The following is a 72,089-nucleotide window of genomic DNA, read 5'->3' as shown; positions in this document are numbered from 1 at the left end:
ACTATAATAATTAATTTCAATCAAATATTATAAATATGAATTTAATTACTCATTTGTTAGAAAATCATACCCTGACCTATGTATTTGACAATGCAAGGTGCTAGAGGGGAAAGAAGAGGAGGAGGAGGAGGATTGGTGGTGGAGCTTGAGGAAAATTATGTGAAGGAAGGAGAATCTAGGAATATGAGTGTAACATTATTTTAACTTTTAACAGATCTCATTGTAGATCTCAATAGTGGAGGAGTATTGACTGTAATCTTAGAAGAAGAAAAAATCAATTTAAGTATTTCTTTTATAAGTATAGTATGTATAAATTAATTTCTACATTTAATGACAAAATTATATAATAATTTTGAAACTTAAACCATCATATTCAATTTTGTTGTAATGAATTTGAAAATACTATATACAGAAATTCATTGGTTCTTAGAGTTACAATACTTGCAACCGGATGCTTAATGATCTCGAACATCACTTAAGAAATATAAGAAAATCCTTAATTTTTGTTTATTTGTTCTTGTTTTCAAGGTTGTAAATTCTCGACCAAAAGGAAGGAATTGAATTAGGTGTTACCAATCTATAGTTGAAGAATCTAGTTGAATGTTCTGTATGTTTTAGAGTGCATTAGCTCTTTAGTGGAGCTTGATCTTTATTTATGCACCTCCTCAAACATAAAGTGACATCAACAGTGGTTTCTTGGTTCTTTCCGTAATATAGGACCAAAAGAATGGCAAAAGCAAAACAGCGGCCTTTAAATACAGCCCTTGTTCCCTCTCAAGATAGTTGGTTGATTGGTTCCGACGCTGTCTCCTCCTTCTTCGAACAAACAATCCTATCCAAAGCATGATGCAGATCAGCTCCACCCTACCAGCGCAGAACCTCCACATGTTCCAAACACGACGCAACAGCTTCCGATGCCGAGCCTCCCCTCTGAACCCTTCCACAACCCCACCACCACCACCACCAACAACAACTACTACAACTTCTCCTCAGTCCATGAAACCCCTCACTTCAACCGACTCCACGCGCCTGCATCTCTCCAACCTCGATAAACTCCTCCAGAAGCAGTCACCGCCACAACTCAACAACCACTTCAACCACCCACAACAACCCACCATTCAAAACAACAAAACACCGGAGAAGAAGGGAAAGAACGTCCTCCAAGGCCTCAACCTCGCTCGTCTATGGCCCGACATGAAAGCCACCGAAGAAATGTCGCCGCGCCACCTCAACCGCCTCCAGCGGTTACTCTCCAAGACGGCGGAGTACTCCCCGCGCAACACCCTCGGCAGCCGGTGGCGGGAGTATCACGGCAGTAACGACTGGAAAGGCATGCTGGACCCTCTGGATGAGAATCTCCGGCGAGAGGTGGTGCGCTACGGCGAGTTCGTACAAGCCGCGTACCATTCCTTCCACGGCAACCCCGCCATGTCCGCGGAGGAGCCACCGCTCCCCCGCCACATGGTCCTACCCGACCGCTCCTACCGCGTGACGAAATCCCTCTACGCCACGTCATCCATCGGGTTACCCAAATGGGTGGACGACGTGGCACCCGACCTCGGTTGGATGACCCAGCGCTCAAGCTGGATCGGATACGTCGCCGTTTGCGAGGACAGAAGAGAGATAGCGCGCCTGGGGAGAAGAGACATCGTCATCTCCCTCCGCGGAACCGCCACGTGTCTGGAATGGGCCGAAAACATGCGGGCCCAGTTGATGGAGGTGGAAAAAGCCTCTTTAGCCCAAGCCCAAGCGAAAGTGGAGTGCGGCTTCCTGAGCCTCTACAAGACACGCGGGAGCCACGTGCCGAGCTTGGCGGAGTCTGTTATGGCAGAAGTGAAAAGGGTAATCGAAGTGTACAAAGGGGAAGCGCTGAGCATTAGCATCACGGGGCATAGCTTGGGTGCGGCACTCGCGTTGCTGGTGGCGGATGACGTCAGCACTTGCTGCGACGACGTCCCACCCGTGGCTGTTTTTTCCTTTGGTGGGCCCAGGGTTGGTAACCGGGCCTACGGGGAGAAGCTCAGGGCCCAAAACGTGAAAGTTCTGAGAATTGTGAACTCGCAGGACGTGATAACGCGGGTTCCTGGAATGTTGGTGAGCGAGGAGGTTGAGCGGAAGCTGCGAAGGTCCATGGTTGGGGGAGTGCTGGATATGGTGGATGAGTACTCCCACATGGGAACAGAGCTCCGTGTGGATACTAAGATGTCTCCGTATCTGAAACCGGATGCTGACATGGCATGTTGTCATGACTTGGAGGCTTATTTACACCTTGTGGATGGGTTTTTGGCTTCCAATTGTCCCTTCAGGGCCAATGCTAAGAGAAGCTTGGCTAGGTTGATGCAATATCAGGGTGCCAATGTAAAGAAATTGTACACTAGTAAGGCTAAGGCCTTGACTCTCAATCTTCAAAGACAGGGCTCCTTCTCTATCTCTGGTTGTTTGCCTAGTCCCTCCTAAGTCTTAATTAATCAAATGTGAATACAATTTACAAACTTACCAACAACCTTATGTCTACGCATTCTGTCATGTTTCTGCATATATTTCATGGCGTTCTTGAGTTAAATAATTCTTATGTTCAACTTGAATATAAAAAGGATCTATGTTGTTTAAGAAATAGAGAGTTAATAGAATATGCATGCTTGTGAAAATTATGACGCCTCATCTGCAGGTTTCAAATGGTACCTCACCTACATAGAATTGCATTTTAGAGGACGGAAAAAAGGCAAGTGCCCCCACAGAGACACCCATAAAGAATGTCAACCTTATTCTTTGAAAAGGAGAAAGCAGAGAGTCAAGTGTGAACCAAACATGTAGAAATTCAAACTATTGGCCGGCGATAGCCACCAAAAACCTAACATGCTTAAAATTTTGACAACACTGCGATTATGCCACCGATACGAAACCATCTTAATACGTTAATAGTGCGTTTCAACGAAAAATTTCAATATTTATATAAAAATTTAAAATTTAATAAATTTAAAATAATTTATCCAAACATAATATTTTAAAAATATGAAAATTAAAATTAAATTAATTCAAATTTTAAGAATCTCAAATTTCTTAAATTATTAAACTATTATATAGTAAAATTTTAAATTTTTTCAAAAAAAAAATAATTTAAAATTTTCATATTTTTCTTTCTTTCGTATCTTCGTTCTCTCTCCAATTTTTTAATTATTGAATATTTCAAAATATTTTTATAAAATTATTAACATTATCCAATATTAATTTTTAAATTATTAAATATTTATTTTTATAAAATTTAATCTTAAAATTCCAATATATATATATATATATATATATATATATATATATTTATTTAAAATTAATTTACCATGAAAAAAATCAAATTCCCATATCCAAATTAAAAATTAAAAATTTAAGTAATTTAAATTGACTTATTCAGGTAAAATATTTAAATAATGATGAAAATTAAAATCATACTTCCTCCATGTAGACTCCTAAAATTGTCCGGGTCGGAAATAAGACTCGAAGACTCTCAAAGACCGAAGGAAAGTCAGCCGGAAGGACTCCTGGAAGACCCTGGAAGACCCTAGGATGATTATTCGTAGGTTTAGAAGTCTTAGAGTAGCTTAAAATAAAGATGTGGGAGGATTGAAGCTCAATACAGCCTCCTAGAAGTTCAGTACGGCCGTACTGAACAATTTGAACTACAATACGGCCGTACTGAAACCAATACGGCCATACTGAAGTTTTTGAACTTCAGTACGGCCGTACTGAAACCAATACGGCCGTACTGAAGTTTTTGAAACTTCAGTACGGCCGTACTGAATTCAATACGGCCGTACTGTAGTTCAAATCTTCAGTACGGGCCGTATTGATGTCAGAGACCGTACTGCGCCTCACTCCTATATATAGGACGTCATTTGGACGTCATTCCACACATTTCCACACATTTGGACACCTTTTGGACTCTCTTGTTGAGTAATTCTGGGGTTTTTGAGCAGTGTTCTGCCCTAGAAATCTCTCCGAGAGCCGATCCGACGAAGTTCTTGAGTTCTGAGCATTTAGCTTGAGGATTCGAACTAGTCGAAGGGAAATCTTTTTGATTTCCATAGTAAAAATTAATCTTTAGGGAAGGAGCGAGCGAGCGTGTAGTGGGAAGGAGCGCCAAAAAGCCTCCTAACATCTGTTTAAATATATAAAAGCACGCTTCAAAGGTTTCTTTCCCAAATCCCTTCTTTTACCGCTTTCTGATTGTTGCATTGCATATTTAGAATTTTCATCATGTAAATATTTCGCTTATAATCGTTTCTAATAAATAGGGGTAATTTAGTAATTTTACACTGTTATTTATGAAGTAATCCGTCATAGCGAACCCGAAAGGGGCGTTGTGGGATGCTAACACCTTCCCCGCACGTAACCGACTCCCTTACCCAACTTTGGTTGTAATGGCCAAGGTTGATTTGCGAAAATCAATTGCCTTATCCCTTTTTCCAATGTTTTGAGTAAAACATTGGTGGCGACTCCAAGAACCCTTCTTTTTGCGAAAACCACTAATCCATGGAGGGTCCCGCTTGGGATTAACATGGATTGCTGAATCATTTAATAAAATTGTTAGTTCGATGAGGTCTCAGTTTGAGAATAAGTCGTTCTAACAATCCATCATTTTTCAAAACTTAAAAAGAGTCTGACCATCGTCGCGAATGCCAAGGTCCGTTTCGGCGGGTGGCGACAGATGGCGACTCTGCTGGGGAAGCCTCGAGAGTCAGTCCCATTTAGTGATGGATTATTTCTAAAATAATAGTTTAAAATTACTTCATTACCCCTCACTTGTATGATAACATGCTTTATCTATTTGGCTTTAATAACTGTTGTATGTTTAAATTCTCGCAATTGTTTGAAATACAAACTGCACACGAACCTTTGCACACAACAGTTCCCTCTATACCCGGGGGCATGAGTGGAAAGCCATAGGGAGTGGATGTTAGTACGGCCGGTTGTCGAATGGGTCTAGGTGCCCGTAGACCGTTGTCGGAAAACATCACTAAAGGTGATAACCATGAACTCGAGTCCGACAGTGCGTCGGAGCTTTCCATCGACTTACGACGAGAGGAATTGGGTCCCTATAATGGGGGCACCTTGGGGGCCTCAGACCAGTGAGAACAGTTAAAACCACCTTGAATATGCACTTTTCTGCAGGATACCCCTACCTCGTGATTCGCTCGTGACTGTTCGTGGATGAGTGAATTGTCTGTGCATTGTTTATGTGACATTGTTTGAGCATACATTGCATTCTTTAAACATACAACATTCTCCTTTTAAAAATAAGAATAAATGGGAATAAGAATCTTCCATTACATGGTGTTAACATCTACCATCATCACATTCATGTAGGTAGTTTCCCTTTTCACCCAAAAAAATACAAAAAACAAAATACCAAAAAAAAAAAAAAAAGGTTATTTATCCAAACCAAGCAATATCATGCATCATCTTAGGAGCATCCTGAAAACATGATAATGCTTAGTTGAATAAACACAATGCATACATATTCAACGCCATCATCTCATATCATGCATTCTTATCAAAGATCATGGAGGGATCTAGGTTTGCATTTCATACATCCCTCCTAGTAAATCATTAATAAACATTAATAAAAAGAAAGAATTAATCGATGCGTATGTTCAGAATGGATCGCACGCCATTTGTTATTAAATGCAAGCCAACAACCGCGCCAAGCGAACGCACGTCAACTCCGTTGTTGGTAATCATGACAAATAAAGGGGAAGGTCCGACACCGTTAAGGATCACTGCTCCAAGACCTTTTCCCTACAAATCAAATAAGGTTGTGCCATGGATATACGACATCCATTCTTCTGCCGACAGCGATATCTCTAACATCGCTGGACTTGGGGGCATGACTAGGAGTGGCAGGATCTACACTCCCCAAGATCTTCATGATAAAGCTCCCAAGAATAAAGGAAAAAAAAAAGAAAAAGAAAAAACCGAGGAAAATAAAGAATCCGAGGAGGAGACTGATGAGCTGTTAAAGTATATCCGACAGAGCGAGTACTCCATCGTGAATCAACTTCATAGGACGCTAGCAAAGATCACTCTGTTGTCGTTGATCCTAAGCTCCGAACCGCATCGACAAGCTCTGTTGAAAGTCTTGAACGAGGCATATGTGTCGCACACTATCTCCCAAGACAAGTTTGAGGGGATTGTTAGTCACATCACGGCTAGTGATCACCTCTCTTTCACCGATGAAGAGATCCCCGCTGAGGGACCGAATCACAACAAGCCCTTGCACATCTCTGTAAAGTGCAAGGAGTATCACATCGCTAAAGTCTTGGTGGATAACGGATCTTCCTTGAATGTGATGCCAAAAAGAACGTTCGATCAAATGGCAATCAAGGGAGTCCAAATGCGCCCGAGCAACATGATCGTCCGAGCTTTCGACGGTTCTAAAAGAGAAGTGGTGGGAGAAATCAATCTTCCAATCCAAATTGGACCCACCATCTTCAATGTCGAATTTCAAGTGATGGATATTACTCCCGCATACAGCTGTCTCCTCGGCCGACCTTGGATTCATGATGCGAAAGCTGTTCCCTCTACGCTCCACCAGAAAGTCAAATTCATAGTGGGTGACAAGCTGGTGACTGTACAAGCTGAAAATGACATACTCATCAGCAAGCCATCTGCCATACGTGGATGCAGCAGAGGAAGCTCTAGAGACCGCCTTCCAAGCATTGGAAATTGCCAATGTCGAAACGTTTCCCCGAGAGATGAAGAAGGTAGCCTACATGCTCACCAAGAACGGATACTTGCCCGGACAAGGACTTGGCAAGGATTCCCAAGGAATTCCCGAGCTACCCACTATCAAGAATAATCCGGGGAAACAAGGGTTAGGATACAACCCTATTAAAGATCAAAGGACGAAGAGGAACCAAGATCCTTCTCGACGTTCTTTAAGCCAGATCTTTAGGAAGGCCGGTTCACAAGCGTCAAGGCCGGTCGTCGTCATCAAGTGCTCTTCTCCTTCCGATAGGGACGTATAGACCTGATGACTATTAGAGATTACTCCTCGGGGACAGCCCGACCCCCGAGCCTCGATAGGGCACATGTTTCCATTATGATTATAATAAAATCGTTCTTTATTCTTTCTCATTGCTTCTCTTCTTGCTTATAATAAAATTCTAAACCACATTATTTTTAAACCCTGTTTGAATAAACATGAATGAGGTTAAAATCATCTTAATAACAATAAACCCGCATCATTTTTATGTGGAAGTGTGTGTGACAACTTGGAGCACCTTTCCTTGGCCTCGACAAGTGCCATCATGGATAAAAAGAAATCCTTTAAAATAAAAGAAGCTCGGCAGGAAACCCAAAAAGGGGGCTGCGCAAAAATAAGAGCAAAAGACCCGCTAGGAATCCCACGAAAGGGTAACCTAGGCAAAAGTTAGGGTTGCAAAAATAAACAAAAACAAAGGTCCGCTAAGACGCCACAAAAGGGCGTTTTAGGCAAAAATAAGGACAATCAAAAAGCGAAAATAAATCCATGATGGTACCATGAGCCGAATTCAAAAAGAAAGGTTCAAGGGAAGCTATCTAAGTTGTCAAATCACAACATCAATAACAAGACTTTCTTAACTTCATAAGTGTTTAATCAAACAAGCCTAAACACATTAGCCTACCTTGGCCAGCCATTCTTACAAAAACCATTTTCAAAATAATAATAATCCCCTCTAAAACACAAACTTTTGAACAAAAAAAATATCTTTCCTTTCTTTTCTCTCTTGTCCCAAACGATTTTAGAATAATCTAGTGGAAACATGGAGATATAGTGGTCAATAGGAGGGTTGACACGTTTTCTAAAGGAAGGAAATGATCACTTGGTTGATGACACCAATCTCGATATAACACGCATCATTCCTCGGTTACAGAAATCGGCAGCGCACAGCCCGTCTATAGGAATGGCAAAATCCAAGCAAAGAAACGCATCGGTTAATTCTTTTGAAAAAATAAATCAAATAGAATTAGGTGCATCATACCGCATACATGCATACAGATGATAAGTGTACTGGAAGATCACTTATTCTCTGTTTATTGAAAAAAAAAACAAAAAAAAAAACAAAAAAACAAAAAAACAAAAATACAAAAATACAAAAAAACAAAAAAACAAAAAAACAAAAAACAAAAAAAATATAAACTTCAGAAAAAACAATGCGCCCGTACCATGTTCAGTACGCCGTACTAAAATTAGGGTTATGAACAAATTTTTAACTCAATACAGGCGTACTGAAATGGATACAGCCGTATTGGCCTTTAGTTGCACATTTAAAGACCTTATCATGAGGCAATCGCATAAAATAGAAAAATAGAAAAAAATTGTTTGTGTATGACAACAGTCAACAGAAAAAGCCAAAAAACGACAAAAAAGGCAAAAATACAGAAAAAACTTAAATCAACAAAAAAGACAGAGATTCAGAAAATCAACCGCATTGTACAGAATAACTAAGCCTGGAGAGGCTTGCCGAAATAATACTCCCTCATCATACAGAATAACTGAGCCTGGAGAGGCTTGCCGAAATAATACTCCCTCATCATACAGAATAACTGAGCCTAGAGAGGCTTGCCGAAATAATACTCCCTCATCATACAGAATAACTGAGCCTGGAGAGGCTTGCCGAAATAATACTCCCCAGAGACTTCTCAGCTCACACTCTTGGACCAAATCCCCAGTAAGAGCTATCAAAGCAAGATCGGTAAGATCCCCCAATGGAAGCATGATCATCCGAACAGAATATCCGAGTCAAAGGACTTTGACTTCCTCAGTGGAAGATAGCTTTCCAACTCGAGCGACGAGTGAAGCTAAGCCTGAAGAGGCTTTCTAAATAATACTCTGGGATACATAAGATCTTCAATCCCCATTCGCCTACTCAGAGGCACCCCTTCAAAAAGCAAAAAATCAAAAACATCAATAACCATTCCCCAAGCGGAATCCGGCACTCAGCCGAACACCGAACATCAAGATCATTCGCCTACTCAGAGGCACCCCTTCAAAAAGAGAAAAATCGAAAAGATCAATAACCATTCCCCAAGCGGAATCCGGCACTCAGCCGAACACCAAACATCAAGATAATTCGGCTACTCAGAGGCACTCCTTCAAAAAGAGAAAATCCAAAAAAGATCAATAATCATTCCCCAAGCGGAATTCGGCATTCAGCCAATCATTGAACGTCAAGATGATCCGCCTAACAGAAGAGGCTAATCAAAATTAACGACAGAATCCCCCAGCGGATAACAGCCTACGCAGAGGCAACAAAACCAAGAAAATCAAAAAGAGTCACTCGAATAAGGATAACCGGGATACTCCACCAACGTCGAAAGGACGACAGCCAATCATAAGGCATCGCTCACCTTAGGAAGAGCATCTTTGTGTCTGCATCCCCACGGAATCAGAACTTCCCAGTGGGCACCAACTACGCAATGGAAAGTTGGGACACAAGAACCTATGAGTAACTGCACATCCCCTAGACGGATCCCTGCGTTATCCAGCCCTCAGCGGCATCAAAATCAAAAACAACCGTCGAAGCAGCATCATGGACTGTGGAGACAAAATCATCACAATAGAATCCCCCAGCGGATAACAGCCTACGCAGAGGCAATAAAACCAGAAAATCAAAAAGAGTCACCCGAATAAGGATAACCGGGATACTCCACCACCGTCGAAAGGACGTCAGCCAACCATAAGGCACCGCTCAGATCAGAAAGAGCATCTTTGTGTCTGCACCCCCAAGGAATCAGAAATTCCCCAGTGGGCACCAACTACGCAATGGAAAGTTGGGACACAAGAACCTATGAGTAACTGCACATCCCCTAGACGGGTCCCTGCGTTATCCAGCCCTCAGTGGCACAAAAATCAAAAACAATCGTCGAAGCAGCATCGTGGACTGTGGAGACAAAATCATCACAAATCCCTGGAGAGGGCAAACTCACACTGCCAACGTCGTCAGAAACACGAAGGCAGACCCTGGGGAGGGTAAACCGCAGACCCTGGAGAGGACAAACTCACGCTACCAAAGTGACCAGAAGCACGGAGGTACGCAACCCTGGGGAGGGCAAACCGCAGACCCTGGAGAGGGCAAACTCAAGCTGCCAAAGTGATCAGAAACACTGAGGTATGCAACGAGCCTGGAGAGGCGACGACTAATACTCATCTACCCCGTCGTCAGAAACAACAGAGGTATGCAACTGCCAATGTCGTCAGAAACACAGAGGCAGAGCCTGGAGAGGCGGTACTCAGCTACCCCGTCGTTAGAAACACGGAGGTATGCAGCGGCCAACGTCGTCAGAAACACGGTAACCGCAGACCCTGGAGAGGGCAAACTCACGCTACCAAGGTTGTCAGAAACACCGAGGTACGCGACGAGCCTGGAGAGGCGACGACTAATACTCAGCTACCCCGTCGTCAGAAACAACGGAGGTATGCAACTGCCAATGTCGTCAGAAACACAGAGGCAGAGCCTGGAGAGGCGGTACTCAGCCACCAACGACGTCAGAAACATGGAGGTGTGCAACTGCTAACGTCGTCAGAAACACGAATGCAGAGCCTGGAGAGGCGGTACTCAGCTACCGAGGTTGTCAGAAACACCGAGGTATGCACGAGCCTGGAGAGGCGACGACTAATACTCAACCTGGAGAGGCTACTCAACAATTTTCCACCGGAAGACACTACAAGTCGGAAGGATGGCTTATTCCCCGGACAATTGGGTCAACTCCTTTACTTGTCAACCGGTACACCAAAAAGCCGTTTGACTAAGTAAAGGGGGGGCAGCTGTAGACCCCTAAAATTGTCCGGGTCGGAAATAAGACTTGAAGACTCTCAAAGACCGAAGGAAAGTCAGCCGGAAGGACTCCTGGAAGACCCTGGAAGACCCTAGGATGATTATTCGTAGGTTTAGAAGTCTTAGAGTAGCTTAAAATAAAGATGTGGGAGGATTGAAGCTCAATACAGCCTCCTAGAAGTTCAGTACGGCCGTACTGAACAATTTGAACTACAATACGGTCGTACTGAAACCAATACGGCCATACTGAAGTTTTTGAACTTCAGTACGGCCGTACTGAAACCAATACGGCCGTACTGAATTCAATACGGCCGTACTGTAGTTCAAATCTTCAGTACGGGCCGTATTGATGTCAGAGGCCGTACTGCGCCTCACTCCTATATATAGGACGTCATTTGGACGTCATTCCACACATTTCCACACATTTGGACACCTTTTGGACTCTCTTGTTGAGTAATTCTGGGGTTTTTGAGCAGTGTTCTGCCCTAGAAATCTCTCCGAGAGCCGATCCGACGAAGTTCTTGAGTTCTAAGCATTTAGCTTGAGGATTCGAACTAGTCGAAGGGAAATCTTTTTGATTTCCATAGTAAAAATTAATCTTTAGGGAAGGAGCGAGCGAGCGTGTAGTGGGAAGGAGCGCCAAAAAGCCTCCTAACATCTGTTTAAATATATAAAAGCACGTTTCAAAGGTTTCTTTTCCAAATCCCTTCTTTTACCGCTTTCTGATTGTTGCATTGCATATTTAGAATTTTCATCATGTAAATATTCCGCTTATAATCGTTTCTAATAAATAGGGGTAATTTAGTAATTTTACACTGTTATTTATGAAGTAATCCGTCATAGGGAACCCGAAAGGGGCGTTGTGGGGTGCTAACACCTTCCCTGCACGTAACCGACTCCCTTACCCAACTCTGGTTGTAATGGCCAAGGTTGATTTGCGAAAATCAATTGCCTTATCCCTTTTTCCAATGTTTTGAGTAAAACATTGGTGGCGACTCCAAGAACTCTTCTTTTTGCGAAAACCACTAATCCATGGAGGGTCCCGCTTGGGATTAACATGGATTGGTGAATCATTTAATAAAATTGTTAGTTCGATGAGGTCTCAGTTTGAGAATAAGTCGTTCTAACAATCCATCATTTTTCAAAACTTAAAAAGAGTCTGACCATCGTCGCGAATGCCAAGGTCCGTTTCGGCGGGTGGCGACACTCCACTAAACTCTTATTTCCTTTAACTATGATAATTTTTTATGTGTGACTATGATTTATATTTGACTAAATTATATTTTTAATTCTTCTATTTATTTTTAAGATTCAATATAGTTCTACTATTTTTAAAAGATTTAATTCAACTTTTTAATTTATAAAATATGTTCAATATTGTCCTTCTGTCCAAATTAGTACTAATGATGTTAACAAAATTATATGAAAGGACAATATAGAAATTTTTCAAAATTAGATGACAAAATTGAACATTTTAAAGATTCTGGAACCAAGTTGAACATCTTAAAAATAACAAAATCAAAATGAAAAAAAAAATCTAATATTTTCTTTGTCTAAATAAATTTGAATTTTCTTTTACTTACATTAGCAACATAATGAATGACAATAGATTGAGAACTTCAAACTAAAAAATGTTCATAAAATAAAAGAGTTATCTAATAAAATAAATTATTAAATAGATAATAGAAAAATCAAATTTTTTGTTAAAATTAGTCTCTCTATTTATGAAATGTTCAATTTGGTACTTTAATTTTTAAATAATGTTTAATATTGTATTTCCATCTGATTTCATTAATTTCATTAGTAACAATTTGGATGAGAAGATAATATTGAACATTTTAAAAAAATTAGATGACCAAATTGAATCTTAAAAATAAATAGAGAGAAAAAAAATACAATTTAGCATTTATACTTTTGGAAAAATGTTTGGGTAATATTTTTTTTAAAAGAAAAAAATAAAACAAGAGAAGTGGGGAACTCTTTAATAAAAAATAAATTAATTGATATATACTTAGAATAATGAAAAAATTAGTTAGCGTAAATTTAATATCCTAATTTCATGCTTAGTTATAAACCATATATATCTTTAGTATTTAAAAATTAATAATATGTCATTAATTTTTTCTCTTTTTTTCTCTGAATTTTCACTCTCAAACACATCTTTCTTTATTATGTAAATTGTAGAGAAAAGATGGTTGTGTACAAAAATGGTGGTGATTGCAAGTAAGATAAAGTGTTATGGAGTGGGTAGAATTGGTGAAATTAAAATGATTTGTCACAACAAAGAAAGACGGTGATGATGTTTATGGTATGGTGCTCAAAAAAGAATGGGAAGAGAAGAGGAAGAAAAATGTAACACTATGTTTTCTTTAATTAGTGTGTTTTATAACAATAATTGCATGTTGTGGGGTTTTAGGGTGTGATGTTGAAAGAGTACTCTATGGATTAAGAAACTTCTGAAGAGTTTTTAGATGCTTTAAAGGGTTTTTCTGGACAAGGATCTAGTTTGACCCTAAAGGAAGAACATATAAGGTTTCTTTTGAATGTTAAGTTTCATAAGTTCATTCTCAAGATGCCCAGAGATAAACTAGAGAAAAGTGTTCTATGGATTCTGATTCTTCCTTTCTTCTTTCAAGGCTCCTCGAAGGTGTAGGATATCTTTGTTGATCTATGGTGAGTTTTGATTCAAAGTTTCTTGATGCAAATCGAGGTGTGTTGTGTGGAGTTCTTGGGGGAACCACTTTTCTTTTTCTTCTCCTTCCTCCCTATTGCTTGGAGTTAAGGTAAGGTAAATTAGAACAAGATCTTTTTCTTGATGGATGATGTTGTGTGTTGTTAGATTGCACCTAAATTCTTGGTTATGTTGATGAATTTTCGAGTGGAATTTGTTTTTGGTGAGTTTAGAGTTGGTGAAGCATGTATGGTTGAGGTCGACTTGGATAATCTTAATCAATTGTCATTGCATGTGGTTATTTAGGTTCGATTCGAGTTATACATGATTATATATAGTGGAATGTTGCGATGCATGCTTGGTTTTACTAGTTTTTAGGTGAAATGAGAGTAATTTGCGAGTCTACAAGTGTAGAACTCACGATCACATTGGATGCGCTTTCATTGCACTAGACGTGGTTCAATCAAAGGCATTTTGTCTTGCTCACACTGGGCATATAGGATTAATAGCGCTAAACGTGAGGAGAGATAATTACTTCGAGTTGAAATGACGTCAAGCATAGTTTGGATGGCGTTGAACACTAAAGGAATGGCACTAGGCGTGAGGACAGATAATTGTCTCAAGTTGGCGTGAGTTCAAGTGTGGGACTTTGTCATGTCACGCGTGAGGACTTAGGGGGTCTCCACCTAATCCACTCTGGGTGTGGGTTAAATGACGTTAGGTGTGGGCAAGGAAAATATCTCTTTGCCTTAATGATACCAAATGCAAGTTGGATAGCACCAAACACATATTACCTTATTTGAGTGTATTGCTTAAATGATTGATTGGTGAACATGTATATGATTAGGGAATCTATTGCATGTTATATGTTTATTGGTGATATAGTTCCATGTATATTGATCTAAGATGATATATATAGATGGTTGTATGGTTGAAATTGTTGATATGCATTATATGCTATAAATTTTTGAATGTTGTTAGATCCATGTCTATTGACTTATGAATGAATGTTGTTGAAGTGAATGCTGAGAATGTTTTGGGCATTTAGGCATAGTATGTTGACCTATTATGGGGTTGATACTGAGAATGCTATGAGCATTAAAACATATTAATTGACTTAGGACTAAAGGAGAGGATTTTTTGAAAGTTGAATATCCCATTTTGTGATATTAGCGTGGCACTATGGGAGGTTAGTTGTTGAAAATCCTCTTTGAGTAGGTGATAACTCTTGAAGTGGATTATCGAGTCTCCTCTAGGTCCTTATTCATTGTTGGAGTAAGGTATAAAGTCGAAGGATATCACCCTTAAATGATTACTAGAGAGGTGCGTCATATCACGAAGATAGTTAGCGAGTTAATCCCACAAGTGACTTGGTTAATGCATGCTAATATCGTGATGGGCCCACACCCAAGCTAAATTATACTTGATGATGATACTGAACTTTCCTGGTTTAAGTGATGACATTTGAGAAATCAGATGATAGAGATTGATATTCCAATTTAGTTGTTGATCTAGCGATTGCGTAAGGCGTGAAAATGATTAGTTGATTTTGTAGGATCAAGTCACTTAGACTATTCAAATGTTGTAGGAGATCAAGTGATGGCACACTAATTTAGGTGTATGCATATGAATGGCATGATTGAGTTTGTTGAAAGGTGTAGTTCATGAGATGTTAGCATGATGAGCTAGATGTTGATGTTGATGCTTATAGTATAGTTACTTTCCGTCTATACTTATGATTATTTCTTTTGAAATCTAACTTACTCTTGCATGTTTTTTTGGTGCTTCGACTATGATAATCATGATTTTTCATGGAAGTAGAATAGGGTTAGCTGGTGGTGGATTGAGGAGTTTAGAGGTCATCCTGGTGAATAGTTTGTTGTAGCTTATTTTGGTGAATTACTCTTTTGTAATCAATTATATAGATGTTACTTGACTAATAACTTAGAATTACTCTTATAGTCTTTTGCATCATTATGTGTGTATATATATTCTTATATTATGTAGTTGATGATGCAACTTTTATCATGTGTATATATATATTTTCTGTGAATCTAAAAACTATTTGTGTGTTAATCTTAGATAGTGATATCAGTTTCATTGCTAATGGATGATTCTATTAAGTATAGGAATCAAGGTAGCAAGTCATTACAGTCATGAGATGAGATATCAATGTGAGGTGATCACTAGAGGTATAAATAGGTTAAGTCATGTTAAAATTTGGTAAGTCTAAGCTTGACTTTCATTATAAAAAATTATATATAAAAAAGTCTAGACTTGACTTGTTTACATATCATAGGCCTTATTTGAATGTTGATGTATAGTATGTTTGATTCAGCGTTGTAAAAAGAAAATTCACGTTAATTGAGAAGCAAGATAGTATAGCTTCTATGCCTATTTTGGCTTTTGACGTAAATTTTTCAATTTATATGTTTAAAATGCATAAGCAAACACACATGTAGTGTGCACAAAAGTTTAATTTGATTTAACCTAATGATTTGTTTAAAATATTATTTTTTATAAGACTAATAAAAGGACAAAAGGTCGACTAGTCAAAATAGGCTTAAGAACTTAAAAATCGACCTATTAATAATTATACTTTTCTTTAGTATTTTTATGTATATGTATTATATATATAATTGAATAATATAATAGTATAATATAATTTATGAAATAAATAGGTTGGCTTTATTGCACTAAAGGCAATTGTACATGTCTAATACTTTAGTTTTAAAAGTAATGACTTTGATAGACCAAATTTAAGTCATTTATGAAATTATGCGTCCGATGATGTAGAAGAAACAAAGACAAAAAATATTTTTATAAAAACTATCTTCTACAAATGCTTAAAATAAAATAAATGTAACACTTAGTTAATTAGGCTAGTTAATGTTTACGTCTAACGTCCAACGAACTGTGGCTAGCGTCTACCTCCTCTACGTACTCACTAGTGCAATGCTTGTTGAACATCTATGCACCTTTAAGTAAACATTTCAAGTGTTCAAAAACAAGTTTTGGTAAACATCCTGATGATTTGTGCATATTATTAAAGTTGTAATGTTTTATTTCTCTAATTGTGTATGCACACAAGATGATATAGTAAACCATAACTAGCGCAACATTTGAAAAGAGAAAGTCAAGCTAAAAAGATAATTGCAAGCACCTAAAGCAACATGTTTAGATCTTTTCTTCTCTACTTCATCCTATTATCATATCAAAGCATCAATGAAGCCCTAAAGTTCTAAACACATGTGAAGAACAACCATATTGTGTAAATCAATGATATCAAATGACCAAGTGTTCAAGATTCTCACCAGTGGATAAATCTCAAAGCATATAAATACAAAAATACTTGTAGAGAAGAATCTAATTAATGAACAAATAGTAAATTAAATCATTATGAACATTGTATAAACACTTACCTTTAGCTATGTCCAAACTATGATCATTTTATTCTGAGTCTTGTAACCATCTTATAGTTGACGATCATTTGAGAAGAGCTTAAGTTAACTAACTTTGCCTTAGCAAATTACCTTCTCTAGGTGTACTAAACATACATATCCTCTTTGTAAGGATTAGTTTGTAAACACTAAAACCATTTTTACTCTTGTAAGCCTAAAGATGCTAATTAAAGTATACTGCAACAGGTTGTTGCATCAACAATCAAGAGTGATATAGAAAATACTTAAGTTGTAAAAACCTTTCAAGTTAGTGGAACCTTTTTGTGTTTAAAGGTAACTAGTATAAAAACATAAAGTGTTTTATTTTTATCTCCACTTGTTTCCTCACGTTTACCAAACAAAAGATTTTGGTGAACTCATATTATCTATTTGCAAAAATATTTTAAAACCTACACACATACATTTACCTTCCTCTCTCTTATGTGTGTTTCTTGATTTTTCATGTCTCTCAAGCTTAATAAGCCTAAGGTCCGACCATTTTACTAAAATAAACCTTTTAATAAAACTAAATCCAATCTTTTAAATAAACTAGGTTAGATCAATTCTTATACAAGCTAAAACATGATGACATTTCATTTATGATATCATTATTTATCTAAAATGAACATTACTAATTACGAGAATTAAAATATAATTTTAGTTCATAATGACAACAATAAAAGACATAATTTTTTAAAGATAAAATTAAAATTTAATGTAACAAATAAAAAAAAAACACAATTAAACCTTAAAAAAAGATGAACGGTTTTAATCTTTCGAGAACATTAGTTTTACAGTGAATCCTAATTTAATTTAAACAAACTTTCAAAGTCAAGTTTTTTTTTTTTGTTCTTTTTGTTTTGGTTTTACAGAATGTCTAATTAAGTTATGTTTAATATGAGAACAGTTTAAATGATAAACTTATGCAATACGATAATGGTACCGAAAATTGACAAATTCATAACATGTAATTTTCCTTATCCTATATCACCTAATATAGCATGTTGAATTGAGCAAGCCTATTGTCTTAAAATTAGGCATAATAACATCTTGATCTTTAACACAAAAACGATGAAGGCTAACATAGACTGTTTATCATAGATGGTTTATGGTACACTACAACTTTTGATCTTTATATCACCTAACATAACATGTTGAAAAAGTTTATTCTTTTTTTTTTTTTTACATTTGGTTTTTTGTTCTATTTCGAATTTCGCTATATTTCTGGTTTGATCGTTAGGAGAGATTGATTGAGTTTCAAACGAATATTATAAACAGGGTTTTTTTAGTTCGATTAAAGATCAATTGTTTGAATTAGATGATTGAGTTATTATTATTTTTAAACGAAGATTGCTTACCTCGTATATATGTGTATTTGATGAATTACACACATCCATTCTTGAAATAAATCAAGACACAGAAAATTGAGATGAAGATACCGGCTGGTCTAGTATGATGACAATGAGATTTTAAGAACTTGATGGCATATATGACCATCCATTTCTACCAATGGCTGAAGAAGCAATGGTGACTATTGGAAATACAATATGCCACTTAAAGCTTGTTAGACTTTTAGAAGCCTAAGCAAGTTATATCTCAAAGAGAAAATCATTCGCACTGTAACTGAGTTCTTATTCCTTCTTCTTTTTTGAATTACAATCACTTATTTAAAAATTAATAATTAGAATTATGAAAAAATATATGTACATATATAATAAATGATAAATAAAAAAAATTAGTCATAGCAATATTTTATTATCTAACATTCTCATTACTTTAATTGCTCTTAATCTTTTAACTAATCTTTAAATAAACATGTTGATACTTGTTACTAGTTTTCTTTCATTCAATTCAACCAATAATTGCTATAGCAACATTGATTCTCATCGGATGACAAAAATAGATTAAAAAGGTAGGTCAACAATGTTTATTTCAAGAAAAATCATAAAATAAAACAACGATATATGAAAATAGATTTAAGGTTCGGAAGTCAATTACATGTAAAAAAAAACATTGTTGTAAAGACGGTTAACTCTAATTAATTAAATAAACTGTTTATAACTTTAATATATTTATCTCACCCAAATTAATAAAATTAACTATAACAATCAAATATATTCTACTTAAAAAGCATGTATATTTTATTTTAATGAATATTAAAATAATTTATTATTATTACTATACAAAAAGGCGAGACAATATTTTTATTTATATTTTTTTGGTTCGACAAGAATGATTTCATGCTTCTATGTATCTTCATGTGTAATGAACGATCAAATTTACGTAGTTCTTTTATATAAAAAAATGTTTGTGTTAAATTTTTTAATTAATTTATGTTTTTATTAAAAGTTAGATTTCTAAATTGTCACAGTTCATACGTCCTAAAGTACAAATTGACAAGGGTATATACCAAAATCAGTTCATTGAAATATTTAACTGTTAAGTATAATTATTGTGGCATATATTTAAAGAAGATTTCAATTTGATATTTTTATTTTTGGAGTAAAATTTTAAAATATAAAGTTGTTTCAACTTGTATCTTAAACTCAAAAATTAAAAAAATGTCACATCTAATTAAACATTTTTTCAATAAAATATTTATATGATGACTTCAAATATTTATATTAAAAAATAATGATATTCTAATGATTAATCATATGTTTTTTTTTTAAAAAAATTAGATAAGATCTTAAAGACCACAAGTTGTTACGACTTGCATCCTTAAACCCTAGTTAAACCCTAGAATTAAGAGAATGTCACATTCAAATAATTCTTAATATTAATAAAAGATAGTAGTCTCATTATTATTTTTTTTGGTGTACAACCCAAATAAACGAAAAAAGAAAAACATAAATTAGATAAGTCTCACTACCCGACCCTACAAATGTAAATAGGGAGTGCGGCGTGCATCTGCAGCTAACAACAAGTGAAGAGCAGCCTCAAAACCCACAAATGAAACTATAGGAACATTTGATAAAGACCCTTTCTTAGCCAACCAATCTGCACAGGTGTTTCCATCTCGAAGAACGTGATTAAGGGTACACCTCCACTTTTGTCCCATCATCTCTTAGATGAGTGCAATATCATTCGCATATCTATGATGAGGATCGGCTCCTTCATAAACTAACTCAATCAAATAGAAGGAGTCCAACCTACACTAAATATGGCAGAAATGTCTTTCCCAACACAACTGTAACCCCTTAACAAGAGTATGAATTTTGGCATACAATATATCGGAAGATCTAATACACTCATAGAACCTAAAAATAAAGTGCCCCTCATTGTTCCACACCAAACCATTGAATCCTACCGTAATAGAATGCGGACGAATACTACCATCCAAGCAAAGCTGCACCCAAGAGGGGTCGAAGCCTCCCAAGAAACCTCCTGAGGTGTTGAAATCGATTCATTTTTTCGCAACCTTATTCGAAAAGCCTGTGAAACGAATTTTATGTTTTCAACCCGTTATTCGACCCGACTTGGTCATATATAATAATAATAATAATAATAATAATAATAATAATAATAATAATATTTAAATAATCATTTTCTCAAGACAATGTATATTCACTGTCACTCTTACTTAGTGACGAGTTTTGTGTTTTAGGTTGATAGTATTATAACAATATAATATATTTATTTAAATTTTATTTTGTATTAATTAATGTTAGTTTTTTAAGTTGATAATAATGTAACAAATTAATAAATTTATTTTAGAATTTAATTTGTGTCATTGTTTGTTTTATTGATTAATAACATTGTATTTACAACAATGTATTAAATGATTTACATCTATTTTAAAATATTTAAATTTTTACAAAAATAGATAAATTTAATTATGTTAAATCGATTAACTCAACTCAACACAATCCATTCATGATTGGATTGGATTAAATTTTTTAAAAAAATTATACAAAAATTTAATTCAATCTAATCCATCAAATTTTGATCGAATCAATTAACAGACTCATCCAAATCTAATCCAACCCAATTCATTTACACCCTACTAATTTATAAAAGAAGACAAAATTGAGAGCTAACAATTACTTATTGGTAGTTAGTTCGACTCAAACATATTTTTTTTGATCGAATAGTGTTAAATTTGAATATCGTAACTATTGTGTTTTAATAAAAATGCTTCATGCGTGAGCTATTGAACTAGCTTTATCATATTATGGATATTCCTTATTTGAATGAGAATAGCTCCCACAAAAAAAAAAAAAAAACTTATAGTTTAAATAAAAAAAATATTATTATTATTACTGAGAGTACTCAGTAAAAGTTAAATAATAAAAAATATAATTCTAAATAATAATTTGTCGCTTCCTTACCTTTTTATATTTCAAAGCTTGACATCTATCTAAATAATCAAAACTTGAAGAACCTAATCTTCCAAACATCTGGACACTACTGCCAGTGGAAATTTAATTTTGATTCTACCGTTTTATGAATTTTATCATGGACTCCACAACGCTCAAATTGCTCAAATAATTTATTACATACAAATATATTTGGAGCATAAAAAATCTAAAAGCCATCATTACTTAAATTACTTTAGCAATGCATGAGGACATTATATTAATAAAAGTATCCATTTTAAACAATTGCAGCCTCAAATTTGGCACTTCCCACTAACGTTATATTTGGTTAGTTACTGTTATTAACACTAACAAGTAAGAATAATGATGCAGCAATAACTCAATTATCAATTTATTACTGGAGGATTTGATTTTTTTAGTGTGAAATTTATAATTTCATTCACTCATGAACAGATAAGATTAATCACAATTCTAACTCGATACTTATCATATCAATTCTTCTAATCCCTCAATCAAATATATCATTTTTTATTCTTTTTATACAAGTCAGTAATGTCAACAAGTATTTGTCGCGTCTCAGAATTTCTGAAATACAACACAGATAAAATGACAATGTAGGGCAACTCCTCCTAAATTCTAATTAACACATGATTTTCATGTCTCTTTTCAAATACTATTAGAATAATTATTTCTACACTATTTGCAATGAAATAATGTATGAAAAAATTGTCTCAGCTTAACACGTCCGATTAGTGTTTAGTTTATGTTTAACATGTGCGAATCTGATCAATTTGAAAAGAGGTTAAATGGGTAGATTCAAATCACATCACTTCGCACCAATTTCAGCCATCAATTGAAGAGTACAGTGACGAAGTTTGAAGAAAAAAAATTGGAGAGCCAAAATAAAATTTAATTAAAACATATATATAATTTAATTATATTTCACCATAATTTTATTTATTTTTTCGGACTCTTTCCTTTACATTTTTGTAGAGAGAGAGAGAGAGAAATAATTTTTCTTAAAATAACTTATCATACAATCATTTTCTATCAAGTTATTCTATATAATTCTATCATCTTATCAAAATGAAACCAAAATAAAAAAATAAATAGAGTTAAAAAGAAGCTTTAGTAAAGTTGTACCAAAAAAAAAAAGCGACACATGACATATTTATAAAATAATGCCAAATTTAGAGAAAAGTACAAGCATAAACACAAATATAATTCTTATAACTAAACAAATCGTATCACCTTAGTTTGCACAAGAAATCTCTTATTATTCAAGAGCAGAGAACTGAAAAGAAGAAAGGAAAAAAAAAAAAAAAAAAAGCAAGATCAAATCAAGTGAGAATAATTTCTAATAATTTGACCTTATCATGAATGATCAAGATTAAAATACACAATAAGTCATGTAAGCTTTTTTAAAAAAAGTTACATGATTCTTTTAAGTGCTCAACAGAAAATATTAAGTAATTTTGAATCATCAATTATCTACCTTTATATAATACGTAAGTTTTTTAATTTGCAAAAAATAATTAATAAAAGTTGATTATATATCATATTTGAAATGAATTTTGATATTGAAACACTAAATAATATATCATTCATATGGCATTAAATATTTGTCATTTATCTATAACTATATGACTAATTTATTTTTCTCATCCTCGTGAAAAAATAAATACATATATATAATTTTGAAAAAAAGAAATTGATGCTTCCCAGTCAACAAAAAAACTGCCATGAAAAGAAATTACTATAGCTAATGAGAACAAAACAAAGTGTTGATGTATCCACTAAAAGAAAATAAAAACCTACACTAAAACACTTTATCACAAGCTTAGGGAACTTTGAGCTGAAATAAGTTGAGCGAATTACATTTATCATTATATTTTCTTTAAGTTAGTGTTCCTTATACAAGCAAGCAATCAATATAAGTTGAATATGTAACAATAAGACCCAATAAACAATCGAGTTTTTTAAAATAATAAATATTAATCAAAATTTAATTTTAATTGCATATGTGTAAAAATTCAAAATAAATTATATTTATGTCGAAGATCCTTGAATCTTAAAAGAAAATTTTTAATTAACATACAAACAATTCCGTTGTAGTCTAGTTGGTCAGGATATTCGGCTCTCACCCGAAAGACCCGGGTTCAAGTCCCGGCAACGGAACTTGTTTCGTTTTATTGCATTCTCTCTATTTTCTGATTTATTATTATTTTTCATTTGATTTTGCTATTCATACAATACAATTACAATACATGATCCATGAAACATCCGAACTCGTGTGTTTCCAGTGAAACTGAAACATCTAAAGACTGAATCATAGTAAACCTTCATACATGTATTATTTGCGATCATTAAGGAGGAAGAAGCGAAATCCTTTGTCAACCTCGTTCTTTGTTACACTAAGCAAACACCAAAATTTCAATTTGACCACCTCAACTCGTCCACATGTTTCCTCACATACCCATCAAAGTGAGTTCAATGACAGTAACGTGGTTGCATCGAACAAGCTCATCACAAGCTACGTTCGATGTGGTGACGTAGATTCCGCCTTTGGCGTGTTCGAGAACATGAAAGTGAAGTCCACTGTTACGTGGAACTCTATCCTCGCCGCGTTTGCCAGGAAACACGGCCACTTTGAACACGCACGCCAACTGTTTGAAAAAATTCCCCAACCAAACGCTGTTTCGTATAACATCATGTTGGCGTGTCATTTGCACCATTTTGGTGTCCATGAGGCCCGTGGCTTCTTTGACAGCATGCCCATGAAGGATATTGCATCGTGGAACACCATGATTTCGGGTTATGCGCAGGTTGGACTCATGGGCGAGGCTCGGAGGTTGTTCTCGGCGATGCCGGAGAAAAACTGTGTGTCGTGGAGTGCCATGGTGTCTGGATATGTGGCTTGTGGGGATTTGGATTCTGCTGTGGAGTATTTTTATGCTGCGCCTGTGAGGAGTGTGATCACGTGGACTGCCATGATCACTGGGTACATGAAGTTTGGGAGGGTTGAATCTGCGGAACGGTTGTTCCAGGAAATGTCAATGAGGACATTGGTGACATGGAATGCTATGATTGCTGGGTATGTTGAGAATGGAAGGGCAGAGGATGGGTTAAGGCTTTTCAGGAAAATGCTAGAAACTGGGATTAAGCCTAATGCTTTGAGCTTGACTAGTGTTTTGTTGGGGTGCAGTAATTTATCAGCATTGCAGCTGGGTAAACAAGTTCATCAGTTAGTTTGCAAGTCTCCATTGAGTAGTGATACGACGGCGGGGACATCGTTGGTTAGCATGTACTCCAAGTGTGGGGATCTAAAGGATGCCTGGAAGTTATTCGTTCAGATTCCACGGAAAGATGTAGTGTGCTGGAATTCTATGATTTCTGGCTATGCTCAGCATGGGGCTGGTGAAAAAGCTCTTCATTTGTTTGATGAGATGAAAAATGAAGGCATGAAGCCAGATTGGATTACTTTTGTTGCAGTATTATTAGCTTGTAACCATGCAGGAATGGTAGATCTTGGGGTCCAATACTTTAACTCATTAAGGGATTTTGGAATTGTAATTAAGCCGGAACACTACGCATGCATGGTTGACCTTCTCGGTCGAGCTGGAAAATTATCTGAGGCTGTAGATTTGATAAAAAGTATGCCTTTTAAGCCACATCCTGCAATTTATGGAACACTTCTGGGTGCTTGTAGGATCCATAAAAACTTAAACTTGGCTGAGTTTGCTGCCAAGAATCTGCTTGAGCTTGATCCAACTAGTGCAACTGGATATGTTCAACTGGCTAATGTTTATGCAGCACAAAACAGATGGGACCATGTTGCTAGGATCCGAAGATCAATGAAAGAAAATAATGTAGTGAAGATACCTGGATATAGTTGGATTGAAATAAACAATGTGGTGCATGAGTTTAGATCGAGCGACAGATTGCACCCTGAATTGGCTTCTATACATGCAAAACTAAATGACTTGGAGAAGAAAATGAAGTTGGCTGGTTATGTGCCAGATCTTGAATTTGCATTGCATGATGTGGGAGAGGAGCTTAAAGAACAGCTTCTTTTGTGGCATAGTGAGAAACTGGCAATTGCATTTGGACTTCTAAAGGTACCATTAGGGGTTCCAATACGGGTGTTTAAAAACTTGAGAGTTTGTGGAGATTGCCACTCTGCAATTAAGTACATCTCAGCTATAGAAGGAAGAGAAATCATAGTTAGAGATACCACGAGATTTCATCATTTTAAGAATGGGTTCTGCTCATGCAGGGATTATTGGTAAGCTTGCTAATGTGGAGTCCACACAATGAAATTGAATTGAAGGGTATGATATTTCATTCTAAGACCAGCGCTGACAAGCTCTTCTTCACCTTGAAGTCGATATGAATTCAGTCATACACAGAAAGAAAGGAATACTAAGCTAGAGATCAGAGAAGTTTGCATAATTGCTCTAACATCGTATTAAAATTTTCAGTTGAACTAGTTGGCTTGGGAAAGTGGAAATTAACTGCCACGTCCTTTATACCCACACCTTAGTTGTGACACTTAGTAAGATCCGCAAGCTCTCGACAGGGTATGACTAAGAGAAAGCAATGGTTTGCTGTTTGTTGGCACCCCAAGAATAAATGCTTTCCCAAATGCAGCCTCAATTTCTCTTCAAAATCAGGAGGCCACATGGGTTGTGATTTGTGCTGTGGTGGAGTTCAACAACAGTCATCTGGAAACTGATTCTTAGAGAACAGTTGCTCACTGGAATTGTGAGTATTGTTCGGTGTGTAGCCAGTACTTGCAAGTAGAGGATACTGGAAACAGAACCATCCAATGACTTTTTCGTTGAACATTGAATTGTTGAATTGGGGGAATTCTATGCTGCAATATGAGGCAGTAGTACCCCGAATTTATTTTTTATTAAAATTGTTTAATTTATTGACGTTATTATTTAATTTTAAATACTTTTTATTGATTGAGATGGGAAACATGGTTGTAGTGCTTCCTGTCACGTGCACCAAAAATTTTGGCCTATTTGCTCATTCGAATGAAATTGCAATACAGTACTACACTCTAATATTAATTTACAAACTGTAATGAGAAATAAGTATTTTGCTGTCATTCAGCGAGCAAGACCTGGAAAGTGATTCCTCTTGTCCTACTGCCAGGTAGGAAACAGCGTGTAATAGCTTCTATATTTCGTTCTCCTCTTGGTTCTATAATCTTTGGTGAAAGTGAAACCATGCGTATCTTTTTAATCCCGTTTCATTTTATTTTTAAATAAACAAAATAAATTTCATATGTAATGTTTTATCTCGAACTTCATCTCCATCCAAGGGTGGTTATATATCTTTTTCTTATTAAGCATCATGCTTTATTAGGAATCTGTCATTGGAGATGAGTTTGAGAGGAACCGTGAGCTGAGCATTAGAAGTCTATTTATTTTTGTGGGCCACAAGTTAGCTTCGGTGTTTAGTAAACATAATGAAAATATAAGTGTATAGAATTACTTGTGAAGTTCATTAAATAAAATTTTTAGTATTGCCGTGTTGAAGAGGTAAATTGATTAAATTATAATATGGATGTTAGACCCATTGAAGTTAAAATAATTATAAAAAAAATACAGAGATAGAGATGACCCACATGACGCGAAAAAAATCCATAGAATAAATGACTCTTTATGCTCTGTTTAAAGCAAAAAGTATACTCACTAAAAAATGTGCCAGAGACTGGTAAACTGATAAGAAAATTAGAAAATAAAATGAAGTTATAACAAGTGAAACTTTTTTTTATAAATAAAAAATCCAGTTTTCTATTATTTTATTTCATTAACTTACAAATGTGGATGCAATTGAACAAGATTCTACTCTTAAAGAGATAAGTGAACGAATAGACGAAGCTGTTGAAATGAGTTGAATGTGCATGGGACAAAGAACAAGGCAAATACTGCTATTCACCAATATTCCTAATTTTGTACAGATGTTTCTTGAAAATCAAATACATTGAAAAGAATGGAAGTTTAAACAACGACTTAACGATAAGGAGCAAATCATGACGAACAATCTTCATATTAAAGCAATATGTGAAAAACTAGTTTTACATGCCAGTGAGACACATATAAACGTCTAAGACCACAAATACTTCGTCTCTAAGTCGAGCAGCAACCAGACTTCTGGTTCACTGGCTGTCCTCGGATTTGGACTGTTGGAGGCCTGGCATTGTTCACTGGTTGACTTGCCATTCTGTGGAAAACAAAATAGGGCAAGCAAACATGTCAATCATCTGGGTAGATCAGTACTCATCAAGGCATTTAACTAAACACAATTAATTGAATCCACAAACTCAAACTAAATGCTTAACAAGAGCAGGAAGAAAGGCCCTTTATTGACAAATTTAATGACATTGCAAACAGAAATACAGCACCTGTTCTTAATTTCAGCAGCCATGGCCATGAAAGCCTGTTCCACATTGGTGGCATTTTTAGCACTAGTTTCCATAAAGGGAATTCCAATTTCATCCGCAAATGCCTAAAATGACAAAAATAGAAAGCACAAATTTGAAAACATTAGACAAAATTACAAAAAGGAATGATACAACAGATATCAGTGGGAAATATACACAACACAAACCAACAAATTTAGAATCACCTTTGCTGTCTCATAGGACACAACTTTATTTGCCGTGAGATCACACTTGTTTCCAACTAGAAGTTTGTTAACATTTTCACTTGCATAACGGTCAATTTCATTCAGCCACTGCTTAACATTGTTGAAGCTCTCTTGGTCAGTAACATCATAAACCACCTGGAAAAAAAAAAAAAAAAAAAAAACAACAGGATTACCCTACTGTTTTGCAAAAAAGCAAAGGAAATTAACTGGAGAAGAGGGACCAGTTTAAAGACTCACAATAATGCCATGAGCCCCACGATAGTAGCTGCTAGTGATTGTACGAAAACGTTCCTGACCCGCAGTGTCCCACTATACGGTAAAAAATGCAGAAAAATCTGTCAACAATTACAAAATACAGTAAAGCAACAATCCCAGATAATTGGGATCGGGTGTTCAAAAAAACAATTTCCTATTTTTTCCATAGCAACCTTGAGCCCTCAAAATATTGCTGTTTCAATGAACCAAGGACATAAGTTGTGACTGGGAACAATTTGGATTGAGCCTCTTAGTAAATCAACCACATGATTATTACATTAAATATAAAAAGAGACATTCTTGAGTACGTGAGTGACAACTTCAGATTGAGCATTTTTTCTAGAATTGACACTTAATCATGAAAACATTCCCATCAGAACCAAAAACGATTTGAGACAAAGTTCATTCAAATAACATTAATATGATCATGGACTTACAATTTGAAGTTTAATAGTCTTCCCGTCCTGCTCCACAGTGCGGATTTTCTATAAGAAGGAACGTAGTAAACAATTATTCACATATTTGTGCTGAAAATAAAATGGAAATGTTAAATGGTAAATACGAATGCTTACAAAGTCCACTCCAATGGTACTGATATAGCTGTCAAGGTATGAATCATCCTGTTTCACAACAAAATAAAATATTAAGACGTATAACCTCCACTTCTTAAAACAAATTCAAAGTACAAACTTCTGTTTAGCATCGCAACGCCCCTCCAATACACACTACAGTAATTTCAACTCCTCTAAAAGGGACTACAAAGTTCTAAACAAACATGTCAATGATTGCCACTAACACAGAAACAACATATGCAAACCGTTCATCTCTTATTTTTCAGTAAATTTGGACCTTCATAATATAGGGAAATGGAATAGTAGGAATATTCAACTTCGTTTTTCATTAATTGCCAAAGAACAAAAAGAGGAACACAGTTACATAAAGAAGGAAGAAGCACAGGAACAGGCTGAGAACTTACAGCAAACCTCAGGAGAAGACATGACTTGCCTACACCAGAATCTCCAATCAGCAAAAGCTTGAACAAATAATCGCTGCGAAAAACATAATGATGCTCCAATCAAAAACAGGAGATTATTAAGAAACTGTCTATCCTTTTACTAATAACATGACCAGGGATACAACAACATAACACATAACACATAAGACGAGCACAAGTGCCACAGCATACCCCACAAAACATAACCGTCTAAAAGGTAGCATGCATGCTGCCACGTGCAGGACATCACTTCCAATAATCGTAGATATAGTCGTGCTATAAACCGACAACATAATCTTCACTATTAAATTTACCTCGAAATAAGTGCAATCTGCCCGCGCAGATCCAGATAAACTCCACTAATTTTGCACAAAAGTCTTTTGTATTTTTGACTATTTTCTACACAACTTGTTCACTTTATAACACTACCCAAGAAGATTGCAGCATACATTTATGGTCACAACAACAATCAACACCAACAGCTAAAAATCCCTTTAAATTTTTTAATCAATTTATTTCAGGAAGCACCGCTTGTTGCTCAACCATCACATTCATAGATCTAACTATAGAACATCAGCAACCCCCCTTTTACACAACAGAAGAGTCAAACTATAACAATCCTTAGTTAGAATACAGCATCACACTGATCACCTCCACCAAATAAGAAAAAAAAAAGAAGAGACTGTGTCAATAGTCCTTGATGTCTGTGTTCTTTCAAGGTATCAGTCATAAGGAATTTACAAGTCACAACAACCTAGTCCTTAGATTTCAAATATTTTTAACTACTGAACAAGCTGGTATTTTCTGCTAAACAGTAGATGCTAACCCAGCTTCTGCAGTTATTTCATAATTACAGAAAAATAAATATATAATTAATATAAAATAAAACGTTTAAAAAAATCCGAAACCGGATCAGAGAATCAAACATTTCCTAAATAGCTAAAACATAATTGAACACGCAGGAACGGATCTACAATCTAAAGAAACAGATCTAAAGCAGCAAGGAAGTTTCCAGAAGCACGATCCAGTAAATCAAAATTCACAAAACCGAATCAGCACTTGGCAGACACAAAATAGACCAGTAGCGCACGACGACTACAACAGATCTAAACGAGTTGGTTCATAAAGGAACAAACGAAACGATGCGTTGCGGGATTTTCCGTAATTGAAGCAGCGAAGAGAATTTGCACTTACTATTCGGGATTCATGGTGGTGCGAGGTTGGGAAGGATTCGAATCGGAAGGGAGTGGGCGGAAGAGGGGAGAGTGAGAGATCGCCGGCGAGAGGAGTGAACGGAATCAGAGATCGTCGCCGGAGAGAGAGAAAAGTGATGAGGGAGCGAAGAGAGAAAAGGGAAGAAGAAATCGAAGAGATGCGTGAGGAAGTGGCGTTTTAAAATGACCCGCGGGTGTCGGAGGTATACGGATGATGGGGTGCGAGTGGGCCACTGGAGTGACGTATCATCAGGATCAACGCCTGCCACGTGTCTTCCACGATTTTGCATTTACCAAGTTGGATTGGATTATTCATTATTGTTCCTTCTTCTCACCTTGTTCGTATTCGCTTTTTTAAAAAATAAAAAATAAAAATGAAAGTCGCGACATTTTATCTCAATATAAGCGAGTTAAATTGGCTAGGTAATGACTAATGCTTACGACTTAGACTAGTATATGTCAAATAGACAGTGTAAGAGAATGTTATATATAATTAAATTTTATAATAAATTATATATAAAATAAAATATTAGATTTTAAAATATTAAAAATTAATTTATAAATAAATTTAATACCAAGTAATTGTAGTTTAATATTTTTCACTAATATATTACGTAAAAATTGTAACAATTTGATAAGTTTTTATATTTTACAGCTTAACTATTAATAGTGAAAAATCTAAATCTAATTATTAAGATTTACATGCAAGTAGTTCTTGCTGGATATACATGTAACTATATATATGTGTGAGAGAGAATATGTATTCAAAATCATAAATATTTTATCATTAAGAATATACCACAAATTGTGTGTGTATATATATTTATATACACACACTATAATTTAACTAGAAGCATAAAATCTTAGTTGCCGGTCATGCAACAACTACAAAAGAAATGTTACTCTAATATTTCTCCTTTGACCTATTCCTACTATGCTCGCTTATAAATATGATCATTATAGCCTAATTACAAGGAAACATATAAGAATACATTAGTATTAAAAAATAATTAACATTGTAGAAGAATGAATTAGTTATACTACAATTTAAACAACTCAACATTCTACAACCACTTTAGGTGACAACTGACAACTTAACACACATAGCAACATTGTCCACTTGCAACAAAACTACACAATTTGTCAACTATTAACACAATCATGCAACATAACATCTCAACGTAACATATGAATCACACAACATAATCAACACACCATATGCACAACACAACAATTATATGCGCCATTATGCATTTAATTAAGAGATCTTTTACAATATAAGTGATTAGTCTAAGTGGTTTGATCCTATCGAATGAAATAATAATGTGATCTTTCAAGGCTAGCTAGATCAACAACTAATTTGGATAAAATTCACAACAAAACATGATTTCTCGAATTTCTCCACTTAAATTAGGAAAGTTTAATATTTATGTCAAGATATGACAACTTGAGTGTGGGCCTACCACGATCTTAACATGTATAACTAAGCCTCCTATGAAATTAGTCCATTAACTACCCTCCAAATACTATGTCCCATTTGGTACTTAGTTAGGGATTTTGGCCTTCAACCTCATATCTTACTCAGTTTTGGTCACTTTGTACATGTATGGCTCGATCTTACCTCCATACAAATTTATATTGGTCACTTTGTATACATATGGTTCAACCTGGCTTGTACATGAATCAAAATTTGGCCGTTTACACACACAATATGACTCAACTTGGCCCTCATACTATATTAAATAAGGTCTTAAAGGAGACTAAACACTTTACTTGAATAGTTAACTTCTCAAGAAAGGTTTTTAATAACTGAGCTCATAGTACCACAACACCATATTCTCACAATGAGATATGCAACTTTTAAAATAATTTCTCCTATAGTTTTATGTCAATCAACACAACACAACAATATGCATTAAGCCTCATCAGCACAATCATTTCCAACACTACCTAACATACACATCTATACATTTCAACTTTCATTCAACTTACGACTTAAATATCCACATATATCATTCTTACTCCATATTCAAGGCATTAGAATCATATAGGAATATAAAACATGTAAGGAATCCAACTATCAACACTTAGCCAATTAAACAACACATTTTCAATTGGTAGCCCATGTTCAATGTCATTCCCCTTATGTCTAGTGTCATTGAAGTAGAGAGCCTTTATCTCGTCCATGTCTGGTGTCTGGTGCCAAACTACCCATGCTCAGCGTAAATGAGACATAGAGCCCCTATGACAATCATGCCTAACGTGGGGAAACCCACAGCCAACCCCATTTCAGGCATAAAACCTCTACTTATCTCATGCTTGACGTCACTACACTATCATCCAATATCGTTTAGGTAAAGAGTTTTTGTCTTGATCACGCTTATTGCCACTCAACTAGGGCCCCACATCACCAAGTTAGAAAACTCCAAAAGCATCCATGCCCATTGCCATTCAACCTACGCTTGACATGACCAATTCAGATAGCTCTTTTCTAACTCATGCTCGACGCTATCAATTATGCACCTGACAAGAGTGAGGAAGAGAACCTCTGACCTACATCATATCCAACATCTTAAAATTGCATCTGGCACAATGGTGATTTATGCATTTAGCATAATCACAAATTTGGCTCTCCATGCTTGAAACTCAAAAAAATTCAACATGCAACTCCATAAATCATATATACACTTCATAAACACTCCAATTCCAACTAGACCAACAACATGCAATAATCATATGATCAAGACACCAATTTTCTCCCGAACAAGGTTCAAAACACCAAAAACTCACATGATAGTTTCATCTCCTAATCATTAACTCAGCCATGAATTTAGTGAAAAACAAGCAACACAACTCCATAATTCATCAAAAATTCAAGTTCTAGCTTTTCTTACCTATAGATCAACTAGAAGAGAAGAAAAGGCAAGAGGGAGACCACTATTTGGAAAATAAAGAGCAAGTCAATCTATCGACGAATGATTTAGATAATTTACATCATATCTTATGTTTTATCTTCTTCTACGTACATATTTACTGGTAAGAAAAAAGTATTTCGCGCCAAGATTTACCAGCTAAAAGATGGTGATAGCAATTCAAAGTTTTTTCATGCAATAACAAGTGCATGTAAAAAAGCATAATACAATCACTAACCTCATAAGAGATGATGGTGTACCAGTTCACGACCAACAGGGGCTATGTTTAGTGGCCCAAAACTACTTTGAAGGTCTTTATGAACAACAAACGAGTGATATTACATGTGTAACAAATCACGTAAAACCTCGTGCAACCTAAGAAGACAATGATCTTCTCCTTCGCCCTTTCAACATCAATGAATTTAGAACAACCTTATTCTCAATGCATTCAGACAAATCACTTGATCCAGATGGACTCAACTTTGGCTTCCTTGATGCGTATCCTAAGAACAATCCACCTTTGTTGAAGATCGCTCCATACTTGATAATGTCCTTGTGGCTATATCGAGTTGATGCAAACTTCTCAACTCTCATCAGTTAAGTTCATTAAGAGACAAGTCAATTGGATCATTCACTACTTAACTAGGGGGTCACCATATTTTTTATTTTATTCCAACCTATATTACTGGCTTAAGTTTGTTCCATTCAAAACAGATACAGCTATTTGCTTGAATGTAATGAACTAAACTAATAAAAAAAAATTGTATTGTCATCCAATTATTAATTATCATATGTGAGAAGTTTCTATAGTAGTTATTTTAAAATTTATACTTAAGATGATTTTTAATTGATTAATAATATAAAAACATATTAAGGAGTATGAAAATTAAACTTCTAAAAAACTATGTATACGATACAAGTATCGAGAGTATTTTTCTGTGCAATGCACGATTGCGATTGTCTACACAGACAGCACTATCCAAGCTAATGAATACAGTGGACTCTATATGCTTTATTCTTAACGTCACCTGTAGAAAGAAGACAATTATTATTTGATTATGGGTTCATTACAAGTACAACAGTATCAAACTTGACCGTTAGATATTTAATTTCGTGGCTGTGGAACCTTGAATAAGAATCAACAGAAGTTGTTTAAGAAATAAGTAAAAATCAACCGTAGTTGGCGTGTGCGCTCTTTCATTTTGATGCTTTGTGTTTTAAATTTTATCTTAAAGTGCAAATATGATTTTGTACCAAAAATTACATGTATACAAATATTTATTAGAGTAATTACAATTAAGTGAAAGTATAAATAATTATGAGTAAATTACTTTTTTTTACATAAGTAAAATATGTTTTTAATCTCTATAAGTATTTTTAAAATTGATTTTTTTAGACTGTTAAAATTGATTTTAATCCTACAAATTTAAAAATAATTTTGTTGACTTCTATTCTTGTAATTTTTTTAAACAAAAAAACTAATATCTATATCACTACTTAATTATTAATGACATGCGTTCAAAGTGTAATTTTTAAAATAATCACAAAATATTAAAGTTAGCTTAATGATAAAGGTTAAGATAATATATATATAGAGGAGAGTTCAAACGATACCGGTGTAACTTTTACTAAGTGTTACACTGCTCAATAACTTTATATTAAATGTGAATTTTATAAATCTAACCGTTAGATTGAAAGTTCATATTAATTATATGTGTATGTCAAATTTTATTAAAATTGAACAACTTAAGGGTAATCAAAGTATTCATATTTTATTATATTTTGAAATAAATATATTACGTTAATTTTATTTTATAAGAATGAAGTATCAAATTATCTTGGATTACTATAAAATTTATATATGAGGAGGTTCAAATGACATTGGTATAACTTTTACTAAGTATTACACCGCTCAATAACTTTATATTAAATGTAAATTTTATAAATTCAACCGTTAGATTGAAAGTTCATATCTCTTAGATCATATATACAAAATTTTATATTAATCCATGATGATTTGATACTTTATTTTTATAAAACAAAATTAACGTAATATATTCATTTCAAAATACACTAAAATATGAACATTTTGATTACATTCAAGTTGTTGTTCAATTTTAACAAAATTTGATATACATGTATAAAATGATATGAATTTTCAATCTAACGGTTAGATTTATAAAATTCACATTTAATATAAAATTATTGAACAGTACGTGTTATACTTAATAAAAATTACACCGGTATAATTATAACTCCTATATATATATATATATATATATATATATATATATATATAGTTAATAATTTTTAACTTCACTATTTTAATAAGTAATTGTAACTTCGTAAAAAAATAATTAGATCTATTTTATTACGTAGAATCTAAATATATGTGTAGATAACACATACATTTTCCTATAGGTACATTAAAAAAAATTGATTAGTGTTTGAGTTGGATGATGAAAAATTATCATATCTAAGTCTTTCAGAGGATGCATCTATAAGAATTCACTTATTCCAATAACAAAACAATCTTACTTAAATGATCTTGTATTAAGAATTAAATTGATTAAAAGAATGGATCATAATTATTATAAAGAATCCTGGTACAACAATCTTTTATATATTTTTTAGTAGTATGATAGAAAAAAAAATATAATAACTAATCTAATATATATAAATTATTACACACATCATTAAATAGCACCCTGAACAATTTTAAAATATGAAGACATAAATTAAAAAGAAAAAACTAGAGAATTAAAATTAAATGTATTTATATTTACAAGAACAAAAAAGTCACTAATTAATCATGTGTAATGATCATTTTAAAATCTTGCAAATTTTAATTCTGCTATTTAAAATAGTGTGGGTCTACATGATGCACACAAACATACACAGTAAGTAAATTATTGAAAATAAACTGATAAACAAAAATACACAGTAAGTGATGCATTCTATTTTAAAAAGTAAAATATTCTCTAACGTGTTATATCTTTTTGATACATTATCTCTTTCTGATTGAAGTCTGTTTATGTTTATCTCATTAATTTGAAAATGAGAACCACAAAGTTGAAGTGTTATAAAAAAAAGGTTATCTCGTAAGCGTGGTTAGTTAGTTAAGTTAATTATCTTTTGTAATGGATTTCAACTTTAAGCTTTCTTGCAGAGAAGCTTGGATGTTCGCACAGCTTCACACACAGTAGCTAAAAGCCAGGTGTGATCGGTCATGACGGCTGAGCCTTTTTCCACCCCACGTGCCAATCTCTCAGTTCATCCACGTTTTCCTCTCGCCATTGTCTTTTCCATTGCTGCAGCAACAACAACAATGCTTCCCCACGCATACCTAGGATCAACAGGAATAAAAATATCTACCAGAAATTATGCAGTCACTAGATACAAATAAGCCAAGACGACCAAAAGACATAAGAAGTGGAATAAAAAGACGCATACATAGTCATTTTACCATACAAACTTTGATGAAATATTTATGCCGTAACATCTTCTTTTGTATTTGCTTCTTGATATTGGATTGGATTACTGACAACCTTTATTTAAAATGTGGTGGGAGTACTTAAATCAAATTAGTCTATTTGTCTCATGTTCTCCTTCATAAAGATATACATGCTTTTTTTTGTACACAAGATGATTGTCCAATTTAGATATTGATATATTAATTTGATAATACAAATGTATGACGAGCTTATGTCATCTGTGAGGTTGATAGACCTGGGATGAGCAGAAATAGCCAAATCAATCAAAGGTCCAAATGAAGCACCCTGAAACAGAGCCTTGGAAGCTAATAGTTTTCTATAATTATACTTCACAAGAACCGTTCCACTTTTAATAGTCGTAGGATTCCTCTTTGAAGATCAATATATGTCAATTGGATAGACTATTGTCAACCTAATTTCATTTTCTGTTTAGTTCTCTGGTTAAAAGCCTATCAAAATGTCTCTTCTATTTGTTTATGTTTAAACTGCAAGAAAAAAATTGTATTTGATGAGACGGGTCATATATCTTTGTATCTTGTACATGCAGAAATTGGTGGGAAGTACATCTCTGTTAAGTCTGCTGGAAACCTTTCGACCCTATTTGATGTAGGGGGCATTTTTGGTGGTATTATTGCTGGCTACATATCCGATAAACTCAATGCCCGTGCTTTAACTGCGGCTACCTTCATATATGCAGCCATTCCCTCTATGCTTTTAAACCGATATTATGGAAGTGTTTCTATGAATGTCAACATTGGTCTTATGATGGTGACGGGACTACTCGTAAATGGACCTTATGCACTAATCACCACTGCTGTCTCTGCTGACTTGGGTACACACAATTCTCTAAGAGGAGATTCTCGTGCTTTAGCTACAGTAACTTCTATCATAGATGGAACCGGATCTGTTGGTGCGGCTCTTGGCCCTCTTCTCACTGGGTTCATTTCAACAAGGCGATGGAATGGAGTTTTCATCATGCTAGTTCTTGGCGCTTTCATTGCGGGGCTTCTTTTGACGCGTTTGATCATAGCTGAGATTGCAGAGAAAAGAAGCAGACATTTATCAAGCGAACGGCAAAATCCTAAAGGTAATATTTCCAAAGAAGTAAATTCAGAGAAACTGAATTAGAATTAGAAAAAAAGTCTTTTATTAAAAGGAAAGAGAGCAAATGATTCTCCTAACTTTTCGAGAAGCCCGAACTGGCCCTCAACATAACAATACAAATTCCCTCAACCCCTCTTCCTTTATATATACATCATGACCCACTTGACTCACTAAGTAACCCACTAATTGATTGACTTACATATCATAACTAACTGCTAATTGAGGTTATCTAACATAAATCTGTCAAAAGATGGGGTTAAATAATCAATTTCAATTGTAGCTCAAGTGGAGCCGCCCTTGTCGGATAAAGAAACAGTGTCCCTATTCATTGACACTTTGCAAGTATCGTCCTATGACAAGATGATCGGAATCATTTCGTCGAACTCCTCTGATATAGACATATAGTCGCTAGGATAAAGATAGGTGAGGGGATAAAGAATGACATGAGGACCGACTGAGATATCATTCTCGACTCTACTGGAACAACGAGTGCAAAGGAATTTTCAAGCGGGTTAATCAAGTAAAAAGGAGATGGCAATGCATTAAAATTCAAGTCAGTAGGATACCCAATTACAAGGTCCCTCGTATCCCTCGCATACTACCATCTGACAAATTCCCTATTCTCGCATGGCTCAGTTTTATGTAATTACTTATAAGTATTATTCTTAATCAACTTTGTCTGTACATCCTAATCTGCGGCATACAATTAAAAAAAGAGAGGTTTCTTGAATATGTGAGTCTAACACATGCATTAAGGGAAAAAGTGCAAGTTAGGAATATCTAATGTCAAGATGATTTAGTACAAGCAGTCAGTGTCCACTATCATCCCTTCAGAAAATCAATTCACGATGAAATGGAATCAATTTCTATACACAGTTGTGAGGCGTGACCCCCTTTGGAACCTTCCAGAGTCTATATAACAAATTGATTGGGTATCTAAATGAATGGATGTTAAATCTACATGTTGATTTACACATCAGTAAAATGAACAATGAAGTCGGTTCTGCAAGCTAGAGGCAGAGGTATTAACAAAATTTGACAACATTCTCATATTACAACCCGAGTGTTGGACATTATATTCGATGGTTCACGAGGACCTGATAAATTTCACCTTTCCTCCTTCACATGCGGTTGAGATACAGTAGTTTCCAACCTTTCCTCCTCCGGAAGATGTTGAAAGACAGTGGCTGCCAACCTATGCTGAGCGGCTGCCAACCTTTGCTCAATGGCTGCCAACCTTCGCTCAGCGGCTGCCAACCTTTCTTCCTCCTCCTCTGGAAGCGGTTGAGATACAGTGGTTGTCAACCTTTCCTCCTCTAGAAGTGGCTCAGGTACAGTGGCTGCCAACGTTTCCTCCTCTAGAAGTGGTTCCAGAAGCGGTTGAACTACAGTGGCTGCCAAAGATCAATAGTATGTCAAAAATATTACAAGGGATGATAACACAGGCACTTTGGATGTAATTTAAACATGAGAATGCTATTTCTTAGCAATTTGGTTAAAGAAAATGAGCAGACACGAGGGCACAAGACGAGTTCATGCAACATCAAAGGTGAATAGCTAGATATTATATGAATACATGATTTTATTTATTCCTTAAATTCAGAATTTCAACAATAACTACTTATTCCACTGAATAGATTTTTTCACGAGCAAGGAACAATATTCATGAACATGAAGGCAAGGTGAAGACTGAAATTGATTATATGACTTTTTAACCCCATATTAACTGACTGAAGAATATTCAATTAGTGAGTTACTTAGTGAATTACTCGGTCGAGGGAATTTTATTGTGTGATTTGAGAGGGAATTCATATTGTTGTGTTGTGGGTGAGTTCAGGCTTCTCGAAAAGTTAGGAGAATCATTTGCTCTCTTTCCTTTTAATAAAAGACTTTTTTTCTAATTCAAATTCAGTTTCTCTGAATTTACTTCTTTGGAAATATTACCTTCAGGATTTTGCCGTTCACTTGATAAATGTCTGCTTCTTTTCTCTGCAATCTCAGCTATGATCAAACGCGTCAAAAGAAGCCCCGCAATGAAAGCGCCAAGAACTAGCATGATGAAAACTCCATTCCATCCCCTTGTTGAAATGAACCCAGTGAGAAGAGGGCCAAGAGCCGCACCAACAGATCCGGTTCCATCTATGATAGAAGTTACTGTAGCTAGAGCACGAGAATCTCCTCTAAGAGAATTGTGTGTACCCAAGTCAGCAGAGACAGCAGTGGTGATTAGTGCATAAGGTCCATTTACGAGTAGTCCCGTCACCATCATAAGACCAATGTTGACATTCATAGAAACACTTCCATAATATCGGTATAAAAGCATAGAGGGAATGGCTGCATATATGAAGGTAGCCGCAGTTAAAGCACGGGCATTGAGTTTATCGGATATGTAGCCAGCAATAATACCACCAAAAATGCCCCCTACATCAAACAGGGTCGAAAGGTTTCCAGCAGACTTAACAGAGATGTACTTCCCACCAATTTCTGCATGTACAAGATACAAAGATATATGACCCGTCTCATCAAATACAATTTTTTTCTTGCAGTTTAAACAGAAACAACCAGAAGAGACATTTTGATAGGCTTTTAACCAGAGAACTAAACAGAACATGAAATTAGGTTCACACTAGTCCATGCAATTGTACGAAATTGGGATCACACTAGTTTATCCAATTGATATATTTTGATCTTCAAAGAGGAATCCTACGACTATTAAAAGTGGAACGGTTCTTGTGAAGTATAATTATAGAAAACTATTAGCTTCCAAGGTTTGGTCAATTATTTTCACTTGAGTCACACATTAAGGGTCTATTAAGATAAATTTTTCCATATAAACGAAAAATGAAATAAAGTTCTGAACATACTAATGGATAAACTAATTTGTAAAAACTCTCACACTAGTTTCAGTTTTTCCTCTTATTTTGTTTTCCTTTTGCAGTTAAGGAAAAGTTTATCTAAACATGCTTGACACAATTGAATTGCCATTTGTAAGTGAACATTTAACGGTGCTGATACGTTTCAAAATTGGCTCAACAAAACAAACAAACAAACAAACACCGATCAAAACCTTGTTTCTTGAACAAACATTGATTAATTCACACAACGATATAATAATAATAATGTTTATCTGAATTAGAAGAAAGAGAGAGCATGAAACCTGTCTGAGTCAAGTAAAACGGCAACCAATACAAGAAGGTGTAGGCAACAAGCTTAGCAAAGAAAAGGCAGAGGGCGAAAGGTATGACTCCGGGAATCATGCATGCCTGAAGAAGGCCAATGCTGACAGAGGCTTCTCTGGGAAAACCTGTATTCTGCTGAGCCTCTTCATCACTCAGCTGAGGCTCTTCAGCATCAGCATCAGCATCAGCAGAACGAACAAACGAAAAGCCCACGTCCTCAGGGTAAGGAGCCAAAAAGAAATAAACAAAAAGTCCTCCAAGAATGACCAAAGCAGCAGGCGCCAAAAACGACCAACCCCAACCGTAATCCAATACAGCAGCCGCAAGAAGAGAGCCGCAAATGTTACCCACCGAAGTATGCGCGTTCCAAACCCCCATTATCAGCCCCCTCTTGTGCTTCCCAAACCAGTTCCCAATAACCGCCACAACCGAAGGCCAACCGGTGGCTTCAAAAAACCCCGCCATCATCTGCATCAAGAGGTAGTACCAAAACCCGTGAACATTCCAGAAGCTCCCCATCCCGAAAAGCCCCACGAATATTCCGCTACCCAACATTCCGGTTGCCAGGAAGAGGCGAAGGTCCATCCTATCTCCCAAGTGCCCCGCCACATACATTCCGATGGCGTAACACGCGAGGAACGCCACGTCGATCTCGCCCAGCTTTGACGTTCCGTGGGCACCGTTGAAGGGGCTCCACCCCTTGCTGAGCACGCTCTTCACTATTCCGGTGGGTTTGCGCGAGGCGTGGTAGCAGGCGTAGGCGACGAAGGTGATGAGGAGGACCGCGTACCGGTGGCCGCGGAGGCTCCATTGCTGGGCGCGTAGCCCCGGCGGTGCTCCGCCACCGTGGCCAGACATTGATGTTGTTGTTGCTGTTGTTGTTGCTGCAATGGAAAAGAGAGGCGCCATAAAAGAGAGATAGGAGGGGGTGGGGGAGCGAGAATGGCGAGAGCAAAACGTGGATTAATCCAGAGTCCGCCACGTGGCCTTTGGGACGGGTGGTGCAGATAGCCTCGGCCGTCATGACCGATCACTTTGCCGGCTACACATGGCCTTAATTAGTTACTGTTTCTGAAACCATGCTCATGCTGCTATACACCAGATAACTAACTTAACTAACTATCCAACACTGCCTTTGATTTCACTAAGATATTCAAATAATCAAATTTGATTTCACTCCCTAATGTTAAAAAGAAAGGGGAATTGAGGAAAATGAGACTATTTTATTTTAAATTTAAATAAATTTTATTGTTTTTATTTTTTAGTTCTTATAATTAAAAATATTTTATTTATATATATATATATATATATATATATATATATCATTTTTTAGTCACTAGTATATTGTTATAAAAATTAGAAGAAGAAAAAAGTTTATAAAACTGTGAAACAAAAAAAAACGACTTGTATAAGAAACAAAATAAATAAAGTAAAATAATCAGATGAGTTGGTATAATTGGTAGGTATTTTGTATTTATATATTGTAAAGATTATCTATTTTGTAGTATGTTCGATTTTTATCATGTGCAAAAATTTATTAAGTTAATAGAAATACCATAAGTAGGGGTGACAAAATAAGCTAATCCGATCAATTTTAGTTTGCCATGCTACCGGTTCACCTATCAAAAGAGGGCTAGCAATATGGTCCAACCCGTCAAAATTATTTTATTTATTTTTATAATCAATTCAAATTAAAAAAAAACATTTTTTTAATAATAATTGACACATTTAATCAAAGTACCTATTACATAAATTTTTCTTTCAACTTCAAGATTATAAAACAAAAATAATAAATTACAAATTACTTAAAGTCTCTACTTTTCAATCAAGATTACTATTAATAGTCTTTTAACACACAAAAAAATATAGTATTTCTTAAGAATTATAACGCAAGTACTAATAATCCTTCAATAATAAGATCATACCACAACACAATGTCATATATAAACAATGACGAATCTAGAAATTTTAAGTAGTGAAGATAATATTCATACATAAATTTATAATATTAAACATATAATTCCACATCTTTTTAAAATATAAATATAAATCAAGTTATTCTTTATGAGATTTCATATTTTAAAAATATTGAATAATTTTCTCATTTTTAACACTTTCAAAAATATTTCTTTTTATATAAATAACTTAACAATTGTTTAACCATTTATATCCCATATCAAAATTTTGACCCTTTTCTTTTTAAAAATAGAATAACATGATCCTGACGCAATCATGACTCCTTAATATTTTTACTGACTTAACTTAACTATAATTAACACTCTTTTCATCCAATGTATCTTCATATGTTGTTTCATACTAATCAGGAATGAACAAACACTATGATTAGTCTTCTTTACTATAAATAATCTAATACTACTTTCTAAAGAATACTATGAAGATTATAAATGAAAAGAAAAAGTAATTAATACTACATTGAAAAAATGATATGGCATTTATTTTAGGACTTATTTTTTCTTCAAATACAACAATTATTATGAAACAAAGAAATTATTATATATATTATAAAAAATACTTCAAAAATTTAATATATTAACTTTGACTATTTTTACAAAATAAAAATACATAAAAGAAATGAAACACTTAATTTTTAACATGACAAGTATGAACACATTATTATAAATTTATAATATATATATATATATATAAAAGAAAACTAAATATAAAAAGTGATAGTGGGAGCATTTGCCCCTACTATTATCTATGTGAATATGTTTCTATATGTAAACATTAACTAGCCTAGGATTATCATACAAACAGTACCTAAATATTCATACAACAAATATATCTATAAGGCATAGAAAACAGAAAATAGTATATACTCATATTAGTAAGAAAGCATAAAGCTCCTTATAAGAGTACATAAAATCGTTGTACATATATACTTATACACTAAACAAAGTTGCATCAGAATAGCCTAACAAAATGTCATATTTAAGCATGGCCATCCAGTTCCAAACTCACCTTCTAGCCTAATATTGACTTGCTCTCATATCAAGTATGATCATAACAGTTCCCACACAAGAAAAAACAAAAGTAAACTTGTACAACAAGAAAGCAACATATATAGAATAGAAAACAACTATTTATATCAATGTGAAAAAGTCTCATCAAAATAAATTTCACAAAAGACAACACATCTACTTAAATATACGACTCAACAACTTTATATAAGGTAAACAACTCAATAGACAACTCAACAACACAATTAGATAATATTATCAACACAAATATACATCTCATCTTCATGGTAAAACAACTTAGTAACATAGTAAACAACACTATCTCTATACGTCTTTACGTATTTCAACTTGCGAGATCTCCAATAATATAGGCAAGCATTTTAAGTAGCTTCCAATCCAACAATATAGAATAACCTTTCTTCTCTAAGTCATACAACACAAGTTTGGCTTAAAATCCTTTATCAACGTAGAAATAGTTTCTTGGATTTCGCTACTTAAATTATGAAAGTTCATTATTATTATCAGGAATAACACAACTTGGTATGAGCCTACCATGACATTAGTATGCTTTAACTAAGCATATATGAAATTAATTTGTCACCTACCCTCTAAATATTACACACCTTTCCAGCACCCAGTTAGGGATTTAATTTGGCCCCAATATCATGCCTTACTTATTGTCCACTTTACGAACAGTATGACTCGGTCTTGCCCTCATATTGTATCAACTAAAAATGTAATATTTTGAAACTTTGATACAATATTATAAATTTTCTTATCATTATCTTATTCTTAAAATAATATTTTTAAACTTTTAGTTACCATATTTAAAATAAATAAATAAATATAGATTTTTTATTTTTGATACCTTATGATTTTTATATTTTCAGCAGATTAGAATAGAAATATTTACTTTTCAATTTTAATATATATTTTTTTCAAAATAATATTTTAATTATTATGACATATATTTTAAATATTTTAATATATCTACACAATTACAAAATCACAAGATTAAGAATTACTAAATAGCACCAAATCCCCGGCAACGGCGCCAGAAACTTGATGGAGATTTTCGCAAACCTATCACTTGGCAAGTGAACCAAGTTTCGAAGTAGTATTTAAAGATCGTCCTCAGGGATTTGCGTGTTTAGTAACTCTCGCTCAAATGATTTAAAAGAGAATGAGTTTAAAAATTCAATTGAGTGAAAACAGATTCAAACAACACAATAAGGCAAATGTAGTAAAGACAATGATTAAGAAACAAGGATTGGCTCAGATGCACTTGCTAACTCATAGATCTTCTTAGCATAAATGCAATTCTAATTTCATTATTTCCACGTTCATTAAATAATCCAACAAGATTCCTCAAGGTTGAATCCTAAAGTCATTAAGCTCAAAACATGATTCCTCAATGTTTTGAGTCTAACACTTCGCATTAAGAACAATAACTTGAACAATGTGACTAACCAAATCAAGTCTATTCCTAGAACAAGAGGTGATTAGGTGCAAGATTCAGTTCGGGTTTTCGAAAGCGTTTTCCAACTGGATTCAAAAGCCAAAAATCATACAACGGTTGATCAAGCCGATATAAGCGTTAAGCGAAGAATCATTACACAAATAATGAGATCAAAATGCATATATTTAAGAAGAAGAGGAGTTAGTAGTTACATCTAGCCAATCCTTAAGAAGTTTAGCCACCCATGGCCATTACAGAATCAAAGAGTGAAAAGAAGAAATTACAAAGCAAAGGATGAAGAAATGGAGTTGATCTTCGTTCCCAAAGGATCCAGCTTCCAAGTCTCTGTTCTTCCTTCGTTCTTCCTTCTTCCCAAGCTTTTCCCCTGTTTTTCTCTGTTAAATTCGTGATCCCTCTTCTTTTTAGGTTCTCCTCCTTTTTCCCTTTTATATCAGCTCTAAAACTGGGCAAAAAGTGAAATTTTTAACTCCACCGCTGCAGCTGTAGAACCACAACTATGGCTGTGGAGAATCCTTCAAGGTGAAGTAACTTCTGGCGCTGTAGCTGTAGCTTTGCAGCCATGGCTGTGGAGACTCCTTCATTATTAAGCAACTTCCTGAGCTGTAGCTGTGGAACCACAGCCATGGCTGTGAGTCTCTGTGGCTTCTCTTGATTTCCCAAGCCTCAACGCTCAAGCCTTGGACCCTGCAGCTGTAGCTTCAAGTCTCTGTAACCAAAAATGAGCACTCCAGATTTCCACAGCTATAGCTGCAGAACCACAGCTATAGCTGCAAGTCTCTGGACCTCTAAATCCTTCCCAGACTTCCACAGCTCAAGCTCCAGATCCACAGCTATGGCTGTGGATCTCTGCCTAGCCAAAAGATCCTGCACAAAATGAGAAAATTCATTAAGATTGCTACTACTCCTCTACTCTTATAGTATGACTTAATTCTATAAATAAAGGGGGGTAAAATAACATATATAATATCTACAATTACCAAAAAGAGTACCAAAAGTTGAGTGTAAATCATACATAAAAGACACTCAACACCGACCCAAGAAATCCCCACGGTTATTGATGGTCCTATAATAGTTACCTTCTACCTACCTCCAACCAACCATTTTAACCCTATTGTAAACCTATATCAACTTAATATGTAAATATTGTAATAGAAGTGAGAGAAATAAATAATGTGTAAAATAGTATGATGTTGTAAATATTTATATAGAATAGCATGTAATATAAATATAAGCTAACTATATGTAAATAAGTTCACAAAATTTTCTTTATTTTTATGTAAAATATTATTAATGATATAGTTGTGTTAATAATATATAAGAATATATATATATATATATATATATATATATATATATATATATACATATACATATATATATATATATATATAATATTATATAAATTGGACGTTATGAAAAACTAGATGAGGAAACTTTCAAAATAACTTTCCACTTTAGGAGTCAACTCTCCCTAAAGGGTTTTTGTAACATCTTCTACCCACGTACCATAATACTTTAAATAAATAAAATTGAATCAAAAAGTTTATCATAATGAAAATCCATCATGTTCAACATAAAAAAGTATCACATTTTAACAAAATAAAACCAGCTAATATCCAAATGAAATCTATTACAAGAAAACTAATAATCGTATCAAAACATGACCAAAGAAGATAATCTCTAACTAAGTCTCAATGCCACATATCTTATTAGAGCACTTCCCAAACAAGGACCAAGCCTCGTCACCACCATCATCAAAATTTTAATGAGTCTCACCTATATCAACATTCATAATAACAACATGATAGACATAAAGGGAGTGGGAAACATCGCACTCTAGCTCATGGCATGAAACAAAAGATGGATAATCAAACACACTAAATACATTCTTTATAGCAATAACATCGATATTAACATATAATTAACATTATCAAACATAATAACTCATTCATAATACATCAATCATTAATCTCAAGATACAATACAATTATATGCAAATATGAGATGCAATAGACACGGACTCTCAATTTGCATGCATGTGGTACCAATCACAATATATGTGTAGTGCATATATAACAATTTGTCAATTTACGTGCATATGATACATGTTACACTGACTCTATCATATCATGAATCACTACACATACTCAACGATTTGCTATACATACAATTTTCCATACGCACAATTTGTCATATACACGATTTGCATACATACGATTTACCATATACACAATTTACCATACATACGATTTGTCATATGCACAATTTTTCATACATGAGTCAAGTATCTCATTCAACCAATGTATCAAGAACATCCATGTTTATTTCACACTCATCAAACATTAGAATCACTCAACCAATCCACTTCAACTCGAGTACAAGAACAAATTTTACGCCAAAAGTCACAATTATTATTTCAATTGGTAAAACACTCCAAAATAACCTTAGTAAGCATATATAAGACATGAAATACATACAATTACATACTTCTACTAATTACTCACAATAATTTGCCAACATCGTTTCATTTGCAGCATTCATTCATCATAACATCATAATTTAATATTCACTCATCGTACTCAATCATATTCATCAATTAGCATAAGGATCATTATGAAATCATCTAACCACATATGAAAACCTTAGCCATATATAACCACTAATAAATCATCAAATTAAACATTTACATTAATAACTTAATTAGTTTAGAAATGTTATTGATACCACAAATTGATTCCTTAGGCATCACTATCATCAAACATCTCAAGTTATTAACAACTAACTCACATTATAATTTATTTACAATTTTTCTCTCTCATGATTTATGTTTCTCAGACATTAATAAAGGTACATCAAATTATTCATAAGATCATACACTTAAAGGACATGGCTATTAGTCATCATCACTCACAACTACATTTCCATAACTTAATATCCTAAGACATTGTGTGGTCCAGACACCTTAACTAGAACTATATATATGCTATTAAGTTGATATTAATTTTATTAGAAAGCTAAAACAAGTATCTACAACTTTTATGTTGACATTAAGAGTTAATTCTCCCATCTACTATTTTTAAAAATTATAAATCCACAACATTTCAACCTAAACCTGACAATCTGGTATTTGCTCACTAATTTGATCATAACTTAAGTTCTATACTTCCTTTTGGGTGATTCCAGTGTCATTGGAAAGCTAACATCTAAGCCTATAACTCATATGAATAATATGAAACCTAATTTGGCCATACAAAGGCTCTCATAACGCTTATAAGGGTTAGATGTTATATTTCGCACACAAATTATGAGACTCATCTTGTAACTAACATAACTCACTCTTTTCTTAACATTTTTATGTAATTCTTGTATCTAAATTGTAGCTCCAAATGTATAATTTCTAACCCAAAAATAAAAACTCAATTTCATTAATCACATATAGAGAAATCACATAAATACCAAGGTATATTCATACTAGAATTTTCAAAATCAGACACAACTCACATCCAAGCTTTCTTCTCTAAATCCAATAGGTAAAAACATAGATTAAAGTATAATATTGGTTTATTATACCATCAATTACATAAATTCAATCTTAATTGCACATAATTACATACTCATAACATCTTCTCATACAATTACTCAAATGTGTTCCCTTAGGGTTCCCATAGAAACTCATAGGCAACTTAAATCATATCAACAAACATCAATATATGAAATTAACCATGGGTAATCATAATTACAACAATTATAAGAGCAAAAGAATCATAACAAAGACTAAAATTCAAAAACAAAAACTATTTGGGAAAACCCCCTTCATACCACTCATACATCAAACAAACGTCAATACACAAAATTAACCATGAATATATACAATTAATGATAATACAAGAATAGAAGAATCATATAAGAGACAACAAATCATAAACAGGTACAAAATGGAATTCCCTTCATACAACGCTTACAACAAACATTAGGTTAGGGGTCAACCTCATTACTCAACAATTATCTCACGCCTATAACGAGATTACTCACTCTTCCATGAACTTTTGTTATTCTTTCCATTCTTCATAGTGTACACACAGGAGTAAAAAAGAGAAGCGTGAAATCAAAAATTAATGTAACCCTTCTTGTAAAAACTTAACTCCTCACTATCCCAACAGTTAAAACATTTTAACCCCAGTTACAAACCTTTCCCTTACTTAATAAAATAAATAAATTATTTAATTATAAAACCTTATAATATATCCACATATATATAATAATTAAAACAATTATTAAAACTAACTCAAATAATTATAACAAAATACAATAATTAATAAGTATAATGTATGAAATAAATATATGTATATATATATATATAATATTTCTTCCAACACAATTATAATTAAAATAAAATATATAAACAATACAAATTATAATAAAAATATATATTTTCTCTAAATATTTATTATAAACAAATATCATAAAAATATATATTTCTCTAATAAATATTATACAAAATAATTTTGGAAAATATTTATTATATCTTTCTAATAATTTTTGAAAACTTGGGGTGTTACAGTTTTCATTTTTTTGAGTTCTTAGAGTACTACAACTTAAATCCCCACAATGGAATCTTTCACCATAGAAAAATAACTCACTCTCTTCTGGTTCTAAGTTCAACTCACAGCATAAAAAACATGCATCGTGCATTAGCAACATAGTATATCAACTAAGTTTACAACTTAAGCACCTTCGACAAAATTTCATAAAAAAAATCTATTTAAACATCATCAACTCTACACATAATATATTTCTTATAGAATGAACTTCTCAATTTAATCATCATTTAACAATAATACAGCAAAAACTGGTATCTGAGAAATTTTGTGTTTTAAAATGCCCTTAAGGGCTATAACTAATATAAAGGAACAGTAATTCTACTAATATATTGATTATGAATATAGATTGCAATATATAAATGGGGAAAAGGATAATTATAAAAAACTAAATGTAAATGACCGTTAGGAAAATAAAATATCATAAACTATAAAAATACCCCAGGAAAGGTGGCAGAGCCTCCTAGTTAGGGATTTTAATACAAGAGTATAAAATCAGAGTAGATGAGGCGCGGAAAGCAGAGAGATAAGTATGATAGTTTTTAGAAATACACAATGAATTATTACCTTTAACACAGTATAGAACATAATGAAAAACCTGGATCTTTATTAAAATGACAATAGAGATTTTATAATAGGAGAAAAATAATTTTCTTGCATCTTCTGGCAACTTAGAGGTCTTACTTCAGCCCACTCTTTTGGGTCTTACCATTGCCTCATTTCTACCTGCAACCTAACTATTCTTTCTCAAAACACTTATCAAGGGCACACCTGAAAAATTTCAGGCTTACAAATCCCAGGTTTTTGTAAACCGTATTATCTTTTCAATAGAGATCCAGTATTCTAAATTATATTCGCATGTGTTAAAAGAAATAACTACGGCATTCTAAAAACTACCAAAAAGATGGTTTAGCCTAGCATCTTCTAGAATAAACAATACTTACAAATTTTATATGAAAGGAGTAGGAGCAAAACACACAGAACACTCTTTTCACTGGATATATTTGATATCAACTTCTGCGTGCTTACAAGTAAAGCAAGAGGGTCCTTTTATAGGAAAACTAGAAACTAGAAGACAAAAGAGAAAATAAAGACACAAATACCCCTTCAGTCAAGTGAGGTTGTCATAACCACACATTTACTCTGTCACAGGGCTACAGACTCTGACTAAAAGATACATTTACAACGTGCCTTATCCTTAAAGCAGATTCCTTTAAGATAAGATTTTTATTATAAGACATTGTTTGTCTTTTTGTTGAGTCATAGTCTTTTATTTCGAGACTATTACTTCTTCGTCTTCTCCGGCATCTTGCATTTCTGATGATCCATAGACTGAGTATCGGTGGGTGTTTGTTGACCAAAACATCCATCATCTTCATAGATTTCTTTGTGCTTCTTTTCTCTTTGGAAAAACTGCACAAGTTTGTTGTTGTTCTCTGCTGGAAAGGGAATAAAGAACTTTCCATTTTCTTCTGGGAGAAAAAGCTTGGTGTTATGAGACTCTTTTATCAGGTTAAAATTTTCTTCATCAGTTGTTGAGAAAAACCAATTGTAACCCATTATTTGAGCTTTGTATAGGCAATACTGGTAATGAGAATTGCCTTGAACATCCCATGATTCATACCCATCATGGTATAAGACTCCTGGATATTCTTTGTGACCTTCAGTAAGCAGCTTCATTACATGAGTTGGATACTGGTTTGTTGAGAAATTACTTGGACAAGTAATAATCTTCACGGTTAGATGGCACATGAAAATTGCTTGTATTGCCAGATCATCAGAAATGCAAGATGCCGGAGAAGACGAAGAAGTAATAGTCTCGAAATAAAAGACTATGACTCAACAAAAAGACAAACAATGTCTGCAAAGACAGTTGTTATAATAAAAATCTTATCTTAAAGGAATCTGCTTTAAGGATAAGGCACGTTGTAAATGTATCTTTTAGTCAGAGTCTGTAGCCCTGTGACAGAGTAAATGTGTGGTTATGACAACCTCACTTGACTGAAGGGGTATTTGTGTCTTTATTTTCTCTTTTGTCTTCTAGTTTCTAGTTTTCCTATAAAAGGACCCTCTTGCTCTACTTGTAAGCACGCAGAAGTTGATATCAAATATATCCAGTGAAAAGAGTGTTCTGTGTGTTTTGCTCCTACTCCTTTCATATAAAATTTGTAAGTATTGTTTATTCTAGAAGATGCTAGGCTAAACCATCTTTTTGGTAGTTTTTAGAATGCCGTAGTTATTTCTTTTAACACATGCGAATATAATTTAGAATACTGGATCTCTATTGAAAAGATAATACGGTTTACAAAAACCTGGGATTTGTAAGCCTGAAATTTTTCAGGTGTGCCCTTGATAAGTGCTTTGAGAAAGAATAGTTAGGTTGCAGGTAGAAATGAGGCAATGGTAAGACCCAAAAGAGTGGGCTGAAGTAAGACCTCTAAGTTGCCAGAAGATGCAAGAAAATTATTTTTCTCCTATTATAAAATCTCTATTGTCATTTTAATAAAGATCCAATAGATATCGTCGATTAGATGACTTTCATTTACCCGACAATCAACATGAGATTATTAGACTAATCTCTAAACCAGTTGGTAGACAGCTTCTAAGTACCCAAAGGAGATATGTTCACTTAGGACTTATCACTATAGGGATTAGAACTCTAACTAGATCCTTTGTAGGAGCTAAAGCCTTCCTTGTCCTTTTTGATCAAAGGTTTAGGGATAACAATTCCCAGGCTATAATAGGGATAGTTGAAGTTGACCTCAACCAACCTGTTTCTCTTATATACATAGCTCCTAACTTTACAATGAATCTTGCAGATTTTATTCAAAATATAAATCTGGAAGTACAAACTAGAGGTTTTGGAGAAAATTTTGAAGGAAATAATCTCCACTTAGATATAACCTTTATAGGAAGAATAAGTGATCATATATCTCCCAGATATAGGATCAATACAAATCCACTGATTACCTCTCTAGGATCGAATGGAATACAATTTCTTCCACCACAAATCTTTGAATCTAGAAGAAACCAAGGAATAGAATGGCAAACCCATCTTAATTCTGGATCCACTAGAACTGCTATTACAGCACCACAAACAGCCATCATGACAAATCGAAGAAATAGTCTTTCTATTAGATTTGCAGATTATGATGACATAGTTGAACATAATCCCGAAGAAGAAGAAGAACCTCCTAAAATTCTTTCATGAATTTATGGGCAGGATATTCTTACATTCCGGATTATACCCAAAACAAAGAAGAAAGTTCCTTAGGAGGAAGTCGTCTCTCAAAAAAACTGCTCAATGCAGTAGAAAAATGGGAAAAACAAAAGGAAATTGTTTCTCAAAGTTATAAAAATGAAATCTCTGACTCTGAAGATGAGGAAGATGATTTTATTTTTAAACAAAAACTCTTCTCACAACTTAGTGAAGAATGTGAAGAAGAACAAATTATCCTCAAAGAAATCGAGGAAGATTCTGATTTAGAAAACTGGTTGGAAAATGATAAAAATTTCAAAAATAAATTAATTTTTGAAAAGGAAGAAACTAATTCTGTAGTTTCTGAACCAGTTTCCGAAATCCAATCTTACAAAGGTTTAATGGGAGATAGTTACAATGGTAGTAGTGTTACAAACCAAATCCACCATTTCGACTATAGCACAGAAGACTATAATCTAGGATTTATCCCTAGAGAACAAATAGTTACTCCTACAGACTTCTCCATAGGAGATAACATAAAATCAAAAGGGAAAAGATTGCCTATAGAACCCAATTTCATTATGCCATCTCTTCTCTTAAACATAGGAAGTGTTGATCCCCAACTCTTACCTAATTACATAGAACAGTGGACTTCAGCTGTTATAAGAGACTATAGGATTCATCATGAAAATCATGTTTCCAATAGTCAAGATATGATTGCCCGAGCAGAAACCTACCTTGGAGATATAGCTAGAGCTTGTTGGGAATCATTTAAACAAACTTTTCCTGACCAGATTAAAACCAATTTGATCGACCCAGGACCAAACATTTACAATTTTTGTAGTACTATACAAAGAATCTTTACAACCCAGTCCGTAAACGATGGTAATACTATTAGACAAAGAATTTATTTAGGAAATCTCGAAAGACTTTCCATAAGTTACTTTAGAAAAATAAAAGAATTTACCCAAGATTATCTAATGTATGCTTCTATAGCTGGAGGTTTTACAGACAAAAATTTAGGAGAAAAACTTTTCCTAAAACTTCCGGGTAAATTAGGCCAAAAAATTAGAGATAGCTGGAATGATAATCAGGTTGATCCTGCTATGAATAATTTAGCTATCAGAATACAACATATCATGAAAGTAATGGAAGATACCTGCACAAATATTGCCATTAACAAACAAATAAAAATGGCAGACACCGGTATCTGTAAGCAGATATACACACCCCAACAATACCACAAAGAGGTTAGAAGAAAGAAACCTCAACAAAGGTATTCTCCTACCCCTAGAACAAACAACTCTAGGAAGAAACAACAAACTCGTAGGTATTCTATTAGGGCTTCTAATGCTAGAAAACCTACCTTGAACAAAGACAGGCATGTTAGAAAAATTAAGAACAACAAGACATACACCAAGCAATTAGAATGTTTTGCTTGTCATCAAACTGGTCATTATTCTCGTGACTGTCCTAACAAAGCTAATCTCTTCACTAGGGATGCTGAACTAATAAAAAGTTGTAGGATGAATCTTATTCCTATAGACGAAACAGTCTCTACTGATTCTGAAATTTACTCTGTAGTCAGCTGGTCTGATTACACTTCAGAAGAAGAAGAAAATAATAAAGATTACAAGATTATAAATGATTTTACAAAAAATGAGTATAATCATTTATATCCTTCAATAAATGAAAAATATAACAAATATGGTGAAATACTTGATGATCTAGGATATAGCCTGATGAATATCAGTGAAGAACAAAACATTTGTAACCATGAAATACAATTTTTTGCAGGACCAGAACACATTGAGTGTTATCATTGCAAAAGATTTTTTCACAAAACTTTAAGGGCGCATTGCCCTCTGTGTTACAAAAATTTTTGTAAAACTTGTTTAGAAGTTTTTCATAAAATAAAATTTCCTGAAAATGATAACAAAGAAATGAGCAACTTAGATAACAAATTGGTCAATAATCGCTTATCTGTTTTAGAAACTAGACTAAACCAGATCGAAAAAACAGTTGATTTTCTTTACGAAAATTATGAAAACCAAAACAAAATTTCTCACTATGAAGAAGGCCAATCTAGTGGTTTGATGGCTTTACAAAACAAAGATTGTATACCAATCATTTGTAATAAAAACCCTAACACTAGTCTTCATATTTTGTTAAAAATCAATTTTTCAAAAATTGATAAACAAGACAAAACTGAAATGATTATTCAAGCACTTGTTGATACAGGAGCTTCTTTCACATGTTTATGCGACAGCATTGTTCCAAAACAAAATGTTTGCCAAAGTGAAAAAACTACTAAAACAAGAACAATGTCAGGAGATATCATTATCAACAACAAAGAAACAAAAAATTTCACAATTCAGCTTTCTACAAATTGTGATATTTTTGGTTCAAAAATATTTATGACAAAAGCAGACGTTATTAATCTTCGTCCTGCTAATGAAAAAATGATTTTAGGCCTTGATTTTATAATTGCAAAAAATAGGTCTATAACAATAACAAAAGATTACTTGATTATTTCTAATCAAGCACAAATGTCACCAATCTTAGACGAACTTTCATCAGAGTTGCGAACTGAGCGTGGTGATACCCCTCAAAAAACTACTGAATGTCCTTGCGAAATTTCAGGAAATTGTAAAATAAAAGAAGCCGAACAAATGCTAGTTGATAACTATAAAAACTCTGAATTTTCTGAAGAAATTGATAATTCTTATGAGTTGGCTTTAACAAACCTAGATGTTGATTGTTATAACTGTATTAGAATTAATAAGGTTATAACGTTTGATAATATCCAACAAATTATTGACAGGTTAAACAAATCCAGTATAATAGGAGAAGATCCTACAAAGTATTGGGAAAAAGACCCTGTTATTTGCAAACTTGATATAATAAATCCTGATCTTATCATCAAAACAAAAGATATTCTTTACGGGAATTTCGAACAAGATGAATGTAGATCCCATATAAAAGCCCTTCTAGATCTAAAAGTTATTATACCCAGTACAAGCCCTCATAGGAGTCCGGCTTTTATAGTAAATAAACACTCCGAACAAAAAAGAGGTAAGACTAGGATGGTATACAACTATAAACGTCTAAATGATAATACTCATATAGATGGCTATACTATACCCTCAAAAGAAGTCTTAATAAATAGAATCCAGAAAGCAAAATGGTTTTCTAAGTTCGACTTAAAATCAGGGTTTCATCAAGTCAAAATGCATCCTGACTCTATAAAATGGACTGCATTTTCTTGCTCTGAAGGACTTTTCGAATGGAAAGTCATGCCTTTCGGACTAAAAAATGCACCACAAATTTTCCAAAGAAAAATGGATAATATTTTTGGAGAATATAAAAATTTTACTTGTACATATATAGATGATGTACTAGTATTTTCAAAAACAAAAGAAGAACATTTTCTTCACTTGAAACAAGTTCTACACCTTTTTGAAAAATTTGGTTTAATTGTTTCAAAATCCAAAATGGAAATATGTAAAACCCATATCTCCTTTTTAGGAACAGAAATTGGGAATGGTAAAATAAAACTCCAACCCCACATATCACAAAAAATTCTTGCTTTTCCAAATAAAATGGAAGATGTAAAAACTCTCCGAGCATTTTTAGGATTGCTTAACTATGCAAGAAATTTTATAAAGGACCTAGGAAAATTTACTGCCCCTTTATATAATAAAACAAGTTTAACCGGACAAAGGAATTTCAATTCTGAAGACATAAAATTGGTTAAGCAGATAAAAGAAATGGTAAAAACCCTCCCTTCTTTATCATTACCCCTCGATTCTGACTACCTAGTAGTTGAATGTGATGGTTGCGAAATGGGATGGGTGGTATCCTCAAAAAGAAAAAGAACAAATTTGAAAATATTTCCGAAGAGCAAATATGTAGATATGCTTCTGGGAAATATCATACAAAACCACAAATATATTCTACTTCAACAGATTACGAGGTAAATGCTGTCATCAATAGTCTAAAATCTTTTGAACTATTTTTGATAAACAAAAAAGAAATTACCATTAGAACTGACTGTGAAGCAATTGTGGCTTATGGCAATTCACAAATAAATTCTGATAAAAAACCGCATAAAAGATGGCTTTTATTCCAAGAGTTTATCTATCATAATGGGGTAAAAATAAATTTTGAACATATAAAAGGAATAAAAAACATTGCTGCTGACATTCTCTCCCGTTTTGCAGGAATGGTAGACAATGAAACCATCCAAGGTTTCATACCCCGGCGTACGACAAAAAATGAAATTTGGTAACCAAGAGTTGCCAATATTAACAAATGAATTTCTCTACCCTGGTAGGGAAAGTACAAATGAAAAATTCAATTGCATAATTGATAACATCTGGAACATTCCCAGGTGCACTGAAACAAATGAACAATTAATTTGTTCAATAAAAAAAGGTATTATTTGTGCCTTGTACAAATTTTGTATAACAGACAACCAAGGAGTCCCGCTCCTAAACAAAGCCTCTCCTTCTGGAAAAGGATTCACATATTTTGTCTTGTTATCTGGCCCTTATAAAGGTGTTTATATAAATTTTACCGACTTGTGCACTGCCAAGGAAGGTTTACAAAATCCTCGTTACAAAGGCTTTTACTCTAGAGAAGAGGCAGAAAAGGCTTTGGAACTGGACACTACTGATATGACAAAAATAAGAAAGGCTCTAAATCCAGAACCTGAAATAAATGTCATTCACACAAACTTGCGAAATCCTCAGCCAAATTCGTTTAAGGAGGCTGTGAGACAAAACCCAAATTCTCCTCAGGAATTGAACCTGAAGAAGTTTTTGGTATTACAAAAATTTTTATCAAAAGCACACAGAGATCCTCACTCAGTTACAGGTTTGTATGTAGCAGTCAAAAGCTACTTCAACTAAAGATTTGCCTGTATTGAAGAATCTCTTCTTTGCAAGGAAATCAAAAATGGAAGATGTCCTTGCAAAATCAAGTTTTTGTTCAGAAAGGCAAAACTTGACCTAGAAAATTTCAGGCCTGTCAAATTTGAAGATTTGTCTGTAAATATTAAGACATTACTGGACTATGGATGTTTGGACTCTGTTCTTATCCATCCTACCGAAAAATTTGATGGTTTCGATCCCTCAATCAATGAAGCCATCAACTCAATACAAGCAATTTTCATGTGCCATCTAACCGTGAAGATTATTACTTGTCCAAGTAATTTCTCAACAAACCAGTATCCAACTCATGTAATGAAGCTGCTTACTGAAGGTCACAAAGAATATCCAGGAGTCTTATACCATGATGGGTATGAATCATGGGATGTTCAAGGCAATTCTCATTACCAGTATTGCCTATACAGAGCTCAAATAATGGGTTACAATTGGTTTTTCTCAACAACTGATGAAGAAAATTTTAACCTGATAAAAGAGTCTCATAACACCAAGCTTTTTCTCCCAGAAGAAAATGGAAAGTTCTTTATTCCCTTTCCAGCAGAGAACAACAACAAACTTGTGCAGTTTTTCCAAAGAGAAAAGAAGCACAAAGAAATCTATGAAGATGATGGATGTTTTGGTCAACAAACACCCACCGATACTCAGTCTATGGCCGGATCATCAGAAATGCAAGATGCCGGAGAAGACGAAGAAGTAATAGTCTCGAAATAAAAGACTATGACTCAACAAAAAGACAAACAATGTCTGCAAAGACAGTTGTTATAATAAAAATCTTATCTTAAAGGAATCTGCTTTAAGGATAAGGCACGTTGTAAATGTATCTTTTAGTCAGAGTCTGTAGCCCTGTGACAGAGTAAATGTGTGGTTATGACAACCTCACTTGACTGAAGGGGTATTTGTTCCAACTAAGTTTACAACTTAAGCACCTTCGACAAAATTTCATAAAAAAAATCTATTTAAACATCATCAACTCTACACATAATATATTTCTTATAGAATGAACTTCTCAATTTAATCATCATTTAACAATAATACAGCACATCATATCCAACTCTCAACATAAAGTACACTAAAATAACTTAAAAAGAGCAACACCACATAAAGTTCCAAAATAGGGATCTCACTAAGCGAGAGGTAACTTCATCAAGTGCCCTAAACCCCTATAGTTTCATCATCGGACGAGTTACTCTTGCTTAGCGATAAAAGAACGGGATCTTTTTGCCAGGTGAGTTGTACTCATCATGGTTCACTCATTAAGCGGTCATAGCTTAGTTGAGACCTCTATGGGTCTTGTCGTCGAGCAAGCTTTGGCTCACTAGGCGAGACCACCACAAAGGCCACCCACAAACCCATTTTCTCATTGGGGAACGCTTACGCCGATGAGCAAGAAGACAAATATTGGCAGGTGTTTATCAGTTATGCATGCACGTCGGATGAGCATGTCATCTTGTTGGGCGAGAATGTGAAGTTCCATTATGGAACTCACCTTTTCTCAACAAATTCGACCATTAACCACCACGCTAACACATGCAATCCATCAAACTCTTTTCACCATAACTCAAGCAACATAAAAACAACCAAAAATTACAATGTGCAACAATAATCAACATATCCACCTCGACCTTCTTCAACACAGAATGTGATACCTTAAATATGAACTTTCATGTGATTAATAATTAAACTTGATTTGATTTCTTAAATGGGATTGTTCCATTTATGTGAATAAGGAATGTGAACTTGAGAAAACATGAGTTTGGAATTTACTAGATTTAAAAAAAAAAAAAAGACTTTTGATTAGTTAAAATTTAATGTTGACACCATGTAGTAAATGAAATATTACATTTTAATTTTTTTTTAAAAAAAAGTGTAATGACATCTCATTTACAAACACATGTTTAAAAGATAGTAAAACAAAATAAGTGAAATAAATATTTCTTATTACAACTCTTATATATATTCATAAAAAAGGTAGTGCCATAATATACTTGTTTTTTTTAGTAGAGTAATATATACATACTCAAAGTATAACAAAAAGAACATAGTAAAAAAAGTGGCTACATATACATATGCTAAAAGTAGTGAAGGTGTAATGTAACACATCTTCATTTTATTTATACTAGTGGGATTAAGAAACTTGTATTTTTATATTTAAAAATTTTAAAATAAAATAAAATTTGAGGTTAAGTAATAAAAGTAATTAAAATTTTGAGTGGTTAGAAGTAGTTAATTTATTTGAGTAGTCACAAAGGTGATTAATTTCTAATATTATTTTTTTTATTATTTAACTAGTAAGTAACTCGTGCATATACACAAGAATTTACTTTTACTAAAAACTTGTGAAATAAGTACCGGTTAAAACATTTTACATTAAATAAGAGTAAAACAATAAAATAAAAATATGTTTGAAAGAATAAATTTAATGTCAAATTTTATATTAGATACAAGTGAAAATCATATTAATAAATTATTGTAATGTTACAAAAAAAAGGTCATTCTATTTATAGTCAAATTAATTGAAGAATATATAATATCATACAAAATAAAAATACTATACTTTATGCAGTTAGGAAAATGAGTTGTAAAAGTTTGTCTACAAAATAATTAAAATCATGTTAAAAACTGATAATATTATATTCTTAAATTAAATATTTTGAATATATATATATATATATATATATATATATATATCAAACAATAAGGAGAAGAAAATAATTATACATATTAATTTAGGGGGGTGTATTGGTTTAGGATTTCGTAAGATTTTAAAAGATTTTTTTTGAGTAAAAAAGTCTATTGGTATTCAATCAAGATTTTATGTCACTTAAAAACAATCCAGTGGTATTCAATCTGGATTTTCAAGATTTTTTAAAGAGTTCATTAAAATCCACTGGTATTCATTTGAGATTTTTTACAACTTAAAAACAATCCATTGGTATTCAAAAATATAAGGATTTTAAAGGATTGTTGTGTGAGAGGGATTTTGAAGGACTTTCTAGTGTTATCTATAAATACCATATTCATAAAACAATCTCATCCAAACCCATCGGATTTTGAAGGATTGTTTGAAGTGATTTTTCAAGTGTTTCAAGAATTTTCAAGTGAATTTTTCATTTTTTTTATGCTCTTGTCTTCTCCATTTTTTCTCTACTAATAATACTACATTATTGTTCATTGCTCATATATAATATTGTAGTACTGTTCTCATCTCATTCTCCTATTTTGTGAAACTCTGATATGTAAATGATAGTATTATTGACTTGCTCTATTTTTCTGTTCGTTCTCTTTAATTGACTTGCTTTATTTATTCTATGCAGTTGAATTTGTTCTTTTATATAACACAAAAAAATGCTTGAAATTTCAAATTTTAAGTGACAATTTTTTTTATAACACACGTCAAGAAAAGAAAAATGTGAAAGATGAAATTGATATCATAATCTCTACATATATATATATATATATATATATATATATATATATATATATAAGATGAATTTGTTAGGGTTTCTGTGAGTAGAATGAGATGAAAATAGATTTTAGTTGGGGAAAGAACCCTCTCAACATAAAAACTGCAAACTCTCTCCTTCCCTTGAATTTGTTACTTTTATCCCTCATCCTTTTATGACTCAACAATTATTTTATTTTTTTTACTATGAATTTTTCTTTTTTATTGTTATATTGTGAAATTAAGATTTTTTTATATTTTAAAAAAAGAAAATTAACATAAGACATTGCAGTATCTAATTTTTTAGGGTTTAGGATTTATGTATTTATTAGCTTATTTTTTAAAAAAGAAAATATTGTTAAAATATTTGTTAGAATAATTTACATTTATAAATATCGTTAAAAATTATTATATAATATATAACTAAAATAATATATATATATATATATATATATATATTCTCTATATCTAAATACTTTCGTTTATATAAAAAAAAATTATATATCTAAATATTTTCTCAGTATCGAATATACTAATTTCTTTTTTATATAAAAAATTATCTTATGTCTATATTTCCGTTTTTACATATTTTTTTTTATAATGACTGAGGTATTTGATCCATTTAGATAACCAAAATATATTCGATCTTGTATGATTGGTATGCTTCTAAAAATAATAATATAATATAATTTTTTTGCTTTTGTCTCTTATCTATAATTATTTATATAACTAGTTTTCAACATATATTGTTTTAGTAATTCAAATGGGAGATTCAAGAAGAAATAATAAAGAAAAAGGAAAAGAGAAAGAAAACTATGAAGCTTGGACCAAGGAGGATTCCGATGAATTGTTACAATTGATAGTGGATGCTATAAAAAGAGGATAGGATATTATGGAGAATTATCATTATTATTTATCTAGACATTATTATTTTATTTTTTTTTTTTGTCTTTGACTCTTTTTAAAATTTGAATGTATGCATTTTTTTTAAATCTTATCAAATGTCAAAACTCCACGAAATCCCACAGAATCCATTAAAATCCTGATTTAAAAGTCTTGCAGAATCCATTAAAATCCTGATTTTAAATCTTATGGAATCCTGCAAAATCTTAAAAGTCATGAAAATCCTGCAAAGTCTTTTAAAATCCGCAGGATTTTTTTTAACTAAAAAAGTCCTTTAAAATCCTAATCCAATACACCCCCCTTAATTTCCAACTGAACACTTCTTTCTTTTTAAACATATATATTTTAGCAATATATTCATATTACAGATAAAACAAATCACTTATATAAAATTACGTGACAAATAAATAATATATTTGAGTTTATTAAATGTGATTATATAGGTAAAAAATAAAAAAAATAAAAAATTCAAAAGCTTAGGAGTCTATACAACCAAATTTTCATTGGCTCATGACCAATATATTGAGATTTGAGATATGAAGTGAAAATGAAAGTCAAATATGAAAATTAAAATAGTTTATAAGAAAACTAATGTTATATAAATATAGATTCAACTGATTATTGAATTTAGTAAATAAGTATATGTTTTAGATTTTGAAAAATAAGGCACAGTGACTCGTGTATGAATGCACGCCTCGCTTCCATTTTCACACATATTCAAAATACACATATTTATATTTATAAGATTAAAATTTGATACTTTAATCAACATAATTACTTGTTAAATTTTTCTTAGATTACTAAGAGAATGAGACATTCAAGTATATAAAATATATTTAGTTATAGTGTCACATATTTTTGTAAATACATTGTGAAATGATAAAATAATTCAATCATTTCATAACTGTATTGTAAATAAAATAATTTTTATTAATTTTATTATATTTAAATTTTAATATGTGACATACATAAAAGATATATTATGTTATACAATCATAGTTATTAATTAAAGAGACATTATGTTTAAATTTAAAAAATATTAAATTTAGATAATTTTTCAAATTTAAATATTAAATGATAAAAAATTATTGTATGGTTATATTTAAATAAAAATAAAATAAAATAAAAGGGTATTTAAGTTTCATAAATTTATCTCGTTTCTCCATAAAATTTAATTTTATTACATTATTGATAATTTTTTAATAAGATTAATAATTGATTTTATAGTTATATGGCCAAAGTTTGAATCAACTTATTTTTAATATAGGTTATCCTTGAAAAGTTTAATATTTATAAAATATTTTATATGTATAATATTATAAAACTTGTATAAAAGTACTCATTTACTTCACATGATATCAATCATAATAACAAAATAAAAAAATGTATATTTTTTAAGAGGGTTGATAATTAATTTTGTAACCATAGAATTAAAGTTTGATCGGACTTACTTTTAATATAGGTTGTCATGTAAACCTTTAAATGCATTGTTTGAGACATTTCTAACATTGGTTTGTAGTATGTTTATGAAGAGCCAATGATAATATTTTGTTTTTATTTATTGTATCGTCTAGTTGGTATTAATTGCTAAATTACTATTTCTAATACAAATTTAAGTGCTCATTTAATAATTAACATATTTACTTGAATTGTAGGAAAATTCTTTAGTTTGTTATTTGAATATTATTTATACATGTAACAAATTATCAAAGTAACGTGCACTCTATCAAAGTTTAACTTTATTATAGTTTTTTTATTCGGTTAGCAATGTTGTTATATAATATTATAAATTCACACAATATATTAGTATTTAAATCAGATCTGCACTTAGTAAAAAATTAGTTAATATTCAACTGACATCACTTTTAGAAGATTACAGATGAATTTCAATCCTAGTAGAGAAGGTTTACTAATGAAATGTTTCTATTTATCCTTTTGTTTTATCATACTATTGTTGTATTATGAAATCTATTCATGTTAGATATCAAAATTTAACCACTTAAATAATCACTATATAAGAAGTTCTTCAAACTACATTTTAATGAGTCAAGTATAAAATGAATATTTAAAGACACAAACTTAACATAAATCAACCACAAAATACAAAAATGAAAACTCACAAAAGTTAAAATTTAAATAGCATGTGTTTAGAGAATGCATCCTCAAGTTATAATGAAGAAATAACCGTGAATTATCTATACTCTTAATTAAGGTATTAATAAAAATGTCTTTTTTGTGTAGACATCACAATTAAATCTACACTCATAAGTATTTGTTTGACCTCGATCTGATTTTGACGAGAAAAACCCACTTTGCTCGAGTACATGTTTCAATGCGAATTTTTCTAACTTGGAAAATCAAGTTTAAGTGTGGATATATAAATCTCCGCTCTACCTCGTACCTACTCAACTACATTTTTTTTTGTTACAATAGATAGATTATATGTATATAATAATAATAATAATTAAAACTAACAATTTATTTTTTATAAATATAAAAATAAAAAAAATTATTTTAATTGTTAAATAATTTAAATTATCACTATAATTAAGACACAAACTTAATATAAATCAACCATAAAATACAAAAATGAAAACTAATAAAAATCAAAACCTTAATAGAATGTTTTAGATAATGTATAGTCAAATTGTAATATAAAAAAATAACAGTACACTATTTATACTATTAATAAAAGCTATGTCTTTTTTATGTAAATATGACAACTAAACTCATTTATGTGGAAGAATAAAAAAGATTACATTTGTAGGTGTTCGACTACAATCTAATTTTGATGAGAAAAATCCACTTTGAAAAAAATAATTATTTAAATTATTAAATAATTTAAATTATAACGGTAATTAAGAGACGAACTTAACAGATCAACCAAAAAGATGATAATATTTTACTACAGGGGATTCAAAAGAATCATGAGATAAAACTCGCAAAGAAGTTAATAAATAAATAATAAAAATATAATTCAAAATAAAAAGATAAATTTATACTTATTATAAAAGAGATATAAGAATATGTAATGGCTTTTGTTCTCTACTTTTAATAGATCATTATACCTCTCAAATATAAAAAATAAAAAAACTTGTATTTTCTTTGAATAATTATAAATAATCTTATAATATTATGTCTGTATATAATTATTAGAGGCATGAATTATCTCAACTTTATAGTAAATAATAACACATTTCAGTTAAAATAATATAATTCAAAATTTTTATATCTCTCATTTATTTTAAATTTTAATTCTAAATATTTATATAGTTAGTTACAAGACAAAATATTCTATTTCTGTTATAATTTTTAGTTAAGATTTTAAACAAAATTTATTTTTAAATTAAAAAGGTTAAAAAAATGTTAATAAAAAGATTTTAATAACCTTAATTTTTCACATACGAGAAAGTTTAATTATGTAAATTTATTATTCTATTCTCTCATATTATATATATATATATATATATATATGTTTTTTTAAAAAGATATAAGGGTAAAATTTAAAATAAAAAAAATGAAGATGAAAAATCGATTGTATGTGGCACTTTCCAACTGAACTAGAGTCTACCTCCATTTGACACGTGTACCAATTTTCTCTCTCCCTATCATAGTATCTCATTGAAGAGAGGAAGTTGGAGCGCGCAACACAACACAACACAACACCGCATCGCATCGCACCAAACTCTCTCATTCCCCCTTCCACAACCCCAAACTGAGGCCACGAAACACAACAAAAACAAAACCATTTGCATTTGGTACGCACGCACTCTCTCAATACCAGGTTTCTTTGCTTCAGCCCAACCCATCTCTGTGGCTATAATCATTTTTGTTTTTTTTTTATTTTTCTTTCTTCGCTTTCCTTGCTCCACGCTCCACCGCACCTTCTAACCGTACTTCCTTTCTCTATTCTCTCTGCTCGTGCACGCACGCACGCACGCACCCTTTTGCCTCACGTGCTTCTTCTTTTCCGCATGTTCATGCAGCTCCTACTTCATTGCTGATTCAACAAACTTTCATCTCTTCTTCGTCATGACAGCTTCTGTTGCTAATTCCTTCATAACCGTTAACCCTGATGAGCTTCGCTTCCAATGTATGTTTTTCACTTTTTCCCTCTTCTATTTTATTTTCCCATGCAACTAATCATTTTTAAATATACAAACACAATTAATGGCTTGCTTCGCCCTCATCTCTGTCAAGGTTGACAACCAAATTGCCTACATGATTTACATTTTTTATATCGGATCAATGTTGTTAACCTTTTTTTTTTTTTTTTTTTTTCCCTTTTCATGAATGCTATTTCGGAAAATTTAAATTTTGTGAGAGTTATATACAACCAAGGTTGTTTGTAGAAATTAATTACAATTTAGGTACGATAGATTAAGTCAACCAATAATTGTATGTATAAGTAAACGATGGATTTCATTGAATTAATTAGCTATCAAAATTTTGGGAATAAAGGTACGAATTTTGTAGCATGTTATTTCATATAATGTTTCCACAATTTCATGTATGATTAGTTAATCATCCATTGTAAAGTTTTTTTACACCGACAACTAATCATATCTTTTAAAGTTGTTTATTTTATTATTATTTCACTAAATAAGCAACTGACATGACACTATTAAAAAAATATGATTGGTTGCCAGTGTAAAAAAACTTTACTCTGACAGTATATAGGTGATTAACTCATTGTTAATTATTGATACTTGTATAGATTTTGAGCTCTTGAATTTTGAACCAAAAACGAGGATTTTGAAGTGATTAAATAGTAACAAAAGGACATAATAAGCATGGTTATATGTGACAGAAATTTGAACAGTAAACCTAGAGTAAATAAAAAGTTCAAGGTTGAATAGGTAATTCTGCTGGCAATATCAAGGTTCCTATTCCACTTAAAAATTTGTTTGGTTTTGTGCATTTATATTTGACTATTCTCATAGAATAAGGTGCACTTCTCCCTAATACAACATTTTGGTAGATCAAATAGAAAAGCATAATTCTTTAATATGGTGAAAGATGTTTCGAAGTACGAGGGCTATATATATAAAGTTCTGTTAGTGTTAGTAAAGCAGAAAATTGAATTCCTTCCCCCAATTAATTTTGAGTTCTTGTTCAGTTATGCTCATAATGTTCATGTAAACAGTTGAGCTGGAGAAGCAAACATATTGCGATCTTAAAGTTTTGAATAACACAGAGAACTACGTTGCCTTTAAGGTATTCTATTAACTTTCCATACAGGGACAAACTTATTGTTTCTGGACATGCTTTTCTCATGACGATTCGAAGTGCATGATTACATTTGATTTCAGTGCTATTTTGCTTTTTGCTAGGTCAAAACTACTTCGCCAAAGAAGTACTTTGTACGACCTAATACCGGTGTTATACATCCATGGGACTCATGTATCATCAGAGGTGCTTCTTCTTACTATTGCAGAAAAAAAAAATTAGTTACTCATATATTTATTAACTTGGATCAGATCTTTGATAATTTGAAATGTTACACTAAAAGGTACCAAAAGGGCCTCTGTATTCCTTTAAGAGATATAAAACAAATAATTAATGCCCATCTAGTTGACATTAATTGGAAAATGTTGTTTCACATTAGAAATGAGTAGAAAGAAAAGGAAAAACGGGAAATTAGTTAAACTTGTGAGCTTACTCTTAGATCTATGATGAGTGAAGACTGGTAACTTCAACTAATCAATGAACACAAAAATGAAATTTTTCTTCCACATAATTAAGAACTAGGAAAAATATATTGCTAAGTGGAAAATCAATCATATGTATATATGTGGTATTAGCATCTCTATCATATTCTTCTATTTGTATTGTGCAGTCACCCTCCAGGCCCAACAAGAATACCCTCCAAACATGCAATGCAAAGACAAGTTTCTATTACAGAGTACAGTAGTGGCTCCAAACACAGATGTTGATGATCTTCCGCCAGATACTGTGAGAGAGGCAACACTGTCTTTGTTTTATAGGATCATTTCTTTAATTTAAAAAGGAAAAACAAATTGATGAAGTACATTTCTTTTTTTGGCTTGCAGTTTAGTAAGGGCGAAAAGTCGATTGAGGATTTGAAACTAAGAGTGCTATATATCTCTCCTTCATCACCCCATGGAAGCATAGAAGATGATCCAGATTCTGTGAGTTTCCCCCATTCTCTCTCCATTTGGGGAAATCAGTTTGAAGTTTTATTTTTAAGCTTCCTCTCAAATTTGGTACTTTTGTGTCTGAAGTCTAGAATCTAGACATATGTTGCATATTATGTATCAAGATGGAATCCGCATCTCCACATCTATGTGTGGTCCCATTTCAATTTGCAAACAAACTTCAAATATTGGTAACAGATTATTTAGGCCTAACAAAATAAAATTAAGGGGTTTCTTTGGATCTTGGCATAATGGATAAAGAAAGAGTGTCTACTCTACAAATCACACTCAACTTCACTATCGACTGCATCTTCTAGGATGATGACATAATTCTTGAGTTTGGTGACAGCTTTTGTTCCATCTTTTAGCTCAATACACTCTTCTGTAGGGTGCAAAATGGATCTGAAGGAAACAACACTTGATAAATTATAAGTAATACTTGAACATGCAAGATATGTGGAAAGTATAGATGTGTTTCACTAACTTTAAATGCTAAAGAGCATCTATCAGATTATGCACTCTAGGTATAGATTCACCTAAATGACAAGTATGCAAAAGAAATTATGTTTCTTGCCTTGGTCTCAAATTGTTACACCAGTTTATAATATTTTTCATTAAAAAGCACATATACTTGCAATGAATGAACCAACAATGTAGCATTTAAAACTCCATGATCAAACTTCTTTACCAACTCATTACTGCTATTTTTGTTAACCATTCATTCATAAATTAATTTGTCTTTGTTTGAAGAGTCAAACCATTCAGAGGTTGAAGGAGGAAAAAGATGCCGCTGTCTTACAAACACGGCAACTGCAACAAGAACTGGTAATTAAGCTACATATTTCTTGTGAGCAACAACTAACAACACATTATTTGACAAGTTCTAACACACTATCAACGGATGAATTTCATGGGGGCAGTGTTTCATTAATAAGAAAGTATGGTACAAAATTTATAGTTGATAAAAAAATAATATTACGAGTCATTTTCCTATGGAAAATTCAACAAAAAGGAGAAGGAAAAGAAGAATAGACTCAAATACTAGAAAGAAAAAAGATGAATGTGATTAATGTCCTGTTTACTTGACTATTTTGAAGAGTTATATCATTTCTTTACAACCCTGATTTTCTTGAAATCATTTTTGCAACCATGTAGGATGCTTATTATACTTGTATTTTCATTCTAATGTAAACCTTTATTGATGGAGTTACTTTCTTGATTCTTAATTAGTTACTCATGGAAATAGTAACTTATCTGATTGTGATTTAAGGGGACATTGACTGAAAACAATTGTATATATTAGAGACAATGTTTTTATTGTACTTCGGCCTAAAGCCCATTTATTAGTTAGGTCCATTTAACTGACTGTTGTCAAACAGTTAAACTTCTAGTTTCTGTTACATCTAAAGTCCTAACTGTATATATTGTTAGGTTCTTGCATCACAAAACATCATATAACTCAAAATTGTTTTCTCTCTTTATCTTTCTCACCCCATGACATCCACTGATTTCAACAATATATACAGAGTGCACATTTGGATTAGCTTTTAAGAAAACATTTTTCTATTGATTTATGAGAGAGCTTAAAATGTAAAGCAACTATTTTTCTTGACCAAAAAAGTAGTTTAATCTTAACTCTAAAATATATCATTTCACTAAAAAGTTTGTCATGAGGTGAACAATAAGCGGAGCTGGAAGTTAACACATTTAAACATCTGAACTTGTAGATGCACGTGCTTGCTTTTTTTTTTGTTGATAAATTGTTAGTTGGCATCTATTGCAAAAATATCACTAATCATGATCTATCTGTTATGTTTTCTTAATGTGTAGGACATGCTGAAAAGGCGAAGAAATCGTAAAGGCACTCCAGGCTTTTCCATCACTTTTGCCATGTTTGTGGGTGCCATTGGATTATTGTTTGGTTTGCTTTTAAAACTTTCATTGTCTTCACCAGTACCACCTGCAGAATGATTTCATACTGTTCACAACCTTTGCATGCAGACCTTTTCATGCTGTTAACTGTAAAGATTTATTTTCCCATTCAATGAGATTTTTCTTCATATTGCACATTTTCGTTGCTTATTACTATCACTACGGTTTGGATAGCAACAAAGAAGCATCAAACCTACTATTCTATGAAAATAAAACCTTTTTTTTTTTACTTTTTTTTTTTTGGGTGTGAAAAGAACTTCTCCTTTGTTTATTTCTTCTGACTTCTTACGAAATATTTTACATTCGGGAGCTGACCTGGCAAATTGCTATTGGCTAAGTTACGTGGATGTGTGCTGGTTGGCTCAATCATCAATGCCAATCTGTTTGACTATTTTTCTAAGTCTGCATATTGGGCCTTTTTCTCTTTTATTTTTCAAGGAAGTATCATTGAAATTTAACCAACAATACAAAATTAGACTCAAATCTCTTAAATAAGTTTTTATGTTTAAACTTTTAAATAAGAAAAATGTATTTTTTTTTTTTAAAAAGAGAAAAAACTATATTAAAGATAATTAGTCATGTTATTATACCAACAATATTGTGTTTATATATATAATATATATATATATATATATATATATATATATATATATATCTTATATATATATTGGTTTCGAAATTGGGTTTCAAATGAGAGACATGTTAAGGATAAATATTTTATTTTTAAAATAATTATAAAATAATAAACTAATTAAAACATTGAGTTTGTATTAATTTGTTATTTTATTATTTTGTTTTAAAAAAATTATTAAAAATGAAACTTTTGACATTTTCTTTTCTAAAATTTAAGTCTTTATATCTGAAGAAAAAGAATTTTAAAATGGATATTTCCGTTCATAGAAACGACCTTGTTTTTGCTGTCTTCATTTGGTGGCAATTGCAAATGTTGAAAATGAGTTATATCATAGTGGCCCAACATATCTTTAGGTTTAAAGTAAATTTTAAATGAGATTTTTTAAAAAATTAATAATAATATCTTTTAATAAAAAAATAAAATATTATGATTATGAGCCTTGAATAATATCTTTTAGAGATAGGTTTTTTAGGGTGAGGATTCAAAATTATAAAAAGTAATTTTTAAGTTTTAGACCTTTAAAAAATTGTATAAATATTAAGATATAATAATTTTTTTGAATGAACCCTAATCAAGGGTTTTATTAGTTTCATGTTTGTGTTAGTATGGTTATATCAACATATTTATCTATAATCTATTTTATAACTATAATAAAGATGATAGGTTTTTTTGTATATACATTTTTTTTAACCGTTTTATTCTTTTATAATCACTTTTAACTTAATCACATAAATTTTACTCACCAAATTTCTCTCAT

General features: G+C 32.8%; 6 protein-coding genes and 1 non-coding gene across 10 annotated transcripts; 5 read left to right on the top strand and 2 right to left on the bottom strand.

Moving 5' to 3' along the window:
- Positions 1-768: 768 nt before the first annotated feature.
- Positions 769-2,614, top strand: LOC109811815 (phospholipase A1-Ibeta2, chloroplastic). The gene has a single exon (XM_020375650.3). The coding sequence runs from the start codon at positions 844-846 to the stop codon at positions 2,455-2,457; it is 1,614 nt and encodes a 537-aa protein (XP_020231239.2). The 5' UTR covers positions 769-843; the 3' UTR covers positions 2,458-2,614.
- Positions 2,615-23,346: 20,732 nt separating this feature from the next.
- TRNAE-CUC (transfer RNA glutamic acid (anticodon CUC)) lies at positions 23,347-23,419 on the top strand. The gene has a single exon. It is a non-coding gene; the product is annotated as a tRNA-Glu (tRNA).
- LOC109811826 (Tetratricopeptide repeat (TPR)-like superfamily protein) lies at positions 23,350-26,278 on the top strand. Its single transcript, XM_020375663.3, has one exon. It carries the CDS (start codon positions 23,590-23,592, stop codon positions 25,528-25,530), a length of 1,941 nt encoding a protein of 646 aa, XP_020231252.1. The 5' UTR covers positions 23,350-23,589; the 3' UTR covers positions 25,531-26,278.
- Positions 26,279-27,161: 883 nt separating this feature from the next.
- LOC109811804 (ras-related protein RABD2c) lies at positions 27,162-30,549 on the bottom strand. Its single transcript, XM_020375639.3, has 8 exons — positions 30,348-30,549; positions 29,136-29,208; positions 28,732-28,779; positions 28,597-28,644; positions 28,142-28,213; positions 27,884-28,039; positions 27,660-27,763; positions 27,162-27,478 (listed from the first exon to the last, which is right to left on the bottom strand). The coding sequence occupies exons 1-8, from the start codon at positions 30,359-30,361 to the stop codon at positions 27,385-27,387; spliced, it is 609 nt and encodes a 202-aa protein (XP_020231228.1). The 5' UTR covers positions 30,362-30,549; the 3' UTR covers positions 27,162-27,384.
- A 6,420-nt stretch (positions 30,550-36,969) lies between these two features.
- LOC109811798 (putative glycerol-3-phosphate transporter 4) lies at positions 36,970-38,184 on the top strand. The gene is made up of 2 exons (XM_029274081.2): positions 36,970-36,998; positions 37,151-38,184. Exons 1-2 carry the CDS (start codon positions 36,970-36,972, stop codon positions 37,899-37,901), a joined length of 780 nt encoding a protein of 259 aa, XP_029129914.1. The 3' UTR covers positions 37,902-38,184.
- A 444-nt stretch (positions 38,185-38,628) lies between these two features.
- Positions 38,629-42,155, bottom strand: LOC109811831 (putative glycerol-3-phosphate transporter 4). The gene is made up of 3 exons (XM_020375671.3): positions 41,035-42,155; positions 39,822-40,361; positions 38,629-39,271 (listed from the first exon to the last, which is right to left on the bottom strand). The coding sequence occupies exons 1-3, from the start codon at positions 41,963-41,965 to the stop codon at positions 38,985-38,987; spliced, it is 1,758 nt and encodes a 585-aa protein (XP_020231260.3). The 5' UTR covers positions 41,966-42,155; the 3' UTR covers positions 38,629-38,984.
- Positions 42,156-66,232: 24,077 nt separating this feature from the next.
- LOC109811814 (vesicle-associated protein 2-1) lies at positions 66,233-70,826 on the top strand. Of its 4 annotated transcripts, none has more exons than XM_020375647.3 (8): positions 66,233-66,392; positions 66,595-66,701; positions 67,755-67,825; positions 67,942-68,023; positions 68,448-68,563; positions 68,662-68,760; positions 69,517-69,591; positions 70,597-70,826. In XM_020375647.3, exons 2-8 carry the CDS (start codon positions 66,641-66,643, stop codon positions 70,735-70,737), a joined length of 645 nt encoding a protein of 214 aa, XP_020231236.2. In that variant the 5' UTR covers positions 66,233-66,392; positions 66,595-66,640; the 3' UTR covers positions 70,738-70,826. The 4 variants fall into 4 exon arrangements, with proteins under 4 accessions (XP_020231236.2, XP_020231238.2, XP_020231237.2 ...); XM_020375648.3 differs by having other exon boundaries at positions 66,234-66,366; XM_083075354.1 differs by lacking the exon at positions 66,233-66,392 and adding an exon at positions 66,400-66,501.
- Positions 70,827-72,089: the final 1,263 nt, after the last annotated feature.

This window comes from Cajanus cajan, chromosome 5 (genome assembly GCF_000230855.2).
Source record: "Cajanus cajan strain Asha chromosome 5, NIPB_CcT2T_4, whole genome shotgun sequence".
Classification (NCBI taxonomy): domain Eukaryota; kingdom Viridiplantae; phylum Streptophyta; class Magnoliopsida; order Fabales; family Fabaceae; genus Cajanus; species Cajanus cajan.
Note: the sequence above shows the minus strand (reverse complement) of the source record. Positions and strands in the feature narration are given on the sequence as shown.

What these genes read in the sequence shown, in the direction of transcription:
- LOC109811798 (XM_029274081.2), top strand. Translation starts at nt 36,970, where the DNA reads ATGTATGACGAGCTTATGTCATCTGTGAG. An exon ending in GAGCTTATGTCATCTGTGAG is followed by an intron (nt 36,999 to 37,150) that starts GTTGATAGACCT and finishes TCCTCTTTGAAG; the next exon opens with ATCAATATATGTCAATTGGA.
- LOC109811814 (XM_020375647.3), top strand. Translation starts at nt 66,641, where the DNA reads ATGACAGCTTCTGTTGCTAATTCCTTCATAACCGTTAACCCTGATGAG. An exon ending in ATGATCTTCCGCCAGATACT is followed by an intron (nt 68,564 to 68,661) that starts GTGAGAGAGGCA and finishes TTTGGCTTGCAG; the next exon opens with TTTAGTAAGGGCGAAAAGTC. An exon ending in TAGAAGATGATCCAGATTCT is followed by an intron (nt 68,761 to 69,516) that starts GTGAGTTTCCCC and finishes CTTTGTTTGAAG; the next exon opens with AGTCAAACCATTCAGAGGTT.
- LOC109811831 (XM_020375671.3), bottom strand. Translation starts at nt 41,965, where the DNA reads ATGGCGCCTCTCTTTTCCATTGCAGCAACAACAACAGCAACAACAACA. An exon ending in GTTTTACTTGACTCAGACAG is followed by an intron (nt 40,362 to 41,034) that starts GTTTCATGCTCT and finishes TTGTACATGCAG; the next exon opens with AAATTGGTGGGAAGTACATC. An exon ending in TGAACGGCAAAATCCTGAAG is followed by an intron (nt 39,272 to 39,821) that starts GTAATATTTCCA and finishes GATCTTTGGCAG; the next exon opens with CCACTGTAGTTCAACCGCTT.
- LOC109811826 (XM_020375663.3), top strand. Translation starts at nt 23,590, where the DNA reads ATGTATTATTTGCGATCATTAAGGAGGAAGAAGCGAAATCCTTTGTCA.
- LOC109811804 (XM_020375639.3), bottom strand. An exon ending in GTACCATTGGAGTGGACTTT is followed by an intron (nt 28,645 to 28,731) that starts GTAAGCATTCGT and finishes TCCTTCTTATAG; the next exon opens with AAAATCCGCACTGTGGAGCA. An exon ending in GCTGCTGAAATTAAGAACAG is followed by an intron (nt 27,479 to 27,659) that starts GTGCTGTATTTC and finishes TGTTTTCCACAG; the next exon opens with AATGGCAAGTCAACCAGTGA.
- LOC109811815 (XM_020375650.3), top strand. Translation starts at nt 844, where the DNA reads ATGATGCAGATCAGCTCCACCCTACCAGCGCAGAACCTCCACATGTTC.